Source organism: Cyprinus carpio, chromosome B4 (assembly GCF_018340385.1).
Source record: "Cyprinus carpio isolate SPL01 chromosome B4, ASM1834038v1, whole genome shotgun sequence".
NCBI classification, from domain to species: Eukaryota; Metazoa; Chordata; class Actinopteri; order Cypriniformes; family Cyprinidae; genus Cyprinus; species Cyprinus carpio.
Window position 1 is genome coordinate 7,863,674 of NC_056600.1, and position 71,251 is coordinate 7,934,924.

At 36.3% G+C, this 71,251-nt stretch overlaps 4 protein-coding genes and 3 long non-coding RNA genes across 12 annotated transcripts in view; 5 read left to right on the top strand and 2 right to left on the bottom strand.

The window, feature by feature from the left end:
• The window catches only part of cped1 (cadherin-like and PC-esterase domain containing 1), a 51,372-nt gene extending 43,762 nt beyond the window's left edge, over positions 1-7,610 (top strand). Inside the window, exons 16-21 of the mRNA XM_042721834.1 lie at positions 39-175; positions 2,873-3,093; positions 3,928-4,029; positions 4,228-4,315; positions 4,433-4,579; positions 6,181-7,610. Coding sequence (XP_042577768.1) covers positions 39-175; positions 2,873-3,093; positions 3,928-4,029; positions 4,228-4,315; positions 4,433-4,579; positions 6,181-6,420 — 935 coding nt within the window. The 3' untranslated portion in view covers positions 6,421-7,610. The remainder of the gene's footprint in view (positions 1-38; positions 176-2,872; positions 3,094-3,927; positions 4,030-4,227; positions 4,316-4,432; positions 4,580-6,180) is intronic.
• A 1,208-nt stretch (positions 7,611-8,818) lies between these two features.
• On the top strand, positions 8,819-16,213 carry LOC109075798 (protein Wnt-16-like). The gene is made up of 4 exons (XM_019091657.2): positions 8,819-9,248; positions 9,412-9,638; positions 12,000-12,286; positions 15,290-16,213. The coding sequence occupies exons 1-4, from the start codon at positions 9,157-9,159 to the stop codon at positions 15,752-15,754; spliced, it is 1,071 nt and encodes a 356-aa protein (XP_018947202.1). The 5' UTR covers positions 8,819-9,156; the 3' UTR covers positions 15,755-16,213.
• A 4,668-nt stretch (positions 16,214-20,881) lies between these two features.
• On the top strand, positions 20,882-56,076 carry LOC109071746 (stabilin-2-like). 2 transcript variants are annotated; one of them, XM_042721835.1, is made up of 68 exons: positions 20,882-21,057; positions 21,758-21,885; positions 22,204-22,310; positions 26,341-26,426; positions 26,514-26,580; positions 26,675-26,770; positions 26,854-26,976; positions 29,486-29,682; positions 29,784-29,914; positions 30,005-30,138; positions 30,352-30,434; positions 30,937-31,080; positions 31,246-31,389; positions 31,501-31,563; positions 31,993-32,109; positions 32,236-32,289; positions 32,378-32,458; positions 32,921-33,073; positions 33,366-33,425; positions 33,898-33,993; positions 34,139-34,225; positions 34,322-34,433; positions 34,526-34,703; positions 35,299-35,392; positions 35,466-35,624; positions 35,704-35,799; positions 35,893-35,988; positions 36,120-36,167; positions 36,800-36,936; positions 37,062-37,170; positions 37,277-37,354; positions 37,556-37,645; positions 37,799-37,906; positions 37,995-38,126; positions 38,208-38,336; positions 38,430-38,492; positions 38,931-39,026; positions 39,407-39,602; positions 39,699-39,794; positions 39,898-39,943; positions 40,688-40,767; positions 40,864-40,989; positions 41,128-41,204; positions 42,348-42,419; positions 42,690-42,809; positions 42,887-42,928; positions 43,002-43,082; positions 47,107-47,259; positions 47,352-47,492; positions 47,631-47,690; positions 47,811-47,987; positions 48,130-48,219; positions 48,313-48,459; positions 48,658-48,717; positions 49,450-49,573; positions 50,216-50,365; positions 50,447-50,551; positions 50,661-50,768; positions 50,854-51,047; positions 51,157-51,298; positions 51,979-52,112; positions 52,203-52,368; positions 52,451-52,557; positions 52,640-52,756; positions 53,727-53,876; positions 53,970-54,218; positions 54,480-54,587; positions 55,647-56,076. In XM_042721835.1, the coding sequence occupies exons 1-68, from the start codon at positions 20,971-20,973 to the stop codon at positions 55,704-55,706; spliced, it is 7,641 nt and encodes a 2,546-aa protein (XP_042577769.1). In that variant the 5' UTR covers positions 20,882-20,970; the 3' UTR covers positions 55,707-56,076. The 2 variants fall into 2 exon arrangements, with proteins under 2 accessions (XP_042577769.1, XP_042577771.1); XM_042721837.1 differs by having other exon boundaries at positions 55,651-55,818.
• On the bottom strand, positions 42,636-46,563 carry LOC122136976. Of its 3 annotated transcripts, none has more exons than XR_006154477.1 (6): positions 46,405-46,563; positions 46,003-46,109; positions 45,632-45,643; positions 43,644-43,720; positions 43,015-43,088; positions 42,636-42,800 (listed from the first exon to the last, which is right to left on the bottom strand). It is a non-coding gene; the product is annotated as an uncharacterized LOC122136976 (long non-coding RNA). The 3 variants fall into 3 exon arrangements; XR_006154475.1 differs by having other exon boundaries at positions 46,003-46,223; XR_006154476.1 differs by lacking the exon at positions 43,644-43,720 and having other exon boundaries at positions 43,015-43,065; positions 46,003-46,223.
• Positions 56,077-56,378: 302 nt separating the features above from the next.
• Positions 56,379-58,931, top strand: LOC109076102. The gene is made up of 4 exons (XR_002015337.2): positions 56,379-56,793; positions 56,869-56,992; positions 58,079-58,133; positions 58,299-58,931. It is a non-coding gene; the product is annotated as an uncharacterized LOC109076102 (long non-coding RNA).
• A 2,989-nt stretch (positions 58,932-61,920) lies between these two features.
• LOC122136977 lies at positions 61,921-68,868 on the top strand. Its single transcript, XR_006154478.1, has 2 exons — positions 61,921-62,563; positions 67,795-68,868. It is a non-coding gene; the product is annotated as an uncharacterized LOC122136977 (long non-coding RNA).
• A 628-nt stretch (positions 68,869-69,496) lies between these two features.
• Positions 69,497-71,251, bottom strand: part of LOC109071736 (liprin-beta-1-like) — a 15,506-nt gene continuing 13,751 nt past the window's right edge. For 2 of the 3 annotated variants that reach the window (XM_042721839.1, XM_042721838.1), the window contains 3 exons: positions 71,138-71,251; positions 70,922-71,047; positions 70,610-70,850 (listed from right to left, as the gene is read on the bottom strand). The exon at positions 71,138-71,251 is cut by the window's right edge and continues 6 nt beyond it. In XM_042721839.1, coding sequence (XP_042577773.1) covers positions 70,644-70,850; positions 70,922-71,047; positions 71,138-71,251 — 447 coding nt within the window. In that variant the 3' untranslated portion in view covers positions 70,610-70,643. Of the gene's footprint in view, positions 70,075-70,159; positions 70,226-70,356; positions 70,516-70,609; positions 70,851-70,921; positions 71,048-71,137 lie in introns of those variants that run through there. The other variant, XM_042721840.1, reaches the window with a different exon arrangement.

Genomic DNA, 71,251 nt, shown 5'->3' on the forward strand with positions numbered 1-71,251 from the left:
TATAAAGACAGTATAAGAGAATTTTCCATCTTTGTCAGGTCGTTGGGTCGTCCCATGCCTGAGCTGTTCAGACAACAGGACTTGTGATTGGAGAGAGGTCGCCTGGCAACCTGACAACTGTAATCACCCTTTACTGGACCAACCTCAGTTACAAACCTGCATGATGGACCGGAAGGTGAGGAACAGGAACCAAAAACACTTGTGTAGTACCAGTCAGTACCAGAGGTGCCTGTAAAAAATCAAAAGTTGAGAAAACTTAAAAGTTTAAGGCGACCAGATTCAGGAGATTTTTGAGTTTTTTAAACTGAAAACAACAAGTTGAGAAAACTGAAAAATCTCCTGATGCGGAAGCATAATAGTTCCTCAAAGGTACATATTTGTACCTAAATGGTACATATTAGTGCCTTTTGAAAAGGACTCAAATTGCATTATAAACATTTTGCCAGAGTAACCTTAACAAACATTTTATATAATGCTTAAAAGATCATACAGTAGCTATTTAAAAAAGGCTGCATTTATGTTATCAAAAATACAGTAAATTTTTTAAATATTATTACAATCTTTTATCTATTTTAATATATTTTAAAAAGTAACTTACTCCAGTCTTCAGTGTCATATGAAATCATTCGAATATGCTGATTTGGTGCTCAAGAAACAGTTCTTCTTGTTATCAATGTTGTAAAAAGTTTTGGTGCTTAATATTTTTTTGAGGACTGGGATAAATTTTTGTCAGGAATTTTTGATGAGTAGAAAGTTTTTTAAAGCACCTTTCGTAATATTATGCATGTCTTTACTCACATTTTTGATCAATTAAATGCATCAATCAATAAAAAAAATAAAAAATTTTCAAAAAAAAAAAAAATAAATAATGAAAAAAAAAAAAACCAAAAAACAAAAAAAAAAAAAAAAGTAGTGTGAATACTTTTTGAGGCTACTATATATTTGTGTTTAAATGTAAAATATTTTAATGGTTCATTAATGGAAGTAATTATAAGTGTTATCAATACTCAGTTTGAATCAACTGTTTAAACTAGCTTTTTTTTCCCGGACTTGATGGACAATTTGGCAGTCCCTCTGTATGCAGCTGACAGCTGTGCCATATGTGTGTATATACAGTACTGAGGAATAAATTAAAGGCAGGCAGCTCAATTAACATTGACGTTCCAGTGGCAATGAGCAGCTGTTTATCAGAGATTAACAGCAGGTGTTTGAGCTTCATCTACAGCTGAGCTCACAGCAACTGCGTGATTCAGTTACACTGCTGCTTTTATATATGCACACATAGGTATAGTGTAAATTCCTTAGGAAAAAGAGGGAAAGAGTTTCTGAAGTAGAAAACCAATACTCCCCTGTGTTTGTTGCTAGATTTTATTTTATGGTAATTTTTTTCTTGATGTAATCTGCACACCTCCTGTGTTTTAGGTTGTTTTTAAATGATTGCTTATAGCCCGGCAGCGGTTTTCAAAGCTGTGTGCCAAACCAACAGTCTGTTCCTGCTTCAAACACTCCCTCAGCGCTCATCCTCACTGCATGACTCTTTCCACCCTGTCTCGATTTAAGACTCACAAGATCAGATCTGACACAAACAAATGGCCACATTACACAAGGGCCTGAGCTCTAGCTATAGACAAACCACAGCCCTCTGACTGCAAGCCCGTTCAACAGGAAAAGAGGGACTCTTCAGGAAAGATTGTTTCAAATAAAAGAGCTTTAGATTGTCAAGGTCTGAGGTTATATGCATGAGTTTGTTTCATGTTAAATCCATTTCTGCAGTCTGGAGACAGCCTTATGTATTGTTTGGAGTTCTCATTGTCTTTCCAAACTTGTATACAGTTACGTTTCCTGTACAAAACACAAAGCACATTTACTAACATAAAATTAGAGTTAAAAAAAAGACAAGAAAGTGGAATAGACTGCTCTTTTGATAACTGTATGTTTGGAACAATAGGTTTGGAATGACATGAGTGCAACTTCTGACTTCTTGTTGAAAATATGTGTCCTTAATCTTGTGAGCATGTCTGCAGATCACAATGTCAGCCAATGCCTGCTCCCTGGGATCTTGTGATTTAGACTGGCATTCCTGCCAGCTTCACTGCCAAAAGTGCACACACAGATGAACATCTAAACTTATTAGACTCTTGTTGAAGTGCTTCATGGCAACTGTGATCTCAAAAGGCTGTATTGTGTCTTTTGCCTTTATAATGACACAACTGTGTTATTTCATTTCCTCGTGTTTGTTGACAGTAGTCTGCCACTCATTTAAGACTTAAGTATATATACTACTTATATATATATATATGTATGTATGTATGTGTGTGTGTGTGTGTGTGTGTGTGTGTGTACTGTATATATAAATACACACACACACATATGTATGTTATACACATATGGTATACAGCATCCATTATATAATATTTATATAATCCTTTCATTTGTAAGACTTATGCCAGCCTAATACTATAATGCAGTATTCATTATAAAAATGCTTAATTTTAAATATAGCCATATAGATATAATGAAACATGAAATTATTAATTAACCTTACTGTCAATTTCAACATTTAACAAGACATTATTAAAATCAAAAGTTTTATCTGTTAATATTATTTATTGGACTTGAACATGAACTGACAATGAATTTATTACAAATTATCACAGCTTTATTAACTAACGTAACATTGTGTTGTTTAAGAAGATAAAAACTACTAAAACACATAGACAATGACTTCTTGTTGTTTCTAAATTGAGGATTCTGCATATAGTGCAGTCTAATTCTGGACTTTACGAGATCTGGGTTTAAGAAACCAGTCCAGAACTTGGTTAAACCTGTTTTAGTTTCACAACATCTAACATACATGCATGTCTTCCCTCAGGTCCTGTTTATCGGCGACTCCACCAATCGAGGGATGATGTACTACCTAATGGAGAGGGTGAACGCTACTCTGGAGGACTGGGACAAGGCTCACGACACCATCGTCTACCGCAACCTGAATCAGGGCCGAACTATCGTCAGCTACTCCTACTACCCACAATTCTGGCTGCCGAAGGCTCAGAGACCCACTTTCCAAAGAGCTCTGCAGCAGCTTCTAGAAAGGTCTGTGTATGTGCATGTTGGATGATGTTTGTCTCCATGTGGCTGTGGGTTACGCCCATTAAGCTGTGAATGTGCGGGTTTGGTGTCGGTCTAAAGTGGCAAAGCCCTTGTTAACACACTGAATGACTTTGGCAGTGTGTTTGATGGTGGGATGTGGGCTGCGTGTGGTTGGGCGGCTGTGTGTCAGATCAGAGTATGTCAGCAGGGATGGCAACCGCTGCTGGCTCAGCGCGCCATTGATCTCACACAGCTACTGATGTGGGCAGAGGGGTGGGATATGCAGCACAGATGTGATTGTGTGTGTGTGTTATAGTGTGTATCTGTTGAGGACATGTGTTTTGGGAGCTGCCTGAATGATCTGACTCGTTTTGTTTTTGCTAAATTAAATTAAAAAGCAGAGTTTTGCTTTGTCTAAGTGTTGAAATATGCATATACACGACCATGAGCAGCAAATCAGCATATTAGAATGATTTCTGAATGGAGTAACGATGCTGAAAATTCAGCTTTGCATCACAGGAATAAATTACATTTTAAAATATTTTAAAATGGAAAATAGGTATTTTAAATTGTAATTATATTTCACAATATTACTGTTTTTACTGTATTTTTTATCAGATACTGTAAGCCTTGGTGAACATAAGAGGCTTCTTTGCAAAACATTACAAAATCGTACATACCCCATACTTAATAAGCAGAGTATTGTTTAGTTTGCAATTTTGGGTACACATTATAACCTGAAATTATTGGTCGAGTCATGCTATAAATTGTTGATTATGTCTTCAGTATGTACTGTTGATCTTTAACCTCTTCTCCGAAACCACTTCCATGTGACAGGTCACAACCCCTGCAGAACTCGCCTCAGACAGTGCTGGTCGCTGGTGGGGTGCAGTGGCTGAACCTGAACCATTTGAGGACCATTCAGCAGGTTTTAGAGAGGTAAACATGTTCTCGAATGCAACACAAAACCAGCCTGTTCATCATTAGCTTGACTTAACCCCATTTTAATCAGCAATGTTCTAATGGCAAAGGCTTTTCTTTCTTTTTACGGATGCTGGTTTTGTTTTATGTAGTTTGCTGCCAATCTTTCTAAGTGGCATTGGATGTTTAACATCATATCTCTAACTTATCTCCAAGGGAGGGTCTTGAGAAAATCATGGTGGTGGTGAAGTCTTTAGGAATGGGTTTCCATCTGCCTGTGGATGGTATTCACTCCCTTCCACTGGTAAGAACCACTGGAGATCACAAAATGTCTTGTAGACCAGATGATCTACTTTTCCAACTTCGTTTATTGACATCTGTAAACTTGTCAGACTTTGTCATCTTCATTCATTGGTTCTAGAATGGAGTACAAGAACTCTATAATGTGAACAAAAATATTCTGGAAAGTGCCAAGCATCTTGGATATGAGGTCATTGACACTCTCAGCATCACTATGGGTCGTTATAAGGAGTTCCTGCAAGGACGATGTGCCTGCCATTTCCATGAGGTAAAAGAACAAAAATATATATTATTTACATTTTACTTTTATTCAGCAAGGACCCATTAAATTGATCACAAGTGACAATTAAATACAAAATTTTGCAAACGATTTCAAATAAACACTGTTCGTTCAAACTTTCTATTCATTAAATAATTCTTACAGTTTCCACAAAAAAACATAAAAAAATAGCACAGCTGTTTTCAACATTGATAATGATAAGAAATGTTTCTTTAGCAGCAAATCTGCATATTAGGATGATTTCTGAAGAATCATGTGACTGAAAATTGAAGTAATGCCAACACAGAAAGAAAAATCAATTTTAAAATGTAGTAAAATATATAGTAAAAAGCTTTTTATAGTAATATATAAATTTTTTATGGTTAAAAGTTACTTTAAATTGTAATAATTTTCCCAGTGTTACTGTTTTTACTGTATTTTAAATTAAATAAATGCAGACTTTCAGAACAAACATTATAAAATCTTTTGAATGATAGTGTACATAGTTATATTACCATTACTAGATTCTCATTAATACAGTAAAAATGCAATACAATTATTTATTTATGTACTTGATGCTGATTAGAAGGCCTACCTCGCATAAATACTTTTATTAATTTAAATATCATGTATCATATACAGTGTACTCACCAATGTTGCATTTAAGTAGAAATACAGTAAAAACTGTAATATTGGTAAATATTATTGCAATTTATTTTGATTGATAAACAGAGAATCACTGTTTCAGAGTATTCATCCAACAGTCCACAAAACATACAAAGCCAAAGAACATGATTTATTTTAATAACCATGTTGTTGAATCATGGCCTCTGTGCTAATTTTGGAAAATTTGTATCTGTAATTATATTATTATGGGTGTAATTTACTACACAGAAGGCATATCTGATTAACTTTGCATTTTTAGATCCACAAATCCATGTGTGCGAATGAATCCATTCTGCTTTTCATATACATGGATACAGATCCTGCCAGAAACACATTTCCAGCCTTGCAGCCCCATAAATCTTTTAAAAGAGAAGCCGTTCCTTTTTTACTTCACCCTAAAAGTGCCTGGCAGATCAGTTAATGAGTAATTAGCAATTAGGCGGGTTTTTATTAGCCAATAAAGGGCAGGTTGGGAACAGATGTATTAGCTTGCTAAGTGTGTGAAGTGGTAGAAATGCCAAACCTGCTCACATATGGGACCGATATCACTGTAGAGCGGCCACATCTGACAACAGGCCAGCAGATTGAGACTTACCAGTTCATAACATCAGGATCTTTTGCTCAAGTTGCTTATTTTTTTTTATACTTTTACGATGTATTTTTGTTGTTTAGTGTTCGGAGGAAACGAGCTCTTAACCATTAAGTATTTTGTAGAGCAGGGAGCTAATAAGAATTGGCAATTTAAGAGGATATAAAACTGAAACGGGATAAAGGCTAGATATCTAATTTAAAAAATGTGTCATGTCAGAGAACAGAACCACACACAGACAGACATAATGTTATTTGCTTACAACACTGAAACCTCTCATTCCCTATATGCAATATGCGATCATTGGTTAGCTTCTAAATAATTCAAAAGTGATTTTATATTATGTTGTTTGCAGGTCTATAAGCCTCCCTTTCCAACCGCTGCCTCCCAAAGAAAGCTGAAGATCTTGAGGCTCGGTGGAGAAAGCAGGAACCCGGCCGATGAGCAAACAGGGCCTCGAGAGCACGAGGAACCACCGTCTCAACCCGACGTGTCCTACCACGTCAAGGGACCAGTGAACGCGGTGTATTCAGAGATCCTTCTCAGCAGGATATGTGTGAATCATGCCGTCAATGGGACCATTCGCCAACAGTGACTAAAAGACAATTAGTGGCTGGTGACGCTAACCTGTGCGTGTTTTTCAGGTGTGTGTCTGTAAGATTAGCTGTGAATATGTGTTAAGAAATCTGCGTAAAAGGGCTAAGCTGTGCACACCGATTGCTCTGAATCTACTTAACCATATGCTGGATCAAAGAGGTAAATTGGAGGACGAGTTAGGTAGGTGTCTGTTTGCGCATGTGTGTTTTTGTGTAGCGCGATCCAGATGGAAAAGGGGTGTGAGGGGGTTCAGTGAGACCCCCTGAAGCCCTGCCAAAATGACTTTGGCAGCTGCAGCTTAAGGGAAGGCAGTGACTGCAGTGCGACGCTGAAGAAAAATAACCGAGACGGTCACGCTGCCCCCCTCAAACAGCCTTGTGAAAACTTTCCTGCAACGCTCATGCAACGTTCCCACAATGCTGCTACCGCTTAACCATGGACTGAGATATTCCCAGTATGTTTTGGGAACATTTGGCGGCTGCTGTGGAGTGCCTTTGATGTCACCCTGCCTCACATTGTCACTTTTATGGAAGCTCGGGCGACGTTTTGAAGTCTAGCTTTACACCGCCTTTCCTTCACATGCCAGGTTCACAAGTATTTATGAAGTATTTTCTATGCCAAAGGTCTTATGAAGTATATTGTATTGTACTGATTTATGTTTCTCACACATTTATTTTTCTACCAGTGTCTTCCAGTGCCTTTAATAATAATCTGTGTAAAGTGTTATAAATGCTGTTTACAAAAAAAGAGGATATTTATACTGTTTTGATGGTAAACATTTTTTATATTGTTGCTGGGTTTACTCTAAATTGCTGGAATGCATGATGTTTCATTTGTACATAATTTACGTTAAACAGGAAGTGGTTTGTGGAGAGAGAAAATTAGTAGGATTATTTGAAATATCCCATAAAACTTATCTTCCCACCAGTTGTTAAGCTGAGCTCAGTATGGGCACGAACACTATTTCCACTTGAAGTGAAATGAAACCATGTGTTGACCTGTAAATATTCCACAGCGAGTGATAACTCTCTTTATAATGTCAGAATTTATTGTCAAATGTTTTGGATGTTTATGAAGAGCTATCCCAAGATAATTGTCTACACCTGTGCATGAAATGTATGATTCCAACAATCATCATGAATGTCACTTATCCTGAACAATTAAAATGTATATTTTCGTAATTTAAAACGCAATGCTTCTTGAAATTATCAAAAGTTTTTCTTACATTTAATTTGATTGAACCATTTCAATTTGTGATATTTAAATGACATACTGTGTAGTTCATGCAAACAGATTTGTAAAAATATATTAGATTAAGCAGTTTTAACAACTTTCCCCCCTTTTTGTACCTCTTCATCGACACCAAATCAAAAATGCTGCTTATAGCCATTATGAAAAACATCATTATAAAAGTTGATTATCAATAACTGTGAGTTTTTGCTCATTTATAAAACGGCATTTACATTTCATAAAAAAATAAAAATAAAAAAAATATATATAAAAAATTCTCAACTGGAACGTTTAATAACATTTAGTTGTAATTATATCTGGTTAAGCTAAATCGAAATACCTTTTTAAAAGTGTAGATCGTGATAGATGAAATACCAATATTCTGTAACTTTACAATTTAGTCACGGAAAAAATATATACATATAAAAATCTGATCTGTAAAAAAATCTGAAGTAACGTTTAAGTAATTAAAAAATATATACACAGCGCGCATTTTCACCTGACGCTGCAGGTAACCGTACCACGCGCACTCTTCATAAAGAGCATTTTTGGCGGTCGTATCATGTCGATGAAGAGTTTGTCAGTATCACTTTATTATTTCGTAAAACATATTTACACGTCACAAATACATAAAAAAAAACGTAAAGTTTTACTGTATACGTGCAATTAACTCTGTGTTAGTGGTTCCAAAGTACAAACTGCGTTGCGAATATTTGTATTCGAGCAGGGAAAATTACCTTAACATTTACTCTACTTAATTTGTTGGACATTTAAAAGTATTACATTTTTCAGTTATTTTTAGAAAAGTCGACGTCTCTGAAAGTTATTGTGTGAAGACTGTCTCTGTGTGTGTGGACTTAAGTAACGTTAAGTTACTATTAATTAAACAACGTTTTTGCTTTTAAATGTATTAATATACCAAGTCTAATCGTCTTTCTCTATTGTCCTGCCTTTTATTTCAATCTTGGTTTCAAAATATATATTAAAGACTAAGTAAAAATGCTCCGTTAAACATTCAAATCCTTTTTATCCGTAACACAGTTCTTCCAATCTCACAAAATCCCAAGTGAGCTGCTAAAATGACTGATTCTTTCTGCCCATCAGTCGCGCTCGCTTTGTGCTCCCTCTCTCACCGGCCTCAACCCAATATCTGTCTGTCCAATCAGTGTTGAGAACGGTCTTATCTTATGAATATTAATGCACGGCTCGACCAATCACGATGTGGGAGCGTTTCACAGGAGAGTGTTTAGTTGCGCGTTTTCCAACAGCAGCATATAATAGTTTGTGTCTTTTCGAGTTCGTACCGATGGCGAAGTTGACTTGTTGGTGGTTGGATGTTTGTGTTCGTACCTGCAACTTAATGGACACTTAAAAGGGACATTTATGAATTTAAAAGCGCCGTTTGTGGATTAACATAACGCTAGATTGTCTATTAGATGTAGTGGACCGGTATGAATCGTGTTTGTCCAAACGTTAAGGTCGGGACTTGTTAAATGAAGCGGACATGGATAAAACCGGTTGTGGGATACATGCAGTTTACCATTTATTCCTTCTGTGGCTCTCAGTTTGTCCTCTGTGCTCTCAGGGAAGTTGGATGTAAGTATTTTAAGTGCTGTGTTGCTTTCTGACAATTATTGTTTGAATAAAAATGTTTGAAAATTGTCTCCTTTTCCTCGGGCCTGGTTATGGCATTTCAATCCAGGCCGACAGGAGAGGAGAACCGCTTCTGATATTTGTGTCACACTACTCCGCATCACAGGTGGTTGGGCATCACATCTGTAGGAGTGCACGAGAAGTTGGGTTGCGCGCATTTGCCCCTGTCGCACAAGCAGAAGGAGCTGTGCGCGCGCAAACCGCACCTTCTACCGAGCATTAAAGAGGGCGCGCGCCTGGGCATCACCGAGTGCCAAACGCAGTTCAAACACGAGCGCTGGAACTGCTCGACCCGACGGGACCCCAACGTGTTCGGCTACGAGCTCACCAGTGGTATGCATACAACCTGTCATACGGAAATGTGACCCTGGACCACAAAACCAGAAATAAGGGTCAATTTGTTTTTTCAATTGAGATTTACACATAAAATTAAAGCGAAATAAACAAGCTGATGCATGGTTTGTTAGAATAGAACAATATTTGGCTGAGATACAACTATTTGAAAATCTGGAATCTGAGGGTGAAAAAAATAATCAACATCTTGAGAAAATCGCCTTTAAAGTTGTCCAAATAAAGTTCTTAGCTATGCATATTACTAATCAAAAATTAAGTTTTGATATATTTACGGTACGAAATTTGCAAAATATCTTCACAGAATATCTTTACTTAATATCCTAATGATTTTTGGCATAAAAGAAAAATCTATAATTTTGACACATACAGTGTATTTTTGGCTATTGCTACTACAAATATAACCGTGCTACATATGACTGGTTTTGTGGTCCAGGGTCACAAATAGAATTAATTTGAATGTGCTTGAACTTTATAATCTTGTTTTTTTTTGGTTCATTGTATTAATGAAAGTTAGTAGTAAAGTTTGACCAACACGACTGAATAATCATGAGACGAAAAATATTACAAATTAGGGTGGTAATACTGTCTGATAGTTTTCATTAAAAATCAATAAAAGTCATTTATCAAATTTTGATTCACAGAAACTGAACAAAGACTTATTTTAAGAAGTGCTGTATATGGTTAGAAAAAAATGTTAAATTATTTCTTTGGTGTGCAATATTAGTTTAATAGAGCAGGATGTTCCATTTCAGAAGTAATTATGATAATATTATGTTTAAAAGAAGAAAACAGTTATTTAAAAACTATATATGCATATATGTGGTTATTGGAAAGTTCAACAAAATTAATCAAGAAAAAGCAAGTCGGCCATTCTGTAATATATAATGAGGGATCATTAATGTGTAATTGCTTGAAGAATCTGAATGTTTTCTAATCGACCGTGAATCCTATTTTTGACCCCTTAATAACTGTTTTGATTTAAAATGTTTATGGAAAAGATGATTTGATTCTTGGAACAGCTCTGACACACATCTGTTTTAGGTTAACCATCTCTATACTAAATTTACTATGGTCTTTATCTGGCCCTGAATGTAATGCATGCAGGATTATCGTGATTAAAAAACAAAGAGTCAAACTGAAATGGTAGAACTTGTTTCTTGATTTTTGTGAATCCATTTCTAAGATTAAGCAGCTCAATTCCAAGCTTGATTCAAGGGCAAACTGAATTTGATATACTGTACGTCTGATTTCATGCAGCCACAACCAAGGAATTTTATAAGCATCTCACTATTGTGTCTAAAAATATGCACCATTATAAGAAACAAATAGAGTTTATTAATCTATTCTATTCTGTTATATTCCAGTATTTTATAGGTTTCTTGCTTTAAAATAAAATGACACCTACAATTAAAGTAACCTAAAAAAAAAATTTGTGTATATGACAAAAACAACTTAAAGGTTAAAACATTATAAACCAATTTTAATCAAAAATGAGCCTTATTATAAATTTTATTTTATATAAGCTATTAAAATTATATTTATAGAAACTATCCACCTTTTTCCTGACATAAAAATGGGTGCCGCCATTTGTAAATTCTATGGGTCTAGCTTCCGGTCTCTTTTGCGTCCAGCTATTTTTAGTAGCTGTTTGTTTTGCTGTTGTTTTGCTGCTTGATATTGACAATTGATGTGTCCTATCATATTATTTTAATCTGTTATCTTAATTAAGAAAACACTGGTTTATAATGCAAACAGTTTTACCGTTTACTGCATGTTGTTTTTCTTCTCGTTATTTACCTATAGCAGCTAATGAAACGGAAATCTCACCCATAGGCTTACTTCCGCGTTGAGGAAAAAGGTGGATATGTATAAATTTATGACTAGATAGAAATAGTTTGCTCCAATTAAAACTTAAGCTGCATAGTGATTTTTTATTAGGATCTGCAATTCAATTTATATATTTATTGTAAATAACATTTAATCAGAACTGCAGAAATCTACAGAGCCATTTGCTTAATGTATTAAATGGTCACTTTAAAAAACAATTCATTTCAGTTAAAAGGATGTTAAGACTTTTTACAACATCATCTGTTCTCACAATAAAAAGAAATTCCATCAGCCAAAAATATTTGCTAATTTTTATGGTGTGATATCAGTGTTTCTCTGCATGAATATAGGTAACATTCCCAGGCTCTTCTGCTCTGATACTGCTGCACTGAGATCCTTCGCACAAATGTTCTGTTGTGAATCTTATATTGCCATATTTTTTGATTGTTTCAACATTTTTAAGTATTTAACTTGCATTGGCATCTTGCTTAAATTCTCTTTTTTGTTTTTAAGGTACAAAAGAGACAGCGTTTATCTACGCAGTAATGGCTGCCGGCCTTGTTCACGCAGTCACCCGCTCTTGCAGTGCTGGAAATATGACTGAGTGTTCATGTGATATGAGCCTGTTGGGCAGCGGTTCACTCACGGAGGGGTGGCACTGGGGCGGGTGCTCTGATGACATCGCTTTCGGGACTTCATTCAGTCGTCGCTTCATCGACAATTCGGTAAAGAACATATCAGCCCGTGGTGAGGACGCCCTGCTCACTATGAACCAGCATAACAGCGAGGCTGGGAGACAGGTGGGTCACAAACAACTAAATTCTTTAAAGTACTAGTTAGAAATATGTTGAAAGAAATTAAATGCACAACAGTGACTGCTCACTTTTTCAGAAGCCTCTGCATATTTCCCCTTCATTTTCTCCATAGGGATTTCTAAAAGTACTTTAATAAAGCCTTAATAAGAAGTCACGGATGGAAGCCAACCAGCTTTGAGATGAATCATAACATTCCAAACTTTATTTGTAACAAAAAAAGAATTTGAAAATTGAACAAACAGAAAAAGGTACAAGATTTTGTACTTAACATTGTTTATGAAAGCATAAAATAAAATCCCATGTAGTACTGCAAATGACGTAATCTGATATGCTTCATGAGAGTGTGTGGTCGTTTCTGAGCTTATTTTCCGCAGTTTTGACTTCTTTGATCTCGTTTAAGAATTACGGGTAGTTAAATTAAACATGGTTTTTAAGTTGAAATCACACTGACTTGGAGCTTCTACATAGGGGTATGCGATATGACGATTTTTGATTTTGAATAAAAAAAATATCACCATCAACAGCTCACAAACAAACATCAAAGTATCTAACCAAACAGCACAATATACAATCTGCAGTTCTGGCGCCTCCGTCATATACTGTACAACTCCACATGCATTCACATCAGTGTTAACTCAGCAGTAGAGTTACACTCACAGGAGTTACTCTCTCATTATTTGCATGTGCTTTTAAATGTTCATTCGTGCGCTTGTCTGAACTGTGCTTTTTCTGAGCGCCGCATACACCCGAAGCGCGTGTGCTAAAGCCTGTCAAACAGCACCTGATTATTAAACTAAGTTATCTTTTGCACTAATACTGTCAAAACACACAAGGTTTACATGTACTGTAGACGCAGTTGGTTATGTCTAAAATTAAAGTAAACAGTTGAGAGAAAAAGGTATACATGCCTGTATATTGGATGCTTGCAGGTCTTAAAGGGACAGTAGGCCTATTTAACATGCGGCTGTCATTAAAGGGATAGATCACCCCAAAATTTCATTTATAATTATTTAAACAAAACAACTTCTTCCCAAAACTGTATTAATTTCTTTCTTGTGCTGAACACAAAAGAAGATATTTTGAAGAATGTGGGTAACCAAACAGTTGCTGGTCCACACTGAATTTCAAAAAATAAAAAAAACACTATGGAAGTCACTGTGGACCAGCAACTGTTTGGTTTTCCACGTTCCTCAGAATAGCATTTATGTTCAGAAAAAGAAAGAAACTCATTCAGGTTTAAAACAACTTTTATAGTGAGTAAATGATGGTATAAAAATAAAACACTGTGACAGAACTGACAAACAGCTGACAGAATTTTTATTTTTGGGTGAACTGTTAATTAAACAACAAAACACAAAGAAAAATCACTCGCTGCTCTTGACTGAAAAACAATTAATACAGTTGCTTTAGGAATCAGTTTATATAGTGTTTTATTTTTATGTTTGTTCATTCAATTTCTTGAAAACACACCTATTGTACCTGAAAATAAAGCACTGTTTGTTTTATTTGTATATTATGTGTAGTTGTAATGTGTATCTTTGTCATTCTTTTATCTTTGTTATTTAAAAATAAGAACAAAGCTCTCTTTGGCCTAAATATCTGCCATTCTTTTTTTTGTTACCTTGAAAAGCTTTGTCTTTATTATAGGGAAATTAGTTTGGCTGTAATGCTCAGACAACTTGCAAAATAGTAAAACCAACATGACAAAGAACCGTGATAAAATCGTGAATCGTGATATTTCTAAAAGAAACTGTGATATGATATTTTTTCCATATTGCCCACCCCTACTTCTACAGAAGCTTATGTCATTGCTTTACATAGCTCATAATTTGCCCCATTTTCTCATCATAAAAATTTTTTATATATGGAGAAAATGGGAATTGTATTTCGGAATCATGGCTGTTTCCCTTCATTGATATAATGAAGGACTGAAGATGATTTTTTTGCCTTTCCATTCATGTTTTGATTGATATGTGAAGCTGAGGCATGGCATCAATTTGCATGTGACTGTGCTTGCCTGCTTCAAAAAGACAGCAAAAGAACTAGAGAGCACTCTTAATTCAGTGCTGTGTTTCCCTGTATAGACACTAATTCGCTCTAATAGAAGAAAATATGAAAAGTGTGACAGTGGAGAAAATGTCTGTCCTTCCCCATTCACTCAGACAGCATTCCTGCAACATTCGTAACACATTCAAGTTCTTGTGATCTCACAGCCTCCTTTTTAAACACATCTAATCTCTAAAATTTAACATTGATCATTCGGTGTAAGTTCCCTCAGTCCTCAGTCATAAAATATGACAGTTTTTTCCAGCAAATGAATATTTGACTCATTCTGGCTGACAAGAAAAACCATTTCAAAGCAACCAAATAAGAACAGAAATAGTAATGGGCTGTTTCAGCTCTGGCAATTTGTCGATCAAATGAGTTACATCTCCCCACATGTTCCTGATTAATCTGAGAAGCTGATGATTTGCACCAAATTCCACAGCCTTGACTGAAGAACACTTGTAAGTGTTTGGAGACCCTAAACCACTGCTCTTGTTGTAAGCGTTTAAGCGAGACAAAATTCCCCTCAAGTCTGCGAAGGGCCCCCATAATCCTTCACCCAAACAAACGCTCCTATTTTACGAAAGTCATCAGCTCACAAAATGCTCCTTCCACTTTCATGGTGCAGAACATGAAGGGATGGGAGAACATAAAAGCTTAGTCCGTAAAAATTATATAGTCCTTGGAAATGTTGTTTATAGCGAACCAAGGTGAACTCTCTCGCCGATGTACATTAGTTCCGCGTTTTTGCTGAAATCCAGGAAGTCTGTCAAAATAAATAGCAAAAAGTTGGAAGGTGGAATTTATGCTTAAATCACAGTTCACATGTCTGCATGCTTATTTATTTCATGCTTACATTGTCTAGAGAAACAAGCTGCTTTCCCAGCTTCTATCTGTTACTGATCAGATATATAATGATCTCCATATCCTCTTCCTCTACAGGCGGTGGCCAAAACAATGTTGACAGACTGTCGATGTCATGGTGTGTCGGGTTCGTGTGCGGTAAAAACGTGTTGGCGCACAATGGCTGCGTTCGAGCGTGTGGGCGCCTACCTGAAGGAGCGCTACGAAACCAGCGTTCAGGTGGTGGACCGCTCTAAACGTAAGGTGCGACGTAAGGACAAAGACCATCGCCACACACCTATTAGCAAAGAAGAGTTAATCTTCTTCAACAAATCGCCCAATTACTGCTTGGAGGACCGGCGGTTGGGCGTGACGGGGACAAGGGGCCGCAGGTGTAACAGAACTTCAGCCGGGCCAGACGGCTGTAACCTGCTGTGCTGTGGGCGGGGCTACAACACACACGTGGTACGACATGTAGAGCGCTGCGAGTGTAAGTTCGTCTGGTGCTGCTATGTCCGCTGTCGCCGCTGTGAGACAATGAACGACATGCACACCTGCAAGTAGAGCAACTGCTTGGGGAGGGATCTTGTGAGAGGAAGTGGACCTTTTTTGTGTTCTCAGCCCTGTTGGGCCTATACAAATAAGCGTGTTGACAAAATATCCATGGCAACCAGCAGTCCAAAACCAGGGAGAAATGGTATAATCCCTTTTAAGTCCATATGTGTAACTCTTCCCATGGGCTTCAAGTGGGAATCAAGCCATTTTGTATATAGTGACTGTGGAATATAACTGGAGCATAAACGGAACTAAAATACTGGGAACAGCAGAAAAAGTGTAAATAGATGCTTTTGTTTGGGTTTGTATTGAAGGCTCTTACAGTTAATTATGAATTATAGTGGGAATTATGTAGATGATATACCAAGATATTTTTTGTACAATGTTTTATAGGTTGCAAATGAGAATCCCTTGCATAAAAGACAGAAATAATTCCCAGAGGATATATTCTGCAATTTTAGCGTTATATTTCACGTCACGATTTTAAATGTACTTGCGATTTCAAATTTTTGACTGAAAAACAATGGAAATAAAAAAAAGTTGAGACCCTGTACATTCTTTTTGTGTGCTGATTTCACCTTCCAAACATTTTTGACTCTGTAACAAATGCGTTCGGCAATTAGATTGAAAATAAAAAATTTTAAATTTGAGACCCTGTACATTCTTTTTGCTTGTGAAAGAGTAGTACTGCTGATAACAGAGTTGTGCTACCGTGGCTGCATTCTCTTAAATGGCCTTCCAAAATGCAAGTGGCCCTTTGTATAACATTCAAACAGGACGGTATAATTTACCAACATTCTCATGTGGTTGTATTTAAAAAAATCCTGTGAGTTCTTGCACATGCTGGCAAATCTATTAAAGTCTCTGGAAAGTCTCGCTCATGCTGCATTTAGTGATTTCACTCTGAATGCCTGCTTGTTCATTCTCATGTGGTTGTATTTACCGCTGAGTGGAAGTTGCATCAAGCTTTCTTAAAAACTTTTTTTGTCCGTGTAAAATCACTTCAGATTATTCTTCTCTCTCACAAAGACTCTCAACCCAATTCCATCCAATAAATGATTCTCTTTTGGAAATGTTGCAGTTTTCTCACTATTTTTAAAATCATTCATGGTATCGATGACATTTTGACCAATTTTTTATTTTATTTTTTACCCTAGAAGAGATTTTTTATTTCATCTCTCAAAAACCAAACACACACACACATCAAAGAAAATTCTGCACTCTGGGCAATCACAGACACCCAAATCAATTCATTGAAAACTTGCATCTGCAACCCTGAATTTTTAAGAGCAGTACCTTTCCATGCTAGAAGAGTAACAAAAGGAGTCCACGTGTGCCAAAGCCAACACCAGGTGGCTGCCAACTCTTCTCTGCCTTCTTTCACCCCCTCTTTCTCTTTAGTATGTGTTTAAATCATTCTTAAATGCTAATTTGCAAATTAAATCTGCTGTACTGCCTTTTCAGGTGTAGCCACATTCCTAGCCAACAGGACGTTTTGGAAGTGTAGTTTTGTGAGGAAAAAGCAGCACAACTGACAAAAAACAAATATTACGGCAGACAAATTTCACGTATAATAAATGGAAGAATATGGGTTCAGATACTTTAATGAAATTCTTCTCATTGTCCCCCAGTTTTTGAGGCAGGAAAAAACATCCTGTGAGTTCTTGCACTGTGTGTGTGCTGTTGAGTGAGACTGAATGCAAATGCTATTAAAGTCTCTGGGAAAGGGTCATCGCATCGATCATCCATCAGTATGTGAATGATCAGTTACGTCCATTCAAGCATAGCACCAAGTGCATTTCCGAAGCACTTTTTTCACTGAATCCCATGCTTATGAGTTCCATGCTCTCATACGCCTTCCCAGAAGTCACAACTCGTGGCTGTGTCTGGTTGTGTTGGTTAAGGCCTGAGGGGTTTTGGATTGGCGGCACTGTGTTCCTGCCAATAACTGTTGCTTAAATGTCGACGATTCCCACAACAACTGCTGTAGAGTCAATGTTAAGATTCTACACACGTCTTAGTGCTCGTTCTGCCTTAATTCATTCTGTATGTTTTCTTAAATTTCTTTTCTTACTATATAAAAAAAAGCAATTCATCATACAGTTTCCAGTTGCTCTGTTCATATAAAAACTTGACTGAAACTTTTTTTCCAGTTGCTAGGAAGACTGATTCAAGATGTTAACATCCAACCTGAATCTATCCATCAGTGACATGATGGTATCTGCCTCCCTCTGGTGGAGTCACAAAGTCTACAAGCCAGAGAGGACTACAAGAGGAAGACTGATTCAAGATGTTGACATTTAATCATTATTCTAGCACTAAAATGCTTAGAAAATGAAGGTTTTGTAGCTATAGGCCTATATTATGCTCCATTTTGAGTTTTGTGTAGAATGTGCACCGAATGAAATTTTCTGCTTTCTAGTTAACAATGTGTTTGTACTGCTTTTTCATTTAGATGGTGGAGGTCATAATTTGAGAAAATGGCTTTTATCTCTAGAAAACTAAATATATATGGAATGACTTCACTGAGGTGCATGTAACACCGGCTGACATGATGTTCACACATTTAATTGACATATTTGTGCAATACATTTTAGTAAGTTGTAGTGCATCTTTCAGCATAATATAAATCTACATCTGATATACATTATGTTCGTTCATGTATTTTTTTTCTTTTTTTTTTCTGTGCAGTAAATTTAGAATGTTGATCTAAGAAGAGATGCTTCATCAGATTTGATAAATCACTCACTATATTGCTATTTAATATGTGCTGTCACTCAGGTATGTTTTGTGTAAGTTATATAATAGGCTATATGTATGCCACACCTACAAAATGAATACAATTATTCATATGGATAATTAAGATTTACTTAATTTAAATTTTTACATGTATTCATTTATTTTAGCACAGTAGAAAAGAGTACAGCATTACTTAATGCCACCATAAACAAAAAAAGATAGAATACTGTACAATACAAAACAGAACAACTTTAAAATAAAATATCATTTCAACACAAAAATTAAATAACACTTTGACTGAACAGCTTGAGGTTCAAATATGTGTTCATTTTAACACGTAAATAACACTTTGACGAATGATTGATTCGTCCATCATTCACATACAAATAACACAGAATTGATACACTATCAACTTATTTGCACAACATAGCAAATGTGGAAACAACAAAAAAATTAGATCAGAATGTTCAGAATGTTAAAATTGTAGCTTGCAACTACACAACCTTCTTCTGCAAGTCAGGTTACGGTCCGTTTAAGTATCGCAAAGCTGTCGAGTGCATATGTACATGAAAAGTCCTAAAACATTTCTTTCAAAAACCCAATTCATGTATAAATTTCAATTTCAGGAAACATATCTGAAACAAATCCCTAATGTACAGAAAGAAACTAACTCAGTCAAATAATTCTTGTGGTGAGTAGGACCACATACGTTTATTGTTAGCATATTGTATAGTACATAGCGTTCTTGTGGTTGGGGTGTCAATTACAGTTTAAATGGGATAAAAACGTGTTTGATTTTTTACAGCTGGTTGGGAGGCCATTCAGAGTAGATTTCAGAGAACCATTTTAAATAGCTTTTAGCATGTAGAAACGACAATTGAGCATGTGGTCATGCAGTTTTTCATTTGTTTTCCTAAGCAGTTGGGAAAAACAACAAGCAACATATGCATAAGTGTAAAAACACGGCACTGTATGTGCACTCTCACGATTATAAAACATACTAACCACCTCATATCCAAATATATATATATACATACATGCATGTGGTCTACAAGGAATTCCTTAGTATGAAAGTTATGGAACTATGAAAGGAAAGTCATGATGCAGCAAGACATAAAGGAAGTGTGTGTGTGTCAGGGTATATTCACCTGACCACTTGGCTTATTTATGAATGAGAACATCCTGTGATTCTTCTCCTTTCAGCTCTATTTATTCAGTACACAACAGTTTAATTTTTCCTGGAAATCAATTTAGCAGCTTCTTCCCAGCTTTCTAGCTGCATTGGTCACCAACTATTCAGCAAAATAATTGTTTATTGACCTTCATAATCGTAAATGTGTTGCGTCAAATATTTTTTTCTCCCTCTCTAATTGGTGGCACCAAGATCTATGATAGCTTGTTTATTCCACAAGATTAACAAAAATGAATTAATTCTGACTTTTTGAGGAAAAAAATTAAATACAAGATATAAACTCAGAATTATGTGATATTGAATTACAAGTCAAAATTGTGAAACATAAAATCACAATTGTGAGAAAAAAGTCATAATTGTGAGATACAAAGTCACAATTGCCATTTTTATTTTTTTACTGTGTCAAAAATAAAAACAGAAGTGTGATGTAAACTCAGAATTCTTTGAAAAAAGTTCAAATCATGAGATACACGTAAACTCTAAAAAAAGTTAGATATAATTAGCTTAATTGTGATATAAAAACTCATAATTGTGAGATTTAATTCATATCTCGTGGCAGAAACAAGCTTCCATGGAATTATCTTATTTCCTTTTTTTTTTATTTTATTTTTTTTATTAGCGGAAAAAAGCTTCTATAATGATCTCATTGCCAAGCTGCAAAAATAATTTTCTTAATCAGTATTTTGTCTGGTTTTCTAGTACAAATATGTCAGCATCTTTTAAATGAGAAAACATTCTATCTATCTATCTATCTATCTATCTATCTATCTATCTATCTATCTGTCTATCTGTCTATCTATCTATCTATCTATCTATCTATCTATCTATCTATCTATCTATCTATCTATCTATCTATCTATCTATCTGTCTGTCTATCTGTCTGTCTATCTATCTGTCTGCCTGATCTATCACTCTATCTATCTGTCTATCTATCTGTCTATCTGTCTATCTGTCTATCTATCTGTCTGTCTGTCTGTCTGTCTGTCTGTCTGTCTGTGCCCTTTGGGTCTCAACACAACACCAAGCATATTTTTTCTCTATTTAATGGTTTCTCTGGTATGGTTAATGAAAGAGTGTGGATTTTATGTGTAGTATGAAAGTGATTTAGGCATTTGCCTGAAATTTTAGGGGAAGGTGTCGCCCCCTTACTCTCTTGGTGTTGTGACAGGAAATAGAGAGGGAGGAACTGTTGAAAAAAAAGGCAGAAGGCCAACTTGTGTGGCCACAGTCTGGTGAAGGACCTCAGAGAGCCAGAAAGACAGAGTGAGAGAGAGAAATAGAAAATATAATTACCATGAGGCTCATCTCAAACTCAATCTGCGGAGGTCTGATCCTACTGCTGGGGACTGACATACTCTGGATGGCTTGTGCAGCATCACAGGTGAGATTCACACATATATACTCACGGAACTTGTGTAATATGGGTGTTCAAAAGTGACATTATATTCCTTTTAACAGCCATACTGCAAGATAAAACATGTTTTAACAAATTAGTAGAGTAGAATTAGTAGAGAAAGCAGTTTGTTTTGCTTTACTTGTACTGACGCATATGATTCCAGGGTTAATCAGTTGAAATCTTTCAAATCAAAGCTCGCTCTACTTCTGTTTCCTGTTTGCATTCTTTGTCAGTCTACAATCTATAGAACAACATGCGGTTCTCTTTGATATGACTGTGCATATCCATTTCAAAGGATACTTTATCTTTATTTAGTTGGGAAATGTTTACATTTCTGTGGTTGCTGTTGAATTTTTTTTTTTAAATGTAGCGCTTTAAGACAAATTATGTAAGCAATTCTTATTAGGTATCGCTTGACATGCACTGTGGAATGCTGGGTTAAATAATCCTGAGAATGTTATTGGCCAGCTGTAAAGTCATGAACGAATCAGGTAAATCTCCTTGGAAAATCAGTGACAGGTGTTAAGATCCAGCATGCTTTCCAACTTAATTGGTTTTGTGAAAATGGCATATGAAAGCATTGCATTCAACAGTCTTTTTGTTTGTTTTTTGTTGCGAGAATTAATATGCTGTGTGTGTGTGTATGAGTGTGTTTCTATGTGATTGTGTTGATGTCTGTGTCCAGAACCGCTGTGACCAGAACATCCAGGTGGTGACTAAATCAAAGTGTCATTCCTGCTCCTTGACGTCTTTAGTTAAATGTCCTGATGACTACACCAAGAGGCAGCCGGAGAAAAGTACAAGGGACTGCAGGTATGTGTTTATGTGTGCTGGTAAGGTTTTGCTATTGTCGGGGATCAAGATCAGCAACAACTTGTTTAAAAGCTCATACATCTATTACTACACATTATATTTAGTATAATGTGCAGTATGTATAGATAGATAGATAGATAGATAGATAGATAGATAGATAGATAGATAGATAGATAGATATTACTGTACATCTAAAGCTATTACATCTGACAAAGCCCACTTTTAACAGGTCATTAACAGCAAGATGAGGTGTTTCCTTAGTGCATAAACAAAATACAGAGGCAAAAATTATACAGTAATCTCTTTATATGTCTTTAGGTATCACATCACAATGGCTTTGTCTGTCAAGGGCTGTTCGTTCGAGTGTTACAAAGACACGGTGGAGCCCAAGTGCTGTTCAGGTTATTGGGGCAATGACTGCATTGGTGAGTTTGAGGCCAATGAAGAAGAATTCAGTGGTTGTTTATGTAGGATTGTGTTTAAATCTGTTCCATAGAAGACCTATGATCTCTTAAACAAGATGAATATGACCTAAAAGCGGTTGTTGAGTTTTTAGCCAAGGCAAGTTTATTTATATAGCACATTTCGTACACAATGGTAATTCAAAGTGCTTTACATAAAAGAAAGTAAAATAATCATGAAGAAAAATAATAACAAAACTAAAACAAGCCTTTCTTAAAACTTTGGAAATTATTTAAAAATTGACTTATTTAAAATGAATTTAAAACAGTTAAAAATAGAAAATGATTTTACATAAAATACAGTGAATACGTAAAATACAGTGCAATCAGTTTGGAACATCGCACAGTGCTCATTCAATAAATGCACAGCTAAACAGATGAGTTTTGAGTCTAGATTTAAATGTGACTAATGTTTTAGCACATCTGATCTCTTCTGGAAGCTAATTCCAACTGCGGGAGGCATAGTAACTAAAGGCGGACTCCCCTTGTTTTGTGTGAACCCTTGGTATTTCTAACTGACTCGATCCTAATGATCTGAGTGGTCTGTTAGGTTTATATTCAGTAACATATCTGCAATATATTTTGGTCCTAGGTCATTGAGTGATTTATAGACGAGTAAAAGTACTTTAAAATCAATCTTAAATGTAACTAGAAGCCAGTGTAAGGACCTGAAGATTTTCTGGTTCTAGTCAGAATTCTGGCAGCAGCGTTCTGAATGAGCTGCAGCTGTCTAATGGTCTTTTTGGGAAGGCACTTAACTAAAACCATTACAATAGTCCACCCTGCTGGTGATAAAGGCATGAACAAGTTTCTCCAAGTCTTGACTGGAAAACTAAACATCTCATTCTTGCAATGTTTTTGTAGATGATAGTATGCTGATTTAGTTACTGCTCTGACATGACTACTGAAACTAAGGTCTATCTCCAGAATCACACCAAGATTCCTGACTTGATTTTTAGTTGTTTGTCCCCTAGAGTCAAGGTATGCATTCACCTTGAAAACTTCATCTTTGTTTCCAAATGCAATAACTTCAGTTTTTTCCTTGTTTAACTGAAGAAAGTTCTGGCACATCCAACTATTAAATTCATCAATACATTGGCAGAGGGAGTCAATGGGGATGTAGTAATTGATGATGTAGTAATTGGTGATTACTTAATCCATTTGAGTTTAAGTATTTGTTCAGCTGATTAAAAACTACCTTTTCTATAATTTTGCCTATAAAAGGAAGATTAGATATTGGTCTATAATTGCTCAAAATGGTGTTATCAAGATTGCTCTTTTTCAGGAGGGGCTTAACAACTGCAGTTTTCAGGGAGTCTTGGAAATGTCCCAGAAAGCAGTGAGGCGTTCACCACTTCTAAGAGATCTGCTTCTAAACAGTTAAGCACACTTTTGAAAAAAGATGTGGGAAGTGTCAAGATAGCAGGTTGATGATTTTTAGGTGCTGCACTATTTCTTTCTTCAAAATTTTGCTATCATTTGCTTCAAAAATAGACACAGTATTTTTTTGATATTGCAGTCAAATCTGTCTGACCTCTGCATTGCTTGAGGATGTGCTAATCGCCTTCCTGATATTGATGATCTTCTCAGAAAAGAAGGAAGCAAACTTATTTCATTTGCTGTCTGAGAGCATTTCACTGGGAATCTGACTTGGGGGGTTTGTCAGTCTCTCAACAGTGGCAAATTTTATCCGATTTTTACACATTTTAAATGGCATTTGGTATTTCCTTCATTCTGTAAGTGAAGATACACTGAGGGAATATTTTGATCGGAAGAGTCGGAGAGGAACTATCCTGATGTGACCAGTAACAAGACTGAAACACATGGCTCCTCCTGGGAAAAGAAGTTGAAAAACATAATTTTATTGCTATCATTCTTAGTCCAAATAAATGCTAAAGGAATTCTAAAAGAATTTCTAACATAATTCATATACATTTTTATGATGGTTTCTCATAATTCTGTCATAACCAATCCTAAGAGATCGTAATGAGATAACATAAACAACTAAAGCAAGCATTCTCTAAAAATAAAATAGGATCCGGATGAATTGAACTTCCAGAAGAAATAAACCAGGAAGTAGGAATTTTAGTTTATCTGGCAGGATCTGGCAGGACTCTTATTATAATTCTTATTTGATTCCAATAAGATCCTTTTGGATCACTTTCAAATTATGATAAGAATTCCGTTAGCAATCTTTTTGGCTTGGGATATAAATCCAATATGCATGAATGTGACCTTCCACAGTTGTCAATATTTGGAAGGCACACTTTATCCTTTCTGTTTCCATTTTTAAGATTTTATGTGATAATGACACCATGACGGTGTTGTTTCTCACAGTTGTTTCTCCTGGGGGAGCTGTACATCCAGTACATATAAGCTGACATGTTATTGTGTGTCCTGTCACACACTCTGAGAGGAAGTTTTGAGCAGCTGGAGAACAATGGATTTGTGTACTTCCTTCCCTCAGAGAGGGATATAGCAGGTCTGTGCCTCCGTATCACTGGAATTTGCTGACCAGCCCACTGTGGAAGTCTCATTTCCAGTATTTCCTCTGTCTGTCAGCACTCAAACGGGTCCCACTTTGAATTTACTGAGTTCACTGAGTCTCTGTCTGTCAGCACTTAACTTACCATGTTTTGTCTTGGTTACTTTGGTCTCTCATCAGCAGAACTTCCTGCATTGTTCCTCAAGGGTCAAATGATTTGACCTTTGTGTCTATGAGACGGGTCAGCATTATGGAAACTTAGTGAAGCTTTATGGGAGGAAATGCTTTTTTCCTGTCATATTGGACAAATTCTGAACTAGATTGTCCAGAAATCTGATTTGCATTTTTCTTGTCAGAACCTTTCAGTGGATTTATAGTCACTGTTTTATACTTTGTGAAGATTAGTATTAATTATTTCCCCAAACTTTTCCTTCTGTGAAGAATATGCAGAAAGTGGGCCTGCTCATGACTAACTGTCTGCATATTCTGCAAGCGTGGTTTTTATTTGTCGTGTCAGGTCTGAGGCTGATGTGTGTCTGTATGTAAGAGTTGCCGGGAAGGATCTGATCTCGATAAAGGGATTTTGTCAGGACTAAGTGTCCAGGGCAACAATGGCAGGAAGGGAAGGATGAGTGAGGGTCAGTGGAACAGACAAGGGGCTGTTTGAAGAACAGAGAAACTCTGCTAACTCATATCCTCTCGCAGAGACCCTAGCACCCTAAACCCACTGACCCCAGATCAGTCTTAGAAAACGCAATGATCTCAGATCAGTCTCACTCAGACTGAACAGAGAACAGCCAAATCATCTGCCGTCATATCAGTCTTCCTGACCTCTTGCTGACCTTGCCTTAGCAAAATGTAAAACTAAATACATTTTTGTTTTACATTTACATTTTATGCATGTAGATGCATTTATCCAAAAGATATCTATTATATTCAAAGTACTGGTTTACACTTGTTATGTGCTGAAAATCCTTTTTGCCTTTTAAAAATAGCTTTTAAATCTTTCAGTATGAGATATTATCACCAAATCTTGGATTCAATCTTTCTGTCAACTTGTTTTCTTTCAGTTAGCACAAGTTTTGTATTTCTTTTTTGAAATAATTGGTTGTAGACCTCAGTAACCAGATCCAAAAACCAATACAATTTATGACTAAAAACAAACAATTACAAGATAAAAAACAAAAAAAAATAAATAAAACAAGATAAAATACAAAAACTAATAATTAAAACCAAAAAGAAAACAAAACCTGTGGCAAAATTAGAGATTTACAAGCGAATTTTGAACAAAATTAAATAAAAACAATCAAATTTTTAGTGCTAGCGTCATTCTCTAATGCCCAATGTGCGACTGGTATTGGTAGTGCTAGCGTCATTCTCTAATGCCCAATGTGCGACTGGTATCTCCAAGTTGGCCATTTTATCTGTTTGAAACAAACAATTTCAAAAGGTTTCTTCACTTTCAGTGTCATGAAATCTAATGAAAGGAATCCTTTATTCTGTCAATAGAGTGTCCTGGATCAGCAGCGACTCCCTGCAGCAGTAATGGAGTCTGCTCTGATGGTATAGCAGGCAATGGGACTTGCACATGTGCAGTAAGTTTATTTTCCTTCTCTTCTTCTGTTTGAATCAAACACACACCTATTGAGCATCTGATGTGACTTTTTGGACATTTTTTGCAGCCAGGTTTCATCGGAACAGCTTGCGAGGATTGTAAAGCGAACTTATATGGACCCTTATGCAGTAACGGTAAGAGTCTCCTTTCATTCTGAAAAATAGGATTGATTGATTCGGGTTTTGTTGGTGTTGGTACTGTGCTCTAACTGCTGCTTGTGCTATTTAGTGTGTAGTTGCAAGAATGGCATATGTCACAGTGGTGTAAAGGGCACAGGGCAGTGTACATGTCTGTCTGGGTACACTGGCATAGACTGTGATCGAGGTAAGACCTTGGAGTATTTCTGTGTGTGTATGATACATGTGACATTGTAGCAGCATATGAGTGAATGTATGTTTTCTCTTCAGAACTCCCAGCATGTGCTGCTTTGCGGTGTGGGCCAAATTCTCGTTGTATTGAGGACATGTCCACAGGGCAGCTTCTGTGCAGGTGCAAACCTGGTTATCAAGGTGATGGAACCCAGTGTACATGTGAGTACTGCACTTACACTGCTAATGGTGGAAAAGGCTTATTAAAGAATTAGTTCACCCAAAAATGAAAATTCTGTCATTAATTAATCACACTCTTGTCATTTCAAACATGTAAGAACTCCGTTCTTTGCAACACAAATTAAGATATTTTTGATGAAATCTGAGAGCTTTCTGACCCTGCATAGACAGCAATGCAACTACCATATTTAAGGCCCAGAAAGGTAGTAAAGTAAAGACATCATTAAAATAGTCCATGTGACAGTGGTTGAACCTTAATTTTGTGAAGCTATAAGAATAGTGAAGCTATGATAATATATATATATATATATATATATACATATACAGAGTGCATCTATAATATAGATATAATCAGTAATTCAACTCAAATTGTGAAATATATATACACACATACAGGTGCATCTCAATAAATTAGAATGTCATGGAAAAGTTCATTTATTTCAGTAATTCAACTCAAATTGTGAAACTCATGTATTAAATAAATTCAGTGGACACAAACTGAAGTAGTTTAAGTCTTTGGTTCTTTTAATTGTGATGATTTTGGCCCACATTTAACAAAAACCCACCAATTGAAAGTGAAAGTGAAAAAAAAGTGAAAGTGACGTGACATACAGCCAAGTATGGGGACCCATACTCGGAATTCATGCTCTGCTTTTAACCCATCCAAAGTGCACACACACACAGCAGTGAACACACACACACCGTGACCACACACCCGGAGCAGTGGACAGCCATTTATGCTGCGGCGCCCGGGGAGCAGCTGGGGGTTTCGGTGCTTTGCTCAAGGGCACCTCAGTCGTGGTATTGAGGGTGGAGAGAGCACTGTACATGCACTCCCCCCACCTACAATTCCTGCCAGCCCGAGACTCGAACTCACAACCCTTGGATTGCGGGTCCGACTCTCTAACCATTAGGCCACGACTTCCCCAATTCACTATCTCAACAAATTAGAATATGGTGACATGCCAATCAGCTAATCAACTCAAAACACCTGCAAAGTTTTTCTGAGCCTTCAAAATGGTCTCTCAGTTTGGTTCACTAGGCTACACAGTCATGGGGAAGACTGCTGATCTGACAGTTGTCCAGAAGACAATCATTGACACCCTTCACAAGAAGGGTAAGCCACAAACATTCATTGCCAAAGAAGCTGGTTGTTCACAGTGTGCTGTATCCAAGCATGTTAACAGAAAGTTGAGTGGAAGGAAAAAGTGTGGAAGAAAAAGATGCACAACCAACCGAGAGAACTGCAGCCTTATGAGGATTGTCAAGCAAAATCGATTCAAGAATTTGAGTGAACTTCACAAGGAATGGACTGAGGCTGGGGTCAAGGCATGAAGAGCCACCACACACAGACGTGTCAAGGAATTTGGCTACAGTTGTCGTATTCCTATTGTTAAGCCACTCCTGAACCACAGACAATATCAGAGGCGTCTTACCTGGGCTAAGGAGAAGAAGAACTGGACTGTTGCCCAGTGGTCCAAAGTCCACTTTTCAGATGAGAGCAAGTTTTGTATTTAATTTGGAAACCAAGGTCCTAGAGTCTGGAGGAAGGGTGGAGAAGCTCATAGCCTAAGCTGCTTGAAGTCCAGTGTTAAGTTTCCACAGTCTGTGATGATTTGGGGTGCAATTTCATCTGCTGGTGCTGGTCCATTGTCTTTTTTTGAAAACCAAAGACACTGCACCCGTTTACCAAGAAATTTTGGAGCACTTCATGCTTCCTTCTGCTGACCAGCTTTTTGAAGATGCTGATTTCATTTTCCAGCAGGATTTGGCACCTGCCCACACTGCCAAAAGCACCAAAAGTTGGGTTAAATGACCATGGTGTTGGTGTGCTTGACTGGCCAGCAAACTCACCAGACCTGAACCCCAGAGAGAATCTATGGGGTATTGTCAAGAGGAAAATGAGAAAAAAGAGACCAAACAATGAAGATGAACTGAAGGCCACTGTCAAAGAAACCTGGGCTTCCATACCACCTCAGCAGTGCCACAAACTGATCACCTCCATGCCACGTCGAGTTGAGGCAGTAATTAAAGCAAAAGGAGCCCCTACCAAGTATTGAGTACATGAACAGTAAATGAACATACTTTCCAGAAGCCCAACAATTCACTAAAAATGTTTTTTTTATTGGTCTTATGAAGTATTCTAATTTGTTGAGAGTGCATTGGTGGGTTTTTGTTAAATGTGAGCCAAAATTATCACAATTAAAAGAACCAAAGACTTAAACTACTTCAGTCTGTGTGCATTGAATTTATTTAATTTATTGTAATAAGTTTCACAATATTAGTTGAATTACTGAAATAAATGAACTTTCCCACAACATTCTAATTTATTGAGATGCACCTGTATACACACACACACACACACACACACACACACTGAAGTTTATTTTTAAAACTTTCATTAAAGTTAACAGACTTCTAAAAGCAACAAAACGTTATGTTTTGTGGGTCAGAACATGGTTATTCTGTCTTTGTCACATTGTTTATGCAGCAATTAACCCCTGTTTGAGAAGCGTGTGCCATGCAAATGCAGTGTGTGCGCATACAGGACCGAACCAGCATGTCTGCACATGTACACAAGGCTACAGTGGCGATGGTCGTGTCTGCATGCCCATTGACCCATGCCAGACAGACCTGGGCAACTGCACATCTGGCTCTACACGCTGTGTGTATGATGGCCCTGGAAAGGTGTGTTTGTAAACATTCTTTTGCTCTTTTCTGAGCAGCTTGAATGCATCCATTGCTTTGATTACGGTTTGCCATCTTCACAATCCTGTTGTTTTCCACAGTCTCACTGTGAATGTTTGGAGGGATTTGAGAAGTTTGTTGAAGGGAAGGGCTGCAGTGTAAAAGATGTGTGCAAACCAGACTCTTGCCATAAATATGCCACCTGTGCCACAGTGGAATCAGGAACAGTCGAGTAGGTGACAAATTCTCAATTGTTTGGTTGATTTTTAATGGATGTTTTTCCACATATTCCAAACTATGCATTCAATTTCAAACATTTCAGCTGTAAGTGCCATGAAGGTTACCTTGGAAATGGAAAAATATGCTTTGGGAACATAATTCAGCAGCTGCAGGACTTGAATTCGAAGCCAGGAGGAGAGTGGACGGGTCAACTTTCCAGTGCCATCACACTGTTCAGTAAGTGACAGCCTGGGCTGGAATCTCAGTATTTATTTATTATTATTATTATTATTATTGGGTTTTCACCATTTTCAATGGTAGAGCCATCCCAGAGGAACATTTTATTGTTCAGACATCACTTTTTCATAGCTCAAGTTTTTTACAGATGTGTTTCATTTAGGTGTATCCGCATATAGTGTAATAGTGCTAATTTTATATCTGCTGTTTCAGATAAACTCATGTCATGGCCCTTAACCTCCCTTGGACCATTTACTGTGTTTGTACCAGTGAACAAGGCTTTTAAGGGCACATCTGTGAGTTAGACAACACAGACACACCAACATATCATACATCCATCGCATGCACCTTATTTTTAACGTAGGATCAGATGCATCCATTTGTAACTTGAATATGTGAGGCTTCCAGTTGTTTTTAGCTGCTTGCTATTGCAAACTGGTATTTCTTGTCATAATATTTTATTCTATCACCGTAATTATAAATATTATGTAATATAGTAATATTGTGAAATATTAAGACAATTTAAAATGACTGTTTTCTATTTTAAGATATTTTAAAATGCATTTTATTATGTGGCTATATGGATGCAGCAACTAGACCGGCACCAAACCAGCAATAAACAATGTAAATCATCTCAGACCAGCATAGAAATTTATATTGTATTGGTCTTATCTATTCTTTTAGTTGTTATTATAATAATAAACTAAAGGCTCGCACATTCACATAAAACAGCTAAGTTGCATGTTGCAAAATAAGGTGGATACATTCAAACAAATACTAAGCATGCTTTTGTTCCAGGTGAAAACCCTGCTGGCTAACGGGATGAGAGCTCGCTATCTTGCTAAGCTGCACATGGTTGCGGGAGAGGTGAACTCTGACTCACTGAAGAAGGGAATCCTCTACTACACTCTGACCGGCATGGCTGCCGAATCATTGACAGATGTAGGTGATTGAATGCAGGTTGTGTGTATGCCCCGATTGTTTTTAATCACATCTTGTTTCTTTCCTTAACTCTTTCCTGCTCAGATCTGTTTATGTTTCATTGTGTGTGTCAAGATGACAGAGAATACATAAGACTGTTTCTGAAATTGGCATTCTATTTTCCAGGAAGGGCAGATAAAAATCCGTCTTCATGGCAGCCGTAAGAAAGGAACGCTTGTGGAGACGGATATCTTTGCCTCAAATGGAATCATTCATTTGACTGATAAGCTGATAGAAGCGGTTCCTTCCACTGTAATAAGCAAGAAAGAGGTTTGTGAAGATAAAGGATTTGTGTTACATAAACGTCATATACTTACTTAACATAGTTTTTGATTGTTAGGAAGACCAACAATGTCTGTTTGTCTCTTATTTTGTTTAAAGGAAAACCTGTTGCAGATTCTCTCAGGAAATGGAAAATTCTCTCAGTTTAAATCTCTGCTTGAGGTAACAGAGTTTTAAACTCTATTAATCCCTAAATTATTTGACCTGTGCTAGAAATGGCCTTTTTTTATTTGCTACACTGTAAATAATAATAATAATAATAATAATAATAATAATTCATAAAAATAGGACATGGTGTACTGTATTAATATGAAGGAATCTGAAGTTTTACCTGTATTTAGAATTTTGCACTTCATTGCATTATTTAGAGTTTTTTTAAGGTTAACACAAATGTCTGTAAAATTAATCGGATATTGCCCTTGTAGAAAATTAGCAGCACATTTTATTTGTATTTGTTTTATACAGTGTAGAGCTGATTTTAAGAGACATTTATTTATTTAATTGGCCTAATTCTGACCATATAAATGTATCTCAGTTCATAGTTTTGTTTCAAATACTTGATATAAATACTTTGATGTTTATTTTTCTCAGAAAAGCAATGTGGCAACTGTTTTAGAAGAAGAAGGACCTTACACACTTTTTGCTCCAACAAATTTAGCCTTTACCTTCCTGAAGCCTGGCTATTTAGACTTCCTTACCTCAGAGGAGGTACAGTGCAAATTTATATGTTTTGTTCAAACTAATGCGCAATCACATATCACATTATCTGTATGTATGTTCTATCCAGTCACTTAAGCATCACTATATATTTTCTTTTCATTTCTCCCAATTTAGGGTAAGACAAGACTACTTGAACTGATGCGCAATCACATAGTGACCACTTCTCAGGTTTGGGTGTGAATGTGTGCAAATGTGTGTTCAAATCCATTTCTAGGTCATTAATGAATTAAATGCTGTCTGTCTTATCTGTCTACAGCTGAGTGCCAGCTTCCTCGTGTCAAATCCTCGTGCTGTGACCTTGGCTGACCAGGTCCTGACATTTAATGTAACAAATGCTGTAAGTAGCAGTCATTCATTAATTCAACTGAAATTGAAAAAAAAATTGTTTCAAATGTTAAAATAAATTGAAAATATGGCAATCAAAAGTATTGGAGCACATAAGAAACATGAATTCCATTGCATTAGATAATATGTGGGATTCATTGTGAATCAGAGTTATTATTAAAAAAAATAAAACTATACATACAAAACAATAAAATATAATTTAAAATTAACACAAAAAGTATACATATTTATATATATGGTCAAATTAAATCACTCCACACAGACAAAAAAAAATGAAAACAAACAAATACTCAAATAAAACTCTGCTAGGACACCTGTGTGAACTTGAGAGTAAATCCCTCCATACAGACACAAAAAAATGATGCCACTGAAATAATGCATTGAAATTCATACATTTTAATTGTGATTTAAAGGTCCAAATACTTTATGTAACCACTGATTCTCTTACATATAGGGGCAGATCCTGGTCAATGGGGAGTCTGTTCTAGAACTGGATGTTGAAGCGAAGAACGGCCGTCTTCATTCACTGGAGGGGCTTCTAATCCCTCCGTCCATAGAGCCCATCATACCTCACAGGTGTGACATCAAAGAAACCAATGTTTTTAAGGTAAGCCTCAAACAAATCTCCACTTCTACTGACCAGTCATAGCGATTTAGCTGTATATATAAGTACACCATCCTGTCTTGAAGGTATTTCTTTGTAAAATACAATTTAATTAAAGAGGGGGGTAATGTTTAAGAAGCCTGTTTGGAAACAACAGAAATTACACACTTCATCTTTTAAGTTGTTGTTTGTTCTTTTACATGCACTATAGATTGGCCACCTCCTTTTTGTTTGCAACAAGTGATTGTTACCAAACTGACACGAGAGAGTGTGTCTTTTTGTCTTTTTGTTACAGGGTCCATGTGTTAGCTGTACACTTGTTTCCAAATCTACCTGTCCAACTGGTGAATCACTGGTAACTTTTTCAGAAATAATCATAAGTGCATGCTATAATTTAAAACAGCAAAGCTTAAGTTAAAAAAAAATTAAACCTTTTAGTACCTTTTAGTCTTAACAGAGGCATAGGTATAGGCATTAAAGGAATAGTTCACCCCAAAATGTACTCACCTTTAGGCCATCCAAGATGTAGATGAGTTTGTTTCTTCCTCTGAAGAGATTTAGAGAAATGTATTAACCACTTGCTCACCAATGGATCCTCTGCAGTGAATGGGCGTCATTAGAATAAGAGTCCAAACAGCTGATAAAAACACTACAATAAACCACAAGCAATCCACAAGACTACAGTCCATCAATTAATGTCTATTTAAACAAATTTCCACTATTGGGTGAACTGTTGATTAAAATTGGATTTAAATTATGCATAGTGACACTGATTTATGCTTCTTTTATATTTGTAAACCCCAATTTTGTGGTCTCCTCATTCTCAGGATGTATTCACCAGAGGCTGTGTATTCAAAAAGGATACTTTTGGCATAATCACACCCACCCTTGGCTGTTCCCTCTCCTGCAATGTAACAAAGACTGTGAGTATTTGATTCACTACTATTTATCTGCATCTAATATCGGATTAAATATAATATAATATTTAATATGACATAATTTGCAACTGCATCTAGCTTAGCTGGTTAATCTGATCCAATCAAATTAGCCATTATTTGTCTTGACCAGACCCCTCATTGCTGTAAAGGCTTTTTTGGACCAGACTGTTCCCCGTGCCCAGGTGGTTTCACTGCCCCTTGTTCCTCTCATGGGACGGTAAACCCCATGCACATTCACATGCATCCATATTATACGATTCAGCAATTTTTTTAGGTGTCATAAGGTCTTAAGTTATATTTTCTTTTGTTGTAGTGCTCAGAGGGCATAGATGGAAATGGCACGTGCCATTGTGAGCCCAATTTCAAAGGATCACGGTGCCAGTACTGTGCCAACTCCAACAAATACGGCCCATTCTGTGACAAAAGTAAAACTTTACTTCATCAGCTCACTGCATAGGGTTTGGGAGTATTCCTGATGTTTAATAACAATTTTTCTTTGCATCCCTCCTAACACCAGCCTGTGGATGCATACATGGCGTGTGTGATAACCGTCCAGAGTCTAGTGGTAAATGTAAGCAGGGCTCTTGTAAAGAGGGTTATACTGGAGAGTTCTGTGAGCAGCAGACCCAGTTGTGTGGGCCCAACCAACCCTGCCATGCCCATGCTAACTGTGTGCCCAATAAGGGAGCATTCACGTGAGTAGTACACTTCCTATCATGTTTAACACAGACAGATTTCTTTTTGTGTGTGTGTGTGTGTGTGTGCAAATTTAATGTACTACTTTTATTTATTCAATACTTTACTTTAGGCATAGGGATTTCAAACTAGAGTTTGGAGACCTTTGGGGTTGAAAGGCTCTAAAACCTAAAAGAAAAAACAAAGAAAAGTGCTTTAGTCCAATATTTTTTGCGAAAAAGTGCTATATAAATATATTTTAATAATTAATTATATATAAAATATTATTAATATGTCCAGATTTAATAATTTTTTATATTAAATTTATATTATATTAATTTTTTTTTTTTCACATACTGTAAATGAGTCTTACATGAGTCCTCTAGCCATAATATTGCTTTGCATAGTATGAATAATATAGCTGTTTTTTTTTTATAAATTCATAATAATAATATATTATTATTATTATGTCCATATTACATTTTTAATATCACACATTATAAATGAGTCTTACATAGCTGCTTTTTTTAGTGCAGTAAGGGAGTCCTTTGCAAGGAGACCATCAAAAAAGTTTTAAGAAAAGAAAATATCAGTGATGCATTGTGTGATTTTTAGGTGCGTGTGTAAGCCTGGTTTTCAAGGAGATGGATACATGTGTTTTGAAAGCGATCCCTGTGCTTTGCCACATCGTGGAGGTTGCAGCATTAATGTAAGTCAGAAGCATCTGTGCACTTGTGTTTTGTTATGATAGCAATAGCATGCTTATTCTCATTTGTTCTCAGGCCAAATGCATAAAGACCGGTCCTGGCACACACACGTGCCAGTGTCTGAGTGGGTGGAGAGAGGATGGAGATGAGTGCCAGGCCATCAATAACTGTCTGGATCCATCTAAAGGAGGATGTCACCCAAATGCCACCTGCATCTATGTAGGCCCAGGACAGGTGAGGGGGGGGCATTGCGATTCCCGAACCCTGTCTATTTGGATTTACATGATTTTTGATGATTGATATTCTACCCTAGAGTGACTGTGCTTGCAAAAGTGGTTACCATGGTAATGGGAGGAATTGTGAACCTGTCAATCAGTGTGTGGAGCAGAAGGGTGGATGTCATTTTCTGGTGAAGCCTCAAACAAATCATCATAGAACTGCACACATTATTTTCATACAATGTATATATGCTGAATTCTTAAATTTTCCTGTTTTCTCATAGGCCACCTGTCAGTTCCTGAACCCAGGTGGATGGCAGTGTGTGTGTGAGGACAGTTATGCTGGTGATGGAAAAATCTGTTATGGAACCATAGCACAGGTACTGTGTATGACTTTGTGTTAATTTTGTATAATTTGATAAGGTTATACAGAGGTCTTTTATGTCTTATACTGCATGCAATTCTATAGCTGCTACTATTTGTATAACCTTATTCTTACATTTTTTTGCAGGAGGTGGCAACGAACCCAAATCTTTTAGAATTTAACCTCTGGATCTCAGTAAGTTAGAAATTTTTGTTTAAAAGAAGGGGTGAGGTAAATTTGGGACACTTTTCCCATTGCGATGACTGGGAAAAATGTCCCAAATTACCTTAATTCACCCTGTTTTTACAACAGTTCTGCTCCTTATATGATTGGACAAGCAGCATATATAGTAGACTAATTTTTACTGTTTGTATCATTTGTCTGTGTTTGCACATTTCTGACAGACTCCATACACATAGTAGAAGGGCATTTTTATTGACTCTATTTGCAGATTACATTTTTGCACCACTAGGTGGTGACAAGTTGCTGTTTATTAGCGAGTCAGTGAATCATCCATCTAAGCATTTCACTCAGAAACACTGATTCATTTAGGAACTAAACGAGTGAGTCAATGAATCATTCACTCCTTCAGTTTGTTTAAATCACTGATTAATTACATTGTCACTACTCTGAGACATGCAACAGTTTTGCTGTGGCTTTGTTTTGGAACAAAAATAGACAAAGTAACCGGTAATAATGTACATAACTGAGATTTATTATTATCATTATTATAATTATTATTATTATTAATGTTATGTCCAGATTTTCAATGCTGATTGTATATAAATGTTGTTTGAGTTCCTAATACATTCTGGAATATTCCATAGCGAGCTGATCTTTCTCAGCTGCTGTCAGAGACAGAAAATTACACACTCTTCATCCCATCGGCTCAGGCCACAGAGAAACTGAGTCAAGAAGACAAAGACTTTTGGATGACCCGCAGTAACCTTCCAAGTCTTGTCAAGTAATGGCACATAATTGACATGCAACCACATCAGCTGATTTGTCATATTTCAATAGTTTTGATGATGATTATAATAGTTTTTTACATTGTTATAGTACAACTAGCTGTTTTTTTTTTTCTCACAGAAGTCACATTGTTTCTGGGTTATATACTGTCAGCGATCTCTGTGCATCCCCTTCCCCACGACTGGTTTCCCTTTTAAAAAGGACACTTCCTGTTTATTCAACCAATGATGTATGAGGGAAACAGCTTATCTTTTCGATTAGTCCCAGTACAATTTTTTCTGTCATTCAACTCTGCCATTTTATCGTGTTCTGTTTGTCTCTGTCTTTTTATTTAGACAGCTGTTGTTGCAGGAGGAAAAATAACTATTGGAGATATGGCAGCAAAGAATGGAGTTATCCATTTTATTGACAAAGTATGACTCTAGAGTCTTTTCATTTTGTTTTCTTTTTTCTAAATAAAAACTAGTAAAACTTTGGGTCTCATTTAATAACAGTTGCATGCAAGTTTATGCGAAAAAGGTTGTATTTCTTAAATTAAAAATAAAATGTGAACTTACTGATAAAGTGATGACACACAGACTGAAGAAGAAATATGTCACTGTTGTTCTCTCTAGGTGTTGATGCCTGAGCGACAGATGAGTGAAGGTTTACTGGAGGTGTTGAGTCACAGAGCTGATCTCTCTCTCTTCCGGAGCTCTCTCTTAGTGAGTGGCCAGTCTTGTAGGTCTGCCACCCCACAAATAAAAATAATCATCCTATATATATCCTATATATATATATATATATATATATATATATATATATATATATATATATATATATATGGCTTGAAGTGTACTTATTTTGCATTTATCCAGAAACACAACCTGACAAATGAAATGGAGGAGTCTTCGGGCTTTACCATGTTTGCTCCGACAGACAGCGCGGTCCGAGAATACCTCAGAAGAATGGGCAAGGAGTCACTGGTATTATACAAGCACACTAAAAAATGCACCCTTTGATATTAAGTATATAGTGTCTCATTTTTGCAGCATGAATTTTGTGTGTTTCTAGGATTTGAATGTGACCCAGTATCACATTATAATGTCTGAGACTCTAAAAGATGGAGATTTGGTGGATGGACTGTATAAAGATACCATGCTTGGCTTCTCGTATCAACTTGGAATTTTCCGGCAAGATAAGAAAGTAAGTCAATGCTAAATTATTTCAAGTCATCTTAGTAAATCATGCTAAATGTTTTATAAATATGGGATTTTTCTGTCACAGTTGCTTGTAAATGAGGCTGAGGTGAACGTGACTGATATAGAGACCAGTAAAGGTGTTGTCCACACTGTGTCTGCTGTCCTGAGCATCCCAAACAACCGCTGTGACAGAGCTACCAGCAAAATTATCATGGTGCAGTATACTGTATCTGTTTAACAATTTTTCCGGGTTATTTTCACCTGTGCCTTTAAATACCAGTTTTAAATGTGTACTTTGTGTCTGTAGGAACGTTGCATGGACTGTTTCCACCCAACTGAGAACCTTTGCCCTTCAGGAACAAAAGGACTGGTGAGTGTACAATGTTGACCCAAAAACTGTTTGTATGACAATATTTTATATTAAGATGACCATTTTAAAATATGCAATTTTAAAACTGTCTTACAAATTAACTTACACAAAATATTAATTAATCAAATATCAATTTAAAATAAAAATTAAATTGGTTTAAGAAATAAATATTAATTAATCAAATATCAATTTAAAATAAAAATTAAATTGGTTTAAGAAATATAAGTTGGTTTAAGATTTATTTCTTAATCCAGTTTAATTCAATAAATAAAAAAAAAAAAAAATTAATAAATTGTAATATTTAAAATTTATATTTATATATATTTTTTAAATGAATTTTCATTTGTTTTATGGATTTTACAATGGAGTCGACATTTTTCCACATTCCCTCTGTAATAAAATAAATAATAATGCTTCCTATTCATTGTTTATTCTCAGATGAGCCTAAAGAGAAGATGCGTGTACTTTCGAGTATATCAAGGAAAGCGATTTCCTAACATTGGATGCAAAGCATCTTGTGAAAGAGTCAACATTGTACGTACATGAGACAATCATTCACTTTTCACATTTAGTCTCACATATTCAAAAGCAGCTAGAGCTTTCTGGAATTTCATTGTGCTTGATGTGATGACATCAACCTTATTTTGCCAGCTGTTTTCCGTGAATGTGCAAGATGTGATTCATTAGCTTCTATAGGTAAATAACTAAGAATAACAAAGTACTGAAAATTGCAAAACTATTTGCGCTACAAATCAGTGTTTATAATTACAAAAACACATTATTATAAGAAATACTAGGTTGCAGTGTCAAGCAAATGACAATGGAAGCCTCACACATTTCAGTTTAAATTAGCCATATCCACTTTTATTATAAAAATAAGGCAAATATCAGAAACTGTTTCTTTCTGTTTGCAGGAAAGAAAGTGTTGTGCAGGTTATTATGGTATTAACTGTGAGAAGTGTCCGGGGCCAGAAGGTCAGTCCTGTTTTGGCAATGGTGTGTGTGTAGATGGGATCAATGGCACAGGCGTCTGTCAGTGTAACCAGGGTTTTAACGGCACTGCATGTGAGACTTGCCAAGCTGGGAAATATGGAGCTCACTGTGATCAAGGTATTGAGCATTTAAAAGCACATACTTTCATATACTGCATACTCCGTTAACAATTAGCTCATACAAAGTTCGCATATGCACTATCTTTCTGTTTAGAGTGCAAGTGCGTCAACGGACGCTGCAAAGATGGAGTGTATGGAGATGGCAGCTGTACGTGTGATCTGGGCTGGAGAGGAATAAACTGCAATGTTGGTATGATGCTCACCTGTCGCACAAATAGTCATACATACATTTTGTACTATCAGAGTATATATAAAATATAATCTGTAACTAAAAGATATTGTACTCCTTTCAGCTATTACATCAGATGTGTGCGGAGGAAAATGCCACAGCAGTGCCAAGTAAGTTAATTGTATATATGATACAAGATGGTAGTACAATAGTACTACTCTCAGTATCAAGTAAACGCTATAATCTCAAAGCATTCTTGGGTAAATCTCATAAAACCTCTAGCGCAGTGGTCTCAAACTCAATTCCTGGAGGGCCACAGCTCTGCAGAGTTTAGCTCCAACCAGCTCCAAATCACACTTGCTTGGAAGTTTATAGTAATCCTGAAGACCTTGATTAGCTGGATCAGGTGTGTTTGATTAGGGTTGGAGCTAAACTGTGCAGAGCTTTCACCCTCCAGGAATTGATTCAGACCAATGGCCTAGAGCAGTGCTTCCCAAACCTGTCCTGGAGGCCCCCCTGCCCTGCACCTTTTATATGTCTCCCTTATCTAACACATCTGATTCCACTCATCAGCTCGTTAGTAGGGACTGCAAGGACTAAATTGGGTGTGTCTGATTGGGAACACATACAAAATGTGCAGGGCAGCAGTTTGAAATATGTGAAAAGTTCTTAATTGAGTTCTCTTGGGAAAAATGCATTTAGAAAAATCCCAAAATTCTATATTTCTATAAATATATTCTATAAATTCTACTAAATACCTATATTTCTAAAGACGGGTACACCTACTGCTAATTGCAAAGACCTTATCTACAGTTGATTAAGCACTAACATGGGACCTGGATTTGCTTTTGTGATATTCATACTTTCTATGCTCTTCAAATATTGTGTTTATGACTTGGGTTTGATGTGTGTAGCTGTTTGCTGAAAGTGGTGGACAGTACATATTACTGTAGTTGTGCTGCAGGGTTTCAGGGCAACGGCACATATTGCACAGGTAAGCATCTCAAGAAACATTCAAACACTTTAACATTTGTAGCCAATGAGTCTAAATGGTGGTTTAATGTACGATCCGGTGTTATTTCCAACCCAGCGGTGGATGCATGTGCAGAGAATAACGGTGGCTGCTCTGTCCATGCTGTGTGCAAGCGAACTCTCCCAGGACGGAGAATATGCATGTGCCACCCGGGTTATGCCGGCGATGGAAAAGTATGCATTTGTAAGTGTGTATGTCTGTTTAATATCCAGTTTAAAGGGTAGTACACAACATGTATTGTGATTGCAGTGCTGTGTATTATAAATGAAACTAACTTATTACATTTGATATAAGCTAATGTGTGTGTGTGTGTCTTTGAAGCGGTCAATCCATGCCTGGATGATAATAATGGGGGATGCCATGCAGACGGTGAATGCGTTCATACAGGCCCTAATAAGGTAGAAGGCAAATATAAACAGACCTTTCAAATAGCCAGTAAACATATCAGATACAATTTTATAAGTGAATACGGGACTTCTGCAGGTTTTATGAAGGTAAATTTAATCGGAGTGTCTATTTACACAAAGTGCAAATAGGCCGCCTTGTTGGCTGAGGCCATTTACACTAGCTCCGCCCACCAACGTGTGAATCAGCTAGTCAATATTACAATAGACAGTCGCCAAACATCAGTTCCAGTGGCACAAATGGTGAAATGAGTGTTGTACTCATTTCGACGCGATCGACCCAGGATCAAAACTTTTTTCTCCCTTTACAAATTTCAAATCGCATCAGAAAAGCATTTATTTTCAATGAAAATGAAGGAAATAATCAAAGTTGAAAATAAAGTATCGGGTATGGTTAGGGTAGGGAGGGCTTTATTGTGCCAATAAGGCAGCATCCATATAATTTGAATTAAAATTTACACTCAGTAAGTTATTGTTTACAGTTTTATAATGTATTACAATACTGAGGTGCAGATAATTGCCATGATTTGCAATAAGTAGCATAAATAGCAGAAAGTAACAGTGTAAATAGAATCTATCGCTATTTGCACTTAGTGTAAATAGCATCTATTGCCAATAATATTTATTTTTATTTTCATTTAGAGCAAATAGCCTCTGCCAAATTTAATATCCAATAAAGAAAATTGAAAGAACAAGATAAAGGGAACCCAGTACGTCATGTTCTCTAAATGTTCAAGGAGCATACAAGTTATAGTAACACTTAAGTTTTTTGCAAAGTTCCAAAACTGTATAAAAAAAAAAAAAAAAAATTTAATTTTTTTAAAAAGCATACCCAATGTAAAATAAATGCAGGACAAATGTTACAAACCGTTTTTTCCCCTCCCAATGTAAAATAAATGCAGGACAAATGTTACCAATACGGTATAAACAATATTACATTCTCCTTACTGTAATGCAAAAGAAAAGAACTGCGGACTAAATGTGTTCACAAAATCAGAGGAAACATTTGTCTCACATTAAGCAAAATATTTGGAGTATGAAATGACCAAGACGCAATTGAGAAGGATTTGAGACTCATCCATAGAATACAGCTGAAGTAATGGCACTGTACATTAAACTCGCTTAATTTGTTTCCAGACAGCATGTTATTGCAAACTAGGCTTTTCTGGGGATGGAAAGCAATGTGAAGCTATCAATGTCTGTCTTGAGGTATGTGCTTTCCATAACTGCATTAAACCAACTTCATTAGTGGTTCCCAACTGGATCAAAATAACAAAATCACAAACATCAACAGCAATAGCAAACAAAACACATCCTCAACACAACAATTCATTGCTTAACGTTTTAAAACAAAATATTTTTCACACACACTCAAAAACAAAACACAAAACCAAAAAAACACTATTAAAAAAGTCGCTGCGTTGCAGCTCAAAGATTAACATGAATAGCATGGTACTACTATTACTTATTTTCTGTCAGAAAAACGGAGGATGTCACAGGTATGCCCAATGTACCATGACAGGACCCCTGGAAAGGAACTGCACTTGTGGGCCTGGTTTTATTGGAAATGGAGAAATTTGCAAAGGCACCCTGCAAAAAGTGAGAAGTACATCAAAATATAAACGGGCACACAAATGAACCAATACTTTAACAGTAACGAACTTCTGTCATTTTAGGAGATTCGAAACCGAAACTTAGACTTCTACACTGGACTGGTGGTATGCTTATTCTTAATCATTTTAACATTGTTTTAAGCCTGAAATTCTGAGACTGATCTTACTGAACTTACAGAGAAATATTATACCTGAACTTGGAAGTCGTGGTCCCTTCACAGTCTTCGCACCCAATGCAGACGCTTACAACAAACAAGAGGTAAGACTCAAATGTGATCAGGTTAAGCAAAATTGTGACTTAAAATCACACTAACAGCAGTACACTTCAATTGTATTAAAGACTTGCTACACTCTTAAAACTGATGTGTTGGAAACATTCCTTCCTATCACATCTATGTGTCTAGATAAGGACAACACATTACTTTTAACAGTGCATTTAAACATTTAAGAGTTATAAAACAATGTCAGAAATTTGAAATTAGGGATACATTCTTGGGCGAAGCCAAACAAAATGAAACACTGGGCCGAAAGGCTGAATACGTTTTTTTCACCCCATTCCCCAATTTTCCATCACCACTCAACAAATCAAAAATCAAAAATCCAAAATAAAAATTAAAAATACTTCCCTAACACTGAACATTTTTTAACATTCTAGGAGACATTGTACCAATTAGGGCTGTCACGATTAGATTTTTCACACCACGGTTATTGTGACCAAAATAATTCATGATATCGATATATTGCGATAGCTACAGAAAACTTGGGGAATCAGCCAAATTAATTTTAGTTTTTCCTTTTTACCCAATGAACATAAGGATACTGATAAACAGGGCACATGCATTTTCACTTCTTCAGGTCACAGATGACCTTAAACTCTGGCTTCCTTGGTCTTTGAAGCTCCCAATAAAATAGAGAGAAAATACTGTCAAGTTCAACAGTATAATGAAAAAAAAAATATATCATCAAAACTGATACTTTAACCTGTTAACTTGCATATCCGTATTTTAATCTCTTTAACCTATAGTTGCACAGGAGGTTTAAAAAAAAAAAAAAAAAAAAAAAAAAAAAAACACTGTACATTGTTTCTCTACGCCCTGCCTTCTGAAACGCGTAGATTTTTATAAGGCTCATCGCTCTGAAAAGCGAGGAGTGCTGTGATTGGCCAGCTATCCAGCGCGTTGTGATTTGCCAAATGCCTCAAGCGTGTGATGGAAATATTACGCCTCTTAACAGTGATGCCTTGTCCGGTCACAACGACGAGACGAACATAAAACCCATTATAAACATGACTTCTAGTGGTGACTTCTGGAAGGCCAAACAAAGTTGTTTTGCTTGTTTCTCAACGAAACCACATCACACACCTTAGCCTTGAGTGAGCAGAGGCCGGAGGCCAACAGTGAGCCGCAACCAGCTTGAGTGAGCAGAGGCGGGCGGCTTGAGGCAGATTCTGCGAAGGAGTGTACCTTGGTCTTGCAGCAACCACATGTGACGACCCCGGGCTGGACTCCGCTTCATCCACGGTGAAAGCAGATTTGGCGATCCAGTGCAAAGTTGATGTATTTCCTTAGCGACCAGCACGGATCAGCCCCAGGCATGACGAAGCGGATATAGTCCTCTTTTGGAAGGCCAAACAAAGTTTCGCTTTCACAGTGAAACACACAGTGTCTATACGACATGGCAGCAGCAGTGGCAACAATACTACAACGAGAATAAAAGTTACACCTTCTTTCTTTGTGTAAACATCTGGGCGGCGTTAGCAAATCTTCCCACATAGTGATGTATAGATGTGGAGGCGCGTTAGAACAAACTGTTTCATGGGGGCTTGGACGAGTCTCAACTTTTATAACTAATATCTCTTTGGATTTTCAACTTTAGTCTGTGCAACTTTACAGATCTTCTTTATTCACCAAGAGCTTGTAACACTCCAAAGAGAAAGGAAAACTTGAAATCGCATCATATGACCCCTTTAATGTGCATCTAGAACGACTGCAGATAAGGCATTAAGTGCATGGCACTGCGACCAACTTAACATTTTACATAGCAGAGTTTAATGTAGCAATGTGGTCACTCAGTTTTCTAGATTTGTTTTATTAGTGTAAGATTTGAACAAAGAAATAACTTGCTACGCACATGTATTGGCCATGACTTGACCCCTAATACCAATAAAACACAATTTTACTTATAAGTTTGTAAAAACCAAATTGGCCATTTTTGAGAACCTTTAATCAGGCATGCATCAGAGACATTTGTTGCACTATCACACTGTCACATGCGTTTCATAAAATTCAATTCATAAGTGTTACTAAGCAACTGACGAGTAACTAAAGCGCAGATTTTCTTCACGCTTTGGACTTTGAACCCTGGCGCCACGAGCTAGTGCAGTGCTGTTTGAACATGCAATTAGTTCATGAAAACACAACGTTCTGCAGTTTAAATTGTTTAAGGGCATTTTGCGATTTCAATCATCATACAGTAACCAGCAGCAACCACCCCTTCCTCTTCTCATCGAAGACATGTGATGCAGTAATAAACAGTCTGACTGTCGGTGCTTGTAATGATATTCCATCTTTCTCGGACAGTTTTAAATGATTCCACACTGCTGACATGTTTGCTGCATTAGTGCACACCTCTATTTGATAGTGTCATGTCATTGTTCGGTATGGTTTATTCGTTTTTTTTTTTTAGCTTATATTTCGGTTGTCGAACATTCAGTGCATCCCTATTTGAAATGGTACAAAATAAGTCTCCTGTGGCTTATTTACTGCTACAATAACATTAAAACTAGTTAACAGAGCATGAGTTTCTTACATAGGTTTTGGTCTTCAACCACAGCCGTTTTGCAGGGGTCAGCCATCCAAAATTGCAAGAATGCAAAAAAACAAAAACAAGCCACAGCATGTATACATACCAAATAAGAGTTAGTTTTCATTGGGAGAGAGACAGAAGGCAGCACAGCTCATCAGCAAACAAAGAAAAACATGACACTTTAAAATCTAGTTATATTGGGGTATAAAATTAAAAAAATAGGCTATTGCTACATTGGGGTGAATCGCACCGCTTCATATGGAAATACATGAGGCAAGACTGCAAGCCGCATTCCACGTACTGTGCAAAATAAACCTCAACCGTTTATCAATTGACAAACTTAGCAAAGGCACTTTGAAATTCTAATAATTTACCTGACTTTCAAGCATCAAAGCCACCAATGAATGGTCTCTAATCATGCTGCTGGAGGGCCACTAGTCTCAGCCTCAGCCGTCACACCCACGGACCGTTGGCTGCAGGTCTGATGCATATAGGACACAAAAGTGGAAACACTTCAGAAGTGTCGAAGTCGTCATCGGATTGGTTGAATTCTACAAGATTTCCACAAAACGTGTCGCGTTCTTTAACGTTCCGCCTGGAAACAAAGATACCGTGGCGCCGAGCACTTATCAGGATCAACAAAACGCTGGATTTTCAAAAGTATGTAAAATAGGCACAGAAGAACATCGTACAGTTTTAGAACCATGTGTCCCTGAGCCCGTTTGGCTAAGGCCTATCTTGTAAGAAACACTTATGCTATGAAGGCCAAAACTTACCATTAGCAAATGCAGGATATTACTAAGCAAGCTGATAGAGATATGGGAAAATGACCTCCTGCAAAACAATAGAAAAAGTATCTGCGCTTGAGTGAAGGATTCAACATTTAAATAACTTGCTCACCCCAAGTTTTACCATGGACAACAAAGCTGCTAACCATACAGCAATTGACTAAACTGGCCATTTGGCTAAAGCTGGCTATTTAAATGTTAGCAGTACAGGCAGCATGCAAGCTCATTGGCTGACAAATTATGAGCCTATTAGCTCGTTTGCATAGCATGCAATCTGATTGGTTGACAGATTACAAGTAGAAGACCTATCAGTTTGTGCCATAACTGGCCGGAAGATTATCCATCAAGTCCCTTGTGCCATGTGACTGAACTAAAAGTCAGGAAATAAACACAAAACCTCTAAAAAATATGTCCTAAGAGACTGTCACTGAGACAAACTCAAGAATAGAAAAAGAGAATTACAAACTATGAAGCTTTAGGATGCATTATGATAATGAGTATTTAGTAAGAAAATATGGTTCATGAATCAGAATCAGAATCAGAATCAGATTATAGGCTAAAATATAACCTGGATGTGTTTTCAACAGGTTTTATGTGATTCACCCATTGTTATCTCTTAATGTGTATCATGAATAGAGAGTAAACTGTGATGTCATAGCAGGTTTTGTTATTGTCACTGCTTTTGTTTAGTTTAAGGACATTGTAAAGCGGACTCGTTCGGAAAACGCCAAAATCCTGAGGTACCACATAGTGGCCTGCCGTGCCCTCCTCCCAGAAGACCTCATGCAGCCTCGTAACCTGACCACACTTACCGGTGACATCCTCACCATTACATACTCGGGGGTACAGTGTGCCTGATGCATAGATAATTCAGATAAAGATGACTGCATAAGATACATGTTATGCATATTTACATGCTCATTATTTCTTTTCAGGATACTATATACATCAATAATAAAGCCAAAGTGGTGTTCAGTGATCTGGAAAGTAGCAACGGGATTTTCCATGAGATTGACACTGTTCTAGTGCCCCCTGGTTTTCAGATTCAGAAAGACAGAGGACAAGACAGCACACCAGTATGTCCCCGATTACTCTGACAACATTTTTTATTTATTTTGTAATGACAAGAGTAATAATCAAGCATGAAATTCTGAAATTATACAGATTTTTTTTTTTTTTTTATTTTGTTAGTCATTGTCTTTTTTTTCTGAAAGCATAACCTCTCAGATGTGGTCAGTCTCCATGGCTTCAAGACATTCTACAAGCTTCTGGAGGTAAAAAAATAAAAATAAAAAATGTTCTTACTAATAAAATCCTCTTTTGATGTGTTAGTTTTAGAAGAACCATCTACTTTCTAATGAAATCCAAGTCTTATATTACCTCGTTTGTTTTAAGACACAGATACGTTGAAGTTGGTGATGGATCCAATTCATCAGCCTGTCACTCTGTTCCTGCCCACGGATGCTACAATGAGCGCCCTTGCCCAAGAGCAAAAAGACTTCCTGTATGCGATGCATAACCGTGATCAACTAGCTGAGTATCTTAGATATCACATCGTGCGTGACACCAAGGTTGGTCTGTATCCAGTATGTTTAATTTTTTGGAAGTGGCATGGCTGTATTAATGATCAAGACTAATATAGAATGACAGGAAATTCAGTGTTGACTACCTAATGTATCGCTTAAATGTATCTCAATGTATTGTGTCCACTAGCTAATGCCCTCAGAGCTCATCCATGCCAGCTCTTTAAAGACTCAACAGGGCTCAGATCTGTCAGTGGCCTGCATGGGGGAAGAGCATATAGTGAGTACTTTAAAAAAAAAACATTTGGCTTGTACATTCATATAGCTGTTTCTTTAATCACTATGCATCATATCATGGATATTTATCTCTCAGGGAGAGCTTTATGTGAACCATAAAAGCTGTCGGATTTTAAAGAGAAACCTTGATTTCAATGGAGGCATGATTTATGGCATTGACTGTCTGCTGAATCCTCCGAGCGTCGGGGGGCGCTGTGACTATAAGCACACCATTGATTTCACTGTAAGTCTAAGTGAAGTTCAAAGTACTGTATTTCCACTTATTACATCTAAGAAGTACTTGTAGTACATTGTACAATGAGTGTAGTATGTAGTGTGCCGTTTGCATCAATGCTAAAGTGATCAGATCAAATGTACCTTTCTTCCTTGTTTTGGTATGTTGAAAAACATTGTGCATTTTTTTTTTCTTTTGGTGCAATAGTTGGCATGCAGGTATTGTGGTCGTGCTATTTTGGATTGCCCACTTGGAAGTAAGCCAAAGGTACTTTTTATTTTCGTTCAAAGCCAAACCTTACTTTTTTATATTATGGAGAAAAATATGTCTTAAAATTTGTCTAAAAACAGATCTTGAAATATTATGATAATGAACAAAAATAGTAATAAGCACAACTGTTTTCAAAATTAATAATAATATAATGTTTCTTGAGCACCAAATCAGCATATTAGTATGATTTCTGAAGGATCATGTGACATTTAAGACTGGAGTAATGGCTTTTAAAAATTCAGCATGGCATTACAGAAATAAATTGCATTTAAATATATATATATATATATATATATATATATATATATATATATATATATATATATATATATATATATATATATATGTGTGTGTATATATATATATATATATATATATATATATATATATATATATATATATATATATATATATATATGTATATATATATATATATATATATATATATATATATATATGTACATTTAATATAATAGAAAGCAGTTATTTTTAAGTATAATATATTATTTAACTTTTACTGTATTTTTCATCAAATAAATTCAGTCTTTATAAGCATAAGACACTTCTTCAAAAATATTTTAAAAATCTGACACTAAATTTTTACATTGACGATGTGACTTGTTGGCATAAACTAGTATAACAGCCATGGATTAAAGCCTCATTTAAATCTAATTAATTGGATACTGTATTAAAGACAGAACACTAATTCAGATGTGTTTTTTAATCTAGTCAGAACAAAAGTGTGTCCTTCCGGATTCGCTGATGTCTGGGATTTCAGGATGTCAGTCAACATGTACAGTGGTCGTATGGAAGCCCAAGTGCTGTTCTGGGTACTACGGCAGAGACTGCCTTGGTAAGCAGTGTCTCGCTGTACTATTCACAGTAAACAGTTGACATAGACCCCAGTTCAAACTATTGAGCTATGCTGGTAAAATATAAAACAATGGCTACAAGTATACACACGCCTATTGATATGTACAAATAGAACATATTAAAGGTGCTGTATGTAGGATTAACAGCGAGTGGTTGAACTAGGTATTGCAGTCCAAATTCAAAATATTGGAGATGTTTTTTTTTCACCCGGCCCCTCCTCCTCAGACTTGACGCACACGCAGGTTGCCAGATTGAAGACACCAACAGGAATGAGCGCACTTGATGATGAATGAAATGAAATATGGTGTGTTTTCCGTCAACTGGCAACCCGGGGTGCTGAGATACAATTGCGTAAACTGGCAGTGGGCGGGTTTCACAAACCAAAACAAAGACCGACATTCCCGCCCAGAAGGCACATTTTCAATGGAGAATAACTGACTGTAGCATTGTTTTTCAGATATCTGCAAACATATTATGGTATTTTTATGCTTTAGTAGAGTCAAAATCTTACAGCACCTTTAACCATTCAATTTTTACATCTCAAAAACCTGCAATTTTAACAGGGATATATAGATTTTTTTTATAGCAGTTATTTTGATAAGAACATTTTCCTGTTTTCCAGCATGTCCTGGGGGTCCAGGATCCCCTTGCAGTAACAATGGCAAGTGTGATGAGGATCATTTAGGCAATGGCACCTGCACTTGCGATGCTGGATTCACAGGTGTAGCCTGTGAGCTGTGTGTGGATGGCCATTTTGGACCAGATTGCAAAGGTGAGCCTTTTCAAATTAAATTTCAATTTACTATATAATAAATGATATAATTATGAACTTGGTTGGTTTCCTCTCCCTAAGCCTGCAACTGTACAGAACATGGGTCATGTGATGAGGGTCCTAAAGGTACCGGTTCATGTTTTTGTGAACAGGGCTGGACTGGTCCACGATGTGAGAACAAACTAGGTACAGAGCTTCTTGTTATTCTTTTGTTGTTGGGATATATACCAGACTAGAAAAATACAAGTATTGCTTTATACCTGTAAGTCCATTTCATGTGTTTCTGATGTTTCAGCCGATGGTCCTGTCTGTAATCCGGCTTGCCATGAGAAGGGCGTCTGCATGAAGAATAACACCTGTGTCTGTAAACCCTTCTATGAAGGAGATGGTCTCACCTGCACAGGTACATACAGTACATGAAGATCTCAATAGCAAAAGTTATGATGAAACAAAAGTAAACCATCCACTCACTCTTACCTCTTTGGCAGTGGCCAATATGTGCAAGTACTGGAACGGCGGCTGTTCTAAGGATGCTAAATGCAGTCAGAAGGGGGAGAAGGTGAGCTGCACGTGTTTCAAAGGTTTCTCTGGCGATGGCTTTGAGTGCTCACCGGTCGACCCCTGTGCTGATGGTGAAAACGGTGGGTGTCACGAACACGCTACCTGCACCATGACTGGAGCTGTAAGCAGAACTTTCTTTTATTATAGCTCTTTTAAGAGAATGTGATCTTTATACAAATACATAAACCTTTGTACATCCATAAACATATGCAATGTGCATTTGTCACCAGGGAAAGAGGAAGTGTGAGTGTAAAGACAACTATATTGGCGATGGGATTGAGTGTGAAGTGAAGCAGTTGCCAGTCAGTCGCTGTCTACAGGATAATGGACAGTGCCATTCAGATGCTCAGTGCACGGACCTGCACTACGAGGGTATGTTTTTTATGTGCACTATTGCCATGGCTCAAAATCTCAAAAAATGGTGGGTATTATTTGAAATTATAATTTGAAATGCTTTTTGTGCAAGTGTTAGTTTATTTCATGGCTTAAATGTTACTCGGAGACTGATGTTAAAAGAACAGGATTTTTAAAAATACAATTAATACAAAAAGTTTGTATTTGTATTTTTTTCTAAAGTTATTTTAAATTATTTGTAAAAAAATAAATTTAAAATTCATTCAAATTTCATTTTATTTATAAAATAAGTTTGAAATTAAATAAGAATTATTTTAAATAATATTTAGAAATAAATTCAATAATTATTTTAAATTATTTAAAATAATAAAACCTTGTCAGTACTGAATGGAATTAAATGTCTTTATTGTCATTGTACTAGTACAACAAAATTAAAATGCAATCCTTTGGGTGCCTAATCTTACAAAATAAATAAATCAATAAATCTAATAAATAGTAAACAGATAACATGCATGAATCGATTTGATTCAAAATTGATTTAAAATCAATATTTCTTGTATGCCATATTGCTCATCGCAACCCATTCTGAGATTGTTTTCTTGACCGTGTTGCTTTAGTAATAAACCAGAACAAAGTGTCTCTTGTGATAGCTTTAACCATGATGCCTTAAAAGGCCGATGATTTTTTTCTTCTTTCAGATAAAACACTGGGGGTTTTCCATTATCGCTCTTCAAAGGGAACATACAAGCTCAACTACACAATGGCTCAGGAGGCCTGCAAAGAAGCAGCAGGAACTATCGCTACCTACACCCAGCTGTCCTATGCCCAGCAGGTGGCGCTCTTACAGTAAAGCAGTAATATTAGGCTACCAAACCATTAGCTCTGATTGTCTGAATGTTATTGGATGTCTTTTCTCTTGCAGGCTGGTTATAGCATGTGCGCAGCAGGCTGGCTTGACAAAGCAAGGGTAGCATATCCCATGAGCTTCTCTAACCCTCAGTGTGGCTTTGGACATGTGGGGATTGTGGACTATGGCATCCGCAGTAAACTGAGTGAGACGTGGGACACGTTCTGCTATAGAGTGAAAGGTAAAAGCCATCATGGGGTATATGCGAAGCTGTGTGTACAAGCACGGGTGATTTTTGTTTTGACGGTTTGTGTGTGTTTCAGATGTGAAGTGTGAGTGTAAAACTGGCTACATTGGTGACGGATACTCCTGTACAGGAAACTTGCTGCAGGTTCTCTCAGCCAGACCAACCCTGTCTAACTTCTTGTCTGTGAGTAGAACTAGTTTGTTTGATGTTGTTATTGTTAAAGCATTGAAATGATTTGATGTTACTGCTCTTTGTCTTTTCTTAGCAAATCCTGAATTACTCAACTTCAGCAGCAGGAAAGGAGTTTGTGAATCGCCTAAGTAACATTACTATCCAGTCCACTCTCTTTGTACCTGATAATGATGGTCTCTTTAGCAATCAGGTGACTCCCACATCTGCCTTTTATATTTTTAATTTTTGCTGCCATTTGTTCAAATTCAAAGTAAAAAGTTATTTCACTTTTATTCTTACATTAACCCATTAATGCATGACTTGTACTACAGATTTTAAAAGCGTTTCAGCTCATAACTTTCATAACATTGATTTTTAATGTTTTGTTAAAGAAGTCTCTTATAAGTACAGTAAAAAACTGTAATACTGTAAAATATTTTTACAATTTAAAATAACTTACAATATGTTCATTTGGCATTGAAGAAACTTGTTTATAATTATCAGTGTTTTCCAAAACATTTATTTAAAATGTATTTTTTTTGGTACAATTATTCATTTATTTATTATTTTTTTGTTAGTACAAAGAACAACATTTATTTGAAATATACATTTTTGTCTTTACTATCACTTTTGATCAATTTAATGCATCCTTGCTAAGCAAACAATTAAAAGTATTAATTTATTTTAAAAAAAAGTATTGACCCCAAACTTTTGAATGCTAGTGTACATATAAATCTTTTTGAATTAATTCAGATTTATTTGTAAGCACTTTTCACAATAAATACTGAGTCACAGCAGCATATTAAAAATATTATATTAAACACTTCATAAATAATGAAAGTTAACACATTAACTTTAACAAAAATAAATATTTTTCTTCTTTCAAATTTACTGTGGACCCACTGGGGACAGACCCTAGTTTGAAAACATTTGTGGTTAGAAGGGATACAGGTACGGCTGGTAACAATAAATTAAATTTTCTACCTATTAGAAATTTTCTACCCCAACTCTAAACCTTACAATAATGTAAAAACTGTAATAGTTGTTGTCCAGTGAGAAGAAAACATTACACCATATTGATGTGCAGATGCCCAGTAGCTGCAGCTGTATCCCTTCTAGACTTAACTTTTGAAACCCCCTGTATTGGCCTCTTTTGTTAATGCCTCTTATGTGTTCGACAGACTTTGAGCAGCAGAGACATAGAGCACCATCTATTGGATGGGAGAGCATTAGTACTGCAGGCGCTTATTAACATCACTCATGTCCGAACACGATTGGGACACAGCCTGACCATCACCGGCGTGTCTGATTTCCAAAACCTTCAAATGATGGTGAGGATGCAAAATTACTTCCATTCATGTCAAATCATTTGAGTCGTGGATAAACTCTGTTTAATCTGCTTGTCGTATCTCTCCTCTTCATAGATCTCCTCTGGATCCATCAACGACCGATATGTCATAGACTCTGACATTTTGGCATCCAATGGGGTCATCCATGTTCTGCAGGGCCCATTGAAAGCACCTCCTCCTCAACCTCCATCCATCCACGTGGCTCATAAGGCTTGGGTGGGCATCGGCATTCTGGGGCTCATCATCCTCATCGTAGCAGCTGCATTTGTGGGATACAATTTCTACACACATAAAACAAAGCCATTCCAGTTCCATTATTTCAAGGTATCCTTGTTTGTGTTCATGTTTCAACATTAGGGCCGTCAAAGTTCACTATTAGTGGATAAATAGGTTTATTATTTATCAGTTTATTAAGAATCAAAACCCAGGCAGAAAGTTTAACAAAATTATTCTGCTGAACGTCATGCACACAAATTGCCGAATGCAAGAATTACAGAAATTATGTGAAATTATTTTAATCGATTGACAGGCCTATTACATACACATTTTGATTGTTTATACATAATCATTTTATTCTATTGTTAGGAGGATGAGGATGTGAATCTATCAGAATCAAATCCAAACATCAGTAATCCTGTATATGACTCTTTACCTGCCACAAAAGAACAAACTCCAACCGTCAGCGAATCAAACGTAAGAGAAGCAGCAAACACACAACCTTCCCCTGACATTCCCATATATATGGTTCCTGTTTGGTTATTTTTTTGAGAACCAAAAAGTTCTCTGTAAGTTCTTTTTATCCAAAAACTAACCTTCCAAGAATGTTGGAGGGAGGTTTTGTAATAACTTAAAGGGAACCTACCTATACAGAATGATTATTTTAAGGTTTAATTTTTATAACATAAACCAACTTTGCATGTTTTTTTATTTATTTATTTACTGTAATAACCTAAAAAAATCTATATCAAAATTATGTAATGGTTATTTTTCGATTTTCTTTTTTATAACCATGAACAACCCTATACATAATGTTCTCTAAAGTTATTTTAGGTTTTATTTTTATGACCATAAATTAACCTTTCCCGAATATATTCTAATGGTTATTTTTAGGTTGAATTTTTATAACCATGAACTAAATGTCCTTAAACATTGCAGATATGTTTCTGTAATAACCTTATATTTTTAAGTTTATAACAATAAACCAAGTTTCAGAGAATATTGCAGGGATGATTTTTACAATGAAAACCTAAACATAACCTTATAACACACTCTTAAAAATAAAGGCTCCAAAAGGGTGTTTTTGCAGTGATGCCATAGAAGAACCATTTTTGGTTCTTAACCAAACCAAACTGGTTGCGATACCTTCTTCCACTATAAAGAACCTTTTCTGCATTTGAAAGTTTCCATGAATGTTCAAGGTTCTTCATGGAACCATAAATGCCAGTAAAGAACCTTTATGAACCTTTATTTTTTAAGAGTGCAGAATGTTCTCCAATTTTTTTTTTATACCCTGAAACTAACCTTCTCAGAATTTTGGAGGGAATTTTTTATTTGTATTATTTTATTTTATTGAAACATTTTAGTGAACCAAAAATTGCTAGCTGGGTATTAGCTAGTTATGATAGCATAAATGCTGAGAATTTTTATAATGTCTTACATGACTCATTTTACATTTTACCAACCTTCCCTTTTTTGAATGAATGTGTTCAAACTGAAGTATATTAAAGTGGATCTGTTTTTGTTTTGTGAAAGGAAGAAGACAAGCATCAGGTGATTTCCAGTGGATCCTATGGCCTCCTTCAGGACAGCTGAAATCAGCATGTCATGCATAAGCTATGGAATAACTTCAATCTTCTCTGTAGCAGAGCAGTGGGACATTCTGCTGCAGTTCTCTTTGAGAATACAAGAGGAAGCTGTGAACTCCATGTCACAGTGATGGGACAGTGGAACAATAACGCTAGACTGAGAAACCAATCTGAATCTACTGAAGTTGTGTATGCATGTTCTCTTTTCTTTTTTTGGATGAGAGATTATTTGAATGTGTTAATGTTTTGAACTTAGTTACCAGCAGTCTCTAAATTCTGTTGTACTACAGGCATTAATAAATGTCCAACATTTATTAAAACAAAATGTTTTAAATAACTGTCCTGCTCAAAGCACAAATTAAATGAAAAAGAGATTATAAAATTGTCAAGGTTGTGAGCTCTATTTATCTGTTATATGCATAAGTATTTTGGGGTTGCAATATTTAACACATTTGACACATGCTTAATTATGCAAAGCACCTTAAAGTACATGCACCTGAAAACCATTTTCTGTAAAAAAAAAAAAAAAAAAAAAAAAAAACTGGTAAAAAGAGATAATGAATCAAACAATTTTGTGTTCTTTTTTCAAAAGTTGTGCACTCTACAAAACACAGGAATTAAAACTAGAAATTTGAATGAGACACTGTGGAAGAAGGTTCAGAGGTAAGAGTACATGATTATCTGTTAAAACCCTGCTCTCGACCAAACCTCACACTTTGCTTTTTTCCCCCCTCAAAATTCTTAGTAGGAACAAAAAATAAAAGATACATTGTCATTAGGCTTTGAATTGAGAACATCAGAAACTGTAACTTTCTTCCCCCATTGGTTGCAAGCAGATCTGAACTTAAATTTAAGTTCTCTCACCTATGGCCGACCACCTCGGGTTTGTAGTTTCGCATAATTAGCCACAAGAGGGAGCTGATGATCACCTATTACAAGCCTTTATTTAACACAACAAATATACCCCGTGTCCCAATGTGCATACTTTCCACCCTATCTGCCCTAAATAGTATTACTAATTACTAATATTACATAGAATTTAGGATGCATTGGGATGCAGGCATGGACTTTTGCTTGAGTATGAAAATGTTAATGTATGTGTCGCTTGGATATGTAGTAAATGAGCCAATATGAAGCAACTGTGATCTGTTAACGCTGTGATACGATAGGTAATAATAAAGTGAAGTGCTCCACGAGGCGGCAGAAGCACTTTCAGAGACTTCGGATCCTCGACAACATGAAACTGATCAAAAGATGTAGAACCCTCGGAAGAAAACAACATTTCACATCAATGTGAGTCACTGAAACCCCACATAAACACAAACACTACACGCGCGTCTGTGGCGTTTGAATGACGCGTTCACACAACAAACGTTTATCAAAAATGTGATATTTTGAAGTTATTAATAGGAAGTCAGTTAACGTTGATCGTTTAATAAAGTGTAATTTCACTCGACGCACTGAACTGTGTGCCACGAGACAGCAGCAGTTCCTCGAGGCTGTTTGTAAATGTATCATCGACCACAAACACGTTAATAGTGTTGAAAGAAATAATTATGAAATTATAAATAAAGCATCTTAGACACCATATTTACACTTAACACAAATAATCAAACACAAAAAATACAAAGCACATAAAATCAAAACATTAAAAATCTAAATAGATTCAAATAACAATACACAGTTCTTGTAATCAAGTGATGAAAAGTCGGAGTTGGTGGGTGTGTTTACGTGCTGTCAAACAGTGTGATTGATTAACGAATCGGGCCAATAGGAGTGGAGAACAGCACCGCCTCTCCTTCCGGATTGGTTGTTTTTTTTTTTTAAAGGGCGGGGTATAGTATGTATCCAATAGCAGCGTAGAATAGAGGAATTTTTATATGATGTCAGAATAACAGGTCGCTGAAAGTGGTATCAGAAATCTCAACCAGATATTTTTCTTGTCCACTTTGCAATATTTATTTGCTTACAATAGAATTTAATCATAAACTAGTCTTAAAAATGTGTTTTAATTCTGTTGCTTTTCATAATTGTTTTCATAATTTAATAATAAAACGATTTTTTTTTTTCAGTTACATCACTTAAAACGTTTTACTTTAAAGACCATAGAAAAAAAATATTTCAGGTGTATTGAGATTATTGTCTGTATATGAATAGCCTTGAGTGTCTTGAGATGTTTGTCATGTCTTTGAACTACATATGTCAATCCTCCAATAGCACTGGTTTTAAATCTTTGTCTGTACAATATAGAGTTGTATTATTATTCTTTTTTTTTACATCTATTTTTTTTTTTTTTTTTTTAATTAAACAAACTCGTATAGTACATGCTACATTAAATTAAATTCTTTATTTATCTGTGTTTATCTGTTTTCCCTGCAGAGTAGAGGCTGTGGACAGACAATGACTTTAGAGACGGACATCTGCTCAAGGACAGGTAAGACTTTTAACTTATGTTTCACATTGTGAACCACACATGTAGGTTACCATCACTTTCTTTTTGGAGGGTCACCCCTGTAGAAAGCAAATGATGGTAACCTAAATGGGTGGGGAAGGGACGGCGGTTCAAAATGTTTAGACAGCTAATTTTTTTTCTGTCAAGAAACATAACCCCTGCTGGACATGGTGCTGGAGCTCAGGGGGGGACCTGAATCATCCCCACCTCTTCATTCACACAACACTCACTCATATCACAGAGACCTGGCTGGGATTGAACCAGCAACCTCTGAACCGTGAGGCAGCGCTCTTATCTGTGAGCCACAGATCTCTTGCTTGTGCTGGAATTTATATTTCACTGTTCACCTGCATGTGATTCTACAATAAACCAGTTAAAGCTCTTACAGAGTCTCTCTACATGTGTGAGATGGGATCTGAACCCATGCCTCTATCACCGATAACATGTTTAGCCACTAACCCATCATGGCTTTCACATTGAAGGCTTGTGTTTGTGGCACTTTGTTGGATATATTAGCATCAGTATAATGTAAGCAATAGTGGGATTTGAACTCATAACTCCATAATTCAAACACATCAGGTTATCCACTGAGCCATTGAGTCTGGCAGTTGTTTTCCATTTTAATAAGTTGATTATGTGCTTAGCCACAACGCGGCTTTAATTGTTTTAAACACTCATTTCACATTATATCATATCACTTTGTTTCATTTGCAAACTTTACTTTAAGATGACACAGCGTGGCTGGTTAAATTGTGTGTAGTGTACTTTGCCAATTTTCTTGACAATTTATGTTGATATATCTTTTTTTTTTTTTTTAAATAAAATTTTTTTTAAAAAAGTTTATGAAGTTATGTAAGAAATTATTTTTTTTTTATTTGATAAAGTATGCATTTTATTTCCAGGCTTTTATGGCTGTTGTAAATGTTTAGAGCCAGCAGATGTCAATGTTGTCCATTTACTCATTTCCCTTTCCCTACATTTTATTTCATGCACATTTTAAATTTTAGTGTGGCATTGATGCATCTTTTTTCCCCAGACTATGTAGGTTTAAGAACATGAATCACCTGATCATTTTTAGCATGTAATCTGTGCATATAACTTCAGTATTGCAAGTGATGCTTTTTTAATAGGACAGTCAACAGTTATGGGTGCTTTTGATTTTTTTGTTTGAATCAATGATTCAGAGCATGAGACAGACTGGTCAAGTCATGTGATTTCAGCAAAACTTTGAAACATTCCGTTAATCTGGTGAAACCATTGACCAGCGTCTGATTAATATATGGTTTTAACTGATCTCAGGTCCGATGTATAATTTAGGGTTTAGTTTAATGACAAACACTCGTGTATATAATGGAAAAATGGTGAGTAATAGTTAAATGTAATTTGCCTGATTACCCAAGCCCTTACAAAAACATACAATACAAGAATAAAACAACACCAATTATACAGAAACTTCATATTTAATGTAACAGAATGAACTTCCAGGAAAATACTTGCAATCACTTTGTAAAAGGTGTCATTAAACATGTTTGCACTGTTCTTATTGCATTTACACCATTTTGACCAGCAGGTGTCTCCACATGTGTTGTGTAGAGCACTTTAAAACAGACAAACATTTAAATTCAGAGTTTGGAAAAGCTCTGTTCCTATCGTGACTACTGATATGTAAAAGATTGTGAATTGTGAATTTCAAAATTGTGAAAATCAGCAAACAAGGTGAGCCATCAAAAATATATATTTTTTTATGTTAAAGTGACTCCGTTTGTCCATTATCATTGCAATAGCAATGGTTGAAGACGTGGCTTTGGATCTACAGTCAATTGAAAGCAAATCTGCAAAGGCTATTGTTTGCTAGCGATGAAGATCTTTATTAGATGAACACAGCATGTGCTGTCTACGGTTCAACAGGTATAACTTAGGCTACATTCAATTACAGTACACGATACCACTATGACATTACCAGTTTGTTTTACGTGTAACTTATAAATTAAATACAATGTGTAGTTGACTTACTCAAGTTCAACCAGACATTAATAATCAAACAAAAAGTGACAAGCAGAAGTCATCAACTTGATGTGTGTTAGGTAGGGAGTACAGCCAAGGCTTCATCACTGAGAACATGGTGAAGAACCTCCTTCCTCCATCTGCAGACGACACACTTCCCATGATTCAGTTCACCTGCAAACCTGTATTTCTTTATCCTTGTCCAGCACCATATTTAATCCATCTGATACAAATCAGCAGCTTATCAGAGAGCCACATGAACTGAACTGCGTCTGTCAGATAAGAGAGAGACATAAAATGAGAGTTGAGAAAATTATTGCTGTTTCTCAAGTTTTTTACCAAATGTTGCACTGATGAGATTCAGTTCTAAGCGTGCGATTCCAGAAATGCTGTATCCAATGATTAAAAACAAATGTATGTGTTTATGCCCTATAATTTATAGGGCAAATAATTTATCATTGGACTTACTTATGTCATCAAATTTTTTATGACCTTCTTGCAGTTCATATAGCAACAATATTTCTGCATTACTTTATGCATTGACCTACAAAAGTATATTCTTTGTAGAAGTTCATATTTCAGGTTGTTTGGTGTAAAAACGCTCAGTGTTTAAAAAGCCCAAAAACAATCTGAATCAAATCAGTCTGAATGTCTGCACACACCTGTAGTGTTTTTCAAATGGATCGTTACTCACTCGTTTCGTTACTGAATGAAGGTCACTGTCGCTACATACTGGCCAATCGATGTAACCTCCCCACCAACAATAAACTGACCGTCTATCTGAAACACGCGGAGTGATACAAACAGTGAAAAGTCCCAGTGCTGCTTTCTCGCTTTGATAGGGTTTTGCTGTTTTCGTATATTGATGCAGATACTCATATTGTCCACAGGGTGGCGTCGACACACGTCTGATCTCATTCATGAGCATGCTGTATTAATCTGTTAAAAAGCCACCATTATTTCAGTCGTAATATCAATCATTATTTTATATATTACAAATGCCGACATTTGATACTTTAACAACTTTTTTTTTTAATTTCTTCTAAATTACTAATCAAGCTGCTGCTTAAATCTATAAACACCGACATAACAGAAATCAGTTTAACTTTGAACAAACATGATGCATATCAATACCATTTTAAATAACTATTAAATGACATTGATCTTTTATATGCATATAATAGATCTACATAAACACAGACAACCCCAAATAATAATCTAGATTATAATTCATTCATTCGTTCACTGAATATGTGTTTTCCTTAAATTGTACTGTTAATTGATGTATTTTTATAATTATAGTTATAATTATTGACTATTCTGGTCAATAATCTAGGGGAAGTCGTGGCCTAATGGTTAGAGAGTCGGACTCCCAATCGAAGGGTTGTGAGTTCGAGTCTCGGGCCGGCAGGAATTGTGGGTGGGGGGAGTGCATGTACAGTTCTCTCTCCACCTTCAATACCATGACTTAGGTGCCCTTGAGCAAGGCATCGAACCCCCAACTGCTCCCCCGGGCGCCGCAGCATAAAAAAAATGGCTGCCCACTGCTCCGGGTGTGTGTTCACAGTGTGTGTGTGTTCACTGCTCTGTGTGTGTGCACTTCGGATGGGTTAAACACATAACACCAATTCACTTTCACTTTCACTTCACTTAGCCAATGCTAATATCTGTCACTGTTATATAAAAAAACTAACCTTGTAGCTAGTACTGCACTAGTTAAAACACAGACAACCCCACATAAAGAAGAAGGCTGTGTCCCGTTTAAGTAGCCTTTGTTTACACTTTGAACACATGCCTGAATTCAGTTCAACACATTTTATCTTTATTACCGCATCAGTTGAGAGATGATCTGGATCTGCTAAATTTACGTTGTTTTACTGGTCGATACTTATGTTTTCAAACATATTATATTCAAATCTACGACGGTCCACCTGGAGTTTGTTATATGATTAACACTGACGTTACTTGGCCACAAGAGGGAGCTGACGATCACTTAATTTTCATTTGACTTTTACACATTTAACTTAGTAAATATTGCCTTATTTTGTCTGAGTACGTAAATTTTAAAGTAGACTAGAAGTTTTGGAAGTCAGTGATCAAACCAAAAGTCTACTGGCACTGTAAGAAGTAATGTAGAAACCGAAGTGCAGTTTTCATCCTCTCCGCGAGGCGGCGGAAGCGACTGATCGGGTTCAGTGTGACACCTTCAGAATATGTTTGTCAACATGACGCTTGATTAACAGTCGCTCACCGCAGCTCTTGAAGACTCTTTAAAAGTAATGATTCTGCAGATGACAGCTCAGTGACAGACTCTTAATTTCACTCGACAGCACGCATTCCAGCACACAAACAAACAATACCGACCGACACACGCTGCAGAAACCGGAGATGTTTCACGCAACTCACCTGTAAGTAATCTTCTCAGCAGCGCATTTCTCTGGTGAAATAACTAGTAAACATCACCCAGCGGTTCTTAACACTTTCCTTGATTTGGATTTGTTGTGTTTGCACGCGTACTAACTTTAATTCTGATGGGATCCAAACTGAAACTAAAGTGTAGTTTTTGACAGCTAAACGTGTGAAGGCAAATGATATACGTTGGTTGTCAATTCACATTTATTCATTTTTTAAGTTCTGATTTTAATCTATATATCATATATAATTTACATTTTTATACGTTTTAAGTCCTTATTTTAACATTCACAATTTCTTTTTGTTTGTTTTCATACCACCATTTAAATTCTGATTTTATTAATTAAACGATTCATTGAAAATGTTTGCCTGAGTGTTTTCCTTAATTTAAATTTTATACGTTTTAAGTCCTAATTTTAACGTTCACAATTTGATTTTTTTTTTTTTTTTATGTTTTTATACCAACATTTAGATTTTGGTTTTATTAATTATATGATTAATTGATTCATTCGTTCACTGAATATGTGTTTTCCTTAAATTGTACTGTTAATTGATGTATTTTTATTGTTGCTAATAGTCTGTTAACACTTAAATAGTGCTTTTGTATTTCTGTGTGAACTATAATTTTGAGTGCTTTTGAAAGGTAATGCTTATAATTATGGATTTTATTTAGACATTAAATTCTTAAATTCAGATTTTAGTGATTAATTAGTGATGATAATGTAGTGATAGTGATCATTTTAATAATTAAAGATAAAAATGTATTATTTTATATAGCTTTTCTAGCTATTATTTTATATAGACTTTAGCTTTTAAATTCTGGTCTTAATCATTAACGGTTTTATTTTAAATGTATTTTAAGACAGTAAATTTTTAACTCTGATTGTAATCATTATAATATTTTACACTTTTCAGTTTTTTCTAGATGCTATAATTTAAATCCGATTTTGTATTAAATAATTATTTTATTTTATGATTTTTTTTTTTTTTTTTTTTTAAAATTTTTTTTTTTTTAAAACATGTGGCCTTTAGAGTTTCCTTAAATAATACAACCGAATACTCATTTATGTGGTTGGTGGTGGTTCGGTGGTCAGAGCTCATGGCATGAGATCTTAACCTATTGTACAAGACCTGGGTTCAAATCCCCAGTCTGCTACAGGTCTGAACAGCAACAAGAATTTTTTGGGTTTTTATTTTATTTTTTCAAATAAAAATCTTTTATTCTTTTTTTCCAGCCCACCTATGTCTCTCTGTCTTTTTCTCCTCTGGACCTATTCCTCCACCTTGTGCTCAGTCTTTATCTCTTGCACCGCCCCAGGTACTTTATTCAGTTAGTCCGTGTTTCTTATGGTGCCTTAGCCAGTTTGTTTCAGGTCTGTGTAGCTGGTCTGTTTTTTCGCCCCAGTCTTGTTCTTCAGTTTCCACCTTTGCCACCTCAGGTACAAACACAGGGCCGTATTAAGACAGTGTGGTGCCCCTGGGCACTAACATTAGCAGTAAGGGCAGTAAGCAGTATGTGAGATAGTGCACTCTAAAAAATCTTGGGTTATTTTTTTAACCCAAATGCTGGGTTGAGCCTTTTGGGTCATTTTTCGGGGTTATTTTTTCAGTGTTTGGGTAGTTTTTGTGTTACCCAGCTCCTGGGTCAAACGTAACAACCCAGTGTTTGGGTTGTTTTGCAGCTCCTGGGTCAAATGTAACAACCCGATGTTTGGGTAGTTTTTGTATTACTCAAATCTTGGCTCAGACGTTATTATCGTGGGGATTTGCTTCTCTTCTGGAGAGAGCAGTTCTTAGCGCCATCGAATCGATGCATTCGTCGGTAAAATACAGGTTTGTATACATTTTATTTTATCTATAAAATCGTTACTGTGCTGTATAGCTTTCAATTTTATGCAGAGCAACACGGCGCGCGGTATGAATCACCTTTAACGAGTGTCACGGTCTTTTCGCGTGATGGAAAAGCCTGATGCTTTGCATAAAATAAACGATTTTATTCGTAAAGATACAGAATACAAATACTTTGGATGTTAAAATATTTCCTCGGAGCTGTTTGTTTTTGGGCAGGTTATTAAGGCAGTCGCAGTATATTTCGGCTATGAGGGAAACACAGGGCGGCGGTCTCAGCCGTGAGCAGTTCCCCGCCGAACACGACTCCAGCTCGGGCACGAGAACCAGCGCTGCGCGGCGTAGTTATGGTGAAAACAGAATAACATAGACTGGTTGATAACACGTAAATTACTTCTGTTTAATTTTTACTTTTAATGTTTGTTAAACAAGGTTGTATTTGGGCAATATATATAGCCTATTAAAAACGATATAAGCAATGCTGTAAATGATAAATAAAGGAGAATAAAGGAAGTTTTCATGCAAACCTGTGGTTGTGTGGATTATTTTAGAAAAGTTTAGAGGATTTAAGTTAATCTGTAAACATTATTTAATGTATGAAGTAAAAAATGAGCTAGTAGTATAGTAAAAATGAATAAACCATAGTATCTGGGTTAAATCAACCCATTATGCTGGGTTAAATAAACAACCCAATTTGCTGGGTAACTGAGAAGCTACGCTATATCGAGTTCATTATTGAAGATGAATCGCCTTTGATAATGAACTCGATATAGCGTAGCTTGTCAGTGAATTACGGCTCTGTGTATTAACTGCAGCTCCATTTGAAAGCAGGTGATGGGGATTTACCGCTAATCATGGAACCGGCTTTACTGACGAGATGCACATGATCATATCGTTCGATATATTGTCCAGCCCTAGTCAATAATAAAACAATTTACGAATTGTATCAGTTATGTACATTTGGCAATGAACACCCAATAAAGGTTGTGAATGGTTGGTGCCCCTGGGCACTGGCACAAGAACACTCCCAGATAGTCTTAGAAGGTGTACCGCCCCAGATTCTGTGCTGTTGCCACAGCTTTCTTTCTTTCTTTGGTATGAGCCCCACACACCGAGATGGGATTTGAACCTAGGCCTCTACTGTAACTTTGTTCGCAACCAATGTGTTTAGCCACTAGTGCCATTGTGGCTTTCACGCTGAGGTTGGTTTTTTGGGGCACTTTGTTGGATTTAATGACAGCAATTTAACATAAGCAAAAGTGGGATTTGAACTCAGATCTCCAAGATGAAAATCCAATGCTTTATCTACTGAGCCACCAAGACTCCAGAGCTATTTGGTGTTTTGGATGTGATTATAACTATAATAATTTGTTTGAAATAGTGAAGCACTATAGTAAGTGCGGGGTTTGAACCCAGGTTTTTGTGAATGATGGGTGAATATTCATCCATTTGTCTACTGAGCCGCTGATATTAAGTTTAACAACATCATCACAAACAATTTAACAAAAGCAAAATTAACAATTTAACATAAGCAAAAGTGGGATTTGAACTCAGGTCTCCAAGATAAAAGCTTAACGTTTTGTCTACTGAGCCGCTGAGTCTCCAGAATTGTTTCATGTTTTGTTGGTTTTAATAAAAAATCAGTCTGAAATAATGAAAAACAATAGTATTTGTGGGACTTGAGCCTTGACTCTTATAAACGACAGATAAGTGTTTTGCCACTGAGCCTGTGAGATTAAAATGTTTTTTTGTTTAGCTTAACAACAGCATCATTAACAATTTAACACAAGCAATAGTGGGATTTGAACTCAGACCTCCATAATGAAAACATGATGATTTTATATGATGAAAAGCAATTACATCAAACAATTGTGGGATATAAACCACACAATTTTAGAAACACATCATTATGCGATATCACTGATCCACAAGTTTTAAATGTTTCATGAAATTTATGCGCAAATAAATTTAGCTACACTGCAGCAACAATTAAACACATTAAAGTGGGATTTGAACTCAGGTCTCTAAGATTGAAATGCAAAGATTTGTCTTTTGTGCCACTGAGTCCGTGGATTCCAGTCTTATTTTGGATGGGGTGTTATTGTGAGTTTTATGTATTAGATGAAAAAATTTCAGCAATTGTGGGATTTGAACTCGGGACCCAAAGATTAAGAGGGAAAGAGTTATCTTCTGTGCCACTGAGTCTGTGGAGTGCATGAGCATTTTGGATGGGATTTTATTGACAGCTTTGTTTTATATGACGAAAAACTTTAACAACTGTGGGATTTGAACTCCGGACTCTTAATAGTGAAATACAAAGATTTATCTTATGTGTCACTGAGTCTGTGGAGTCTTGTCTTGGATGGGGTGTTACTGAGAGTTTTGTTTTATATGACAAAAAAAAAAAGTTCAGCAACGGTGGGATGTGAACTCAGGACTTCATGATTTATACACAGAGATTTTACTCTCAGCACTACTGAGTCAGTGGTCAGTTGTGAGACGGTTTTATCAAGAGCTTTGTTTAATATGATGAAAAACAATTATCACATCAATGCAATTGTAGGAAATAAATATATCTCTATGTGCTGAGGCACAGAGTTTTTGTAAAGTTTTGCATTTTTCATGACGTATTAGAGCCAATAAATTTAGCTAGAGCTAAATACATGTTATAGTGGGATTTGAACTTAGACCTCCATGTTTAAGGTCCAGCACTTTGTCTTCTGAGCCATGGAGTCTGTCAGAGTGTTTTGGACAGAATTTTATTTATGTACAAAAAGGTAGTCTAGAGCTCCAGCATTTTATTTCATTAACACTCATTTCAGTTTGATTAACTCTGAGTTTGAGCCTTATATCAGGAAAGACATATCCAGTGGGCTGTGTTTATGAAATTTTACAGGGGAAGGAAGATGATATGTATTGTATTGTATTGTATTGCATTAAATAAGCTGCTGTGGCCAATTTATTCAAGCTATGTCAGAACCAAATGTACAAACATTCATAATTGTCATTAAGAACTTTATTTAAAATCAAACTGATAAACACAAACTCATAACATGCAACAAAAACAAACAAACAAAAAAAAAACATAATCTGCTTATTAAAATATATTTTATTTATTTTAATTAGAAACACAGAATCCAACAAACCTGGCTGTATCTAGTGATCCTACAGACCTTAATTAGCCGCTTCAGGTGTTTTTAATCAGGTTGGAGCTAAACTCTGGAAAGTGGCTCACCAGGGAGAGATTTAAGAGATTCCGTAATTAGTTTACAGATTACATAATATGTAAATAGGATTTATTCAGGTGTATTTACGATCAGTCAGTGGGCCATGGTTTAAACTCCTTTAAAGTGATGCTTGTCTATGTCTTTCTATGTAGATTAGTTTGGGTCAGTTTCCAGCCTGTTCCTCCACACATCTGGGCAATGGATATATTTGCCTCCTCACTGTCACCCTCTTCCATCCAGAACCTCATCACACATCCAGACTTCAGATGACAGAGACTCAGAGCAGGATGTGGACTGGAAAGCACTCACTATCCAGATGCTCCTCAAGGGGAGCTGGAGAATCCGTTTCCAATTCCGCTTAACCAATCAAGCATTAAAATAAATGCTGCTTGAGTCCAGAAACAACAAAAATCCTTATAATAATAATGTTTTATTTTTATAGCGCCTTTCAAGAACCCAAGGACGCTTTGCTAAATAATACAAGCATTTGGCAAACAAAATACACCAGACAATCATAGGGGAAATTCAGACAAAACAAGTGCTGACAACAAAGAACTACAGATTAACAACAAGAGGTCATGAAATCATATGATGAACACCAATTATGTCAAGAAGGTGGTCATGTGTCATACAGACAGAAGCTGAGAAATTGAGAAGCAGAGAGGTAATTGAGTTATTTAGAGAACAAAGTGAATAGATGAGTTTTAAGTTGAGACTTAAAGGTCTTGAGAGAGGAGGCAGCACGAATATTATGGGGCAGCTTATTCCATAGCTTAGGGCCTTTAATACAGAAAGCCCTACAGCCCACCGTAGAGTGTTTATACTTGGGCACAACAAGCTAGTTATCGTTGCTAGATCTGAGAGTCCGTGCAGGAATGTATGGTTGCACTAACTCACGTGCGAGGCTGTGACTGGCCTTATAAACTAAAACTGAGTTTGAATTTGATACATTTGGTCACAGGAAGCCAGTGAAGGATGGAAGTGATATGTGTAGATTTTTTGTTAAATGTAAGGGCTCGAGCAGCAGAGTTTTGTACCATATGGAGGCGATTAATAACTTTGTATAACTGGCAGGTAAGCCGCTATACAAGGAGTTACAGTAATCCAATCTGGAGGTTATAAAAGCATGGATAATAGTTTCAGCATCTCATTGTTTAACTGTGAACAAACATGGTACACATTCATTTAACTAAATAAAAACAAATACACAATCTCATTTACCTAAATTAAAGTATCTTGGAAGTCCTTTTGTTCTGTATTTTATGTTTACACTTTGACAATGTGCTTTTAAGTTCAACACAACATTTAATCGGTTTTACCTCATCATTTGAGAGCTGATCATGTGCATTTAGCTAAATTTGGCAGATCCATGTTTCTCTGCAGGTCATGAAAAAATATTTGATTTGTTGTAAAATACATAAAATTTTAATCTAGGTCTGACCATCTTGTCTTAATTCATGGATGCTGATACATTTGTTGACCACAGGAGGGAGCAGATGACTGAGCCTGCTGGAACTGTAGAAACTGAAATGTAGTTTTCCATCCGCTGGGTGACACATTTTTCTGTACTACCCCAGATATGGCAGCTTGTTACAGCTTTGCATGTTAACATAAAGCTCCACATGTAAAACCTTACACCACTAAGCCTGAAACTTAGGTTTTTCAAAATTTTGTGATACTGGTTTTACTAGTTTTTTTGTAATGCAGTTGTATAAGCTTTGTCAGTTTCGTGAACATGAATCACTTCACATGGTGAGCAGCTGCATTAGCCATTTTTTATAGATTCACAATGATAATTTCATTTGAACAAACCCAAAACAGACAAATATACATTGTCTAAAAACAGAGATTGGATTCAGGAAAAAAAAAAAAAGTTTTAATTGAATTTCTTTGACTTACACATGCATAAAACAGTACATAGTACATGGTATTCACTGATATGGTTATAGTAGAACAATATCAAGATTTTGCAAGCAAAATTTAAAATTTTCCCTCCCAATAAAATTATGTAAACCTCCAAGTAGAAAAGGATGAAAACATGCAGCAAACGGTCACATAAAAATATAGGGTAGAGTATAAAAGACATTAAAAATCAAAAAGAACTAACTGCTGTGATTTGTGGTCTTTGGTTTTCAGCTTGGTGCAAACACTTATAAATATGGTTTCAGTTACTGTATATACTGCAGATCCTAAATGAATAAATAGCATTTCATTGAATTAATATACTATTACATTTACTGTGTAATTCTTTTGAGTTTCACTGTGAGTGGAGCTTATTGCTTTCATACTAAAATCACAGTAACTTTCAACTTTTCAAATTTCACAGCTACAGACTTAGTCAAGTTCAAACAGTCTTAGTTGTCATCTATGGCGCTGGTTTCAGGTGAACAGGACGATGCCTCCATGAAGAACTCATCCTCTTTTAGCATGCTCTGGAGAACACATGAGGAACTCAGGTAAGAACAAGAGAGACCACAGCAGATACAGTACAGCTGGAATATTGTGTGGTTGTCTTACAGTCAGGTTGTTGATTCCTTCCGAGAATGCGCCAATCTGTTGCACGGTGCCTTCAGAGTCCTCCATCTGCACAACATCATTTAAACAATCTAACAATTATAACCAACTATTACCAGAAAACTTATTAAAAACTAGCAATTAAAATATGATTCACAATTTTAGCTGCATTGCATCCTAGTCAGTGGAATTGTCCATACCTGCTCCAGTTGATCCAAGCTGTCCTCATATACGCAAAGGCCTTTATTGAAACTGCTGCTCTGAGGCATCTGCACATCCATGGGGCAAACATACTCTTCCATCTCTTCCTGTCGCTTCCGCCTCAATGTCCCAAAACTTCCAAAAAACACACACCTCTTCTAAAAAAAGAAGAGAATATTAAAAAACACATAAAAAACTTATAACAACACTCTTTTGTAAATTAAAAAAAAACCTTTTAAAATTTTAATCCCACATATAAATGACATTCAAAGAACCACAGGCAACCTTACACACAGTTACTTGCCTTGACTTTGGCTGTAGCTGTCAGGACCGTGTAATCTGGGTTTTCAAGATACTCCTGCTTCAGCCTTTGTGCCTCTGAGCCAATCAGAAGATGGAAGTTGGTTGCAAGGTGACGTCTCAACAGAGTTTTATTTGGTGGGATGTTAAGAAGCAGAGCCATTGTCTCAACATTGAAGCGAGGCTCTAAAACCTGAGAAACGCAGGTAAAAAAAATAAGTAAAAACAAAGAAACTTTGATGTCTTCTGCTCCATTGCACATACCATTAGGCCTCCATGGACTCCACTTCCTCTCAGGTTGGGGGCATACTCCGCTAGATCCACTGAACGAAGCCACTCCATCACTCTGTGATTGGTCCATTGACAGATTTCTGCTGGCGTGGGATTATTCTAATCAAAGATGAAAAATACAGCAAAAATCAAAGTCGAATTCAAAGTAAATGGAGCTTAGTGTGGTGGTATAAGGGCAGGGTGTGCTACCTCTGTTGGTCGGCGACGGAGGCAGCTGGGGTCATAGCAGTTGATGCGTAGCACCTGAATGGCCCTCTTAATACTGAGATGATGAAGCACACTGCCCACTTTCAGTCCCAACAG

Excerpts from the sequence above, each read along its gene's own strand:
- LOC109075798 (XM_019091657.2), top strand. The coding sequence starts at position 9,157 with ATGGATAAAACCGGTTGTGGGATACATGCAGTTTACCATTTATTCCTT. Across the intron at positions 9,249-9,411 it reads TGCTCTCAGGGAAGTTGGAT|GTGGTTGGGCATCACATCTG; the intron begins GTAAGTATTTTA and ends TCCGCATCACAG. Across the intron at positions 12,287-15,289 it reads ACAGCGAGGCTGGGAGACAG|GCGGTGGCCAAAACAATGTT; the intron begins GTGGGTCACAAA and ends CTTCCTCTACAG.
- LOC109071746 (XM_042721835.1), top strand. The coding sequence starts at position 20,971 with ATGAGGCTCATCTCAAACTCAATCTGCGGAGGTCTGATCCTACTGCTG. Across the intron at positions 36,937-37,061 it reads AACCTTCCAAGTCTTGTCAA|AAGTCACATTGTTTCTGGGT; the intron begins GTAATGGCACAT and ends TTTTTCTCACAG. Across the intron at positions 53,877-53,969 it reads TCCAAAACCTTCAAATGATG|ATCTCCTCTGGATCCATCAA; the intron begins GTGAGGATGCAA and ends TCCTCTTCATAG.